The 62,404-nt window shown below is 38.7% G+C and overlaps 3 protein-coding genes across 5 annotated transcripts; all 3 read left to right on the forward strand.

The window, feature by feature from the left end:
* Window positions 1-3,252: 3,252 nt before the first annotated feature.
* xpc (XPC complex subunit, DNA damage recognition and repair factor) lies at window positions 3,253-17,289 on the forward strand. Of its 2 annotated transcripts, XM_023956428.1 has the most exons (15): window positions 3,253-3,557; window positions 4,704-4,829; window positions 4,911-5,018; window positions 5,739-5,835; window positions 6,113-6,197; window positions 6,268-6,425; window positions 7,276-7,396; window positions 7,522-7,611; window positions 8,501-9,343; window positions 11,056-11,216; window positions 13,817-13,898; window positions 14,084-14,215; window positions 14,357-14,526; window positions 15,462-15,555; window positions 15,858-17,289. In XM_023956428.1, exons 1-15 carry the CDS (start codon window positions 3,443-3,445, stop codon window positions 16,170-16,172), a joined length of 2,697 nt encoding a protein of 898 aa, XP_023812196.1. In that variant the 5' UTR covers window positions 3,253-3,442; the 3' UTR covers window positions 16,173-17,289. The 2 variants fall into 2 exon arrangements, with proteins under 2 accessions (XP_023812196.1, XP_023812194.1); XM_023956426.1 differs by having other exon boundaries at window positions 4,704-5,018.
* Window positions 17,290-21,957: 4,668 nt separating this feature from the next.
* On the forward strand, window positions 21,958-36,722 carry arih2 (ariadne RBR E3 ubiquitin protein ligase 2). Its single transcript, XM_004070322.4, has 15 exons — window positions 21,958-22,088; window positions 24,045-24,586; window positions 25,528-25,595; window positions 25,990-26,065; window positions 26,391-26,532; window positions 28,794-28,915; window positions 29,838-29,947; window positions 30,216-30,333; window positions 30,494-30,544; window positions 30,704-30,725; window positions 31,142-31,293; window positions 32,919-33,062; window positions 34,652-34,720; window positions 34,811-34,936; window positions 35,040-36,722. Exons 2-15 carry the CDS (start codon window positions 24,329-24,331, stop codon window positions 35,109-35,111), a joined length of 1,530 nt encoding a protein of 509 aa, XP_004070370.1. The 5' UTR covers window positions 21,958-22,088; window positions 24,045-24,328; the 3' UTR covers window positions 35,112-36,722.
* A 3,603-nt stretch (window positions 36,723-40,325) lies between these two features.
* On the forward strand, window positions 40,326-59,246 carry impdh2 (inosine monophosphate dehydrogenase 2). Of its 2 annotated transcripts, XM_023956429.1 has the most exons (15): window positions 40,326-40,754; window positions 43,588-43,636; window positions 44,823-44,924; window positions 45,002-45,076; window positions 45,409-45,615; window positions 46,824-46,911; window positions 46,994-47,193; window positions 47,783-47,873; window positions 48,019-48,114; window positions 52,338-52,409; window positions 54,254-54,397; window positions 55,397-55,541; window positions 56,011-56,154; window positions 58,730-58,813; window positions 59,018-59,246. In XM_023956429.1, exons 1-15 carry the CDS (start codon window positions 40,657-40,659, stop codon window positions 59,037-59,039), a joined length of 1,617 nt encoding a protein of 538 aa, XP_023812197.1. In that variant the 5' UTR covers window positions 40,326-40,656; the 3' UTR covers window positions 59,040-59,246. The 2 variants fall into 2 exon arrangements, with proteins under 2 accessions (XP_023812197.1, XP_023812198.1); XM_023956430.1 differs by lacking the exon at window positions 52,338-52,409.
* Window positions 59,247-62,404: the final 3,158 nt, after the last annotated feature.

Here is a 62,404-nt window from a genome sequence, read left to right on the forward strand (position 1 = left end):
CCGCTCCTTGAAGTTGTGGAGCCTCTTAAGACACGAAAAGAATGGTTTCTCGGACTTCTCCGCTTTAGAAAACAATCATAACTCTAGACTTATCAGGATTTGCGCTGGGGAGACATCAAGTTATTTTTATTCAGTTTGGGATGCTCCACTGATTCTCCATCCAAATATTTCCGGAAAGCTCTTGGTGCTCCACTTTAAAACCTAAATAAAACCTTCAAAGATATAAAAATGGTCCCGTTATAGGAGCAACCTCTCATAAATAGGTTATCTCTGCCCTTAAATGTGATGGAAAAGATTGCTTTCTACCATGTGGTTTTCTCATTTACTTTAAAAGTATTTTCCTGACAGTGGTAGCTTTCTTTTAAAAATCAAATGTTTCTGCAGTAGAGGGGTCCTATGCCAGAGGACAACAGGTGCCATAATCCACAATGGACAAAACATTGAATTCAGTTTGAAAGGGGAACAAAATAAAACTGTTATTTCTTTGATTCACTCTGACACACTGTGCCTGATTTCATGAGTGGATGTGTCACATTTTAATGTTGCAACATCTGGAACAACCACAAAAACAGGTGTGAGTGGTGCAAATGAAAAAAAATGTAAATTTAAAATTATACGTAATATCGACTTTGTAGTTTCATTTTTAACTTGTTTATAGTCCTACATAGGTTTTTTCCACTCCATTTTTAATTCTTGGTTTGTGTGAGGCAACAGGTACAGATAGCTCAAAGCTGCTCAAAGAGTATGAAAATACTTTAAACTTGACTGACCTTCCAGATAACATATATATCAGGGGAAAAAAGATATAATTTGCTGACACTCAAAACATTTAATGAAGAAATAATTTCCATCACTATAGGAGGAGGAAGAGGAAGCTTTGTGCAGTTCAAAGGGAAATTAAAATGACTTGAAGGCACTGTTAAAGAAAAACCCACCCAGTTCTTCACTTTGAAGATGCCAGATCCACACCTCACTGTCGACAAGCAGCACTCATTTTTGATGAGGCTTCATGTGCTCCTCTTTGCACTTACATGCTGTCTGTCTCCTGATCAGTCCCAGTGTGATGCTATTTTTTCTGCACATCTCAAATAGAGGACAGAGTGTCATCTTCTGTCAGCATGTCTCCCTTTCTCTGTGATCACTCCCCTCACCTGCTGCCTTTTTCCAGCTTTGTAAGCCGCAGGGTGTTTTTACTTGAACCTTTCTATTTCCACTTTATTAAACCTGTGCGTGTATGTGTGCCTCTTCTTTCCTAAAACCCCGTCTTCACCACAATGCCCGGTGCAGTGTATGGCTTTTTATTCCTATCTGACTGAACTAATGGTTCATATAGGGATGGAAGCCATGCACTGCGCTTGGAGCCCAGAACACTGGACCCATGGACTCAAACTCTTTTTACCTGTCTAACACACACATGCACTCAAAAATGTTCACAACAAAAATGCCCCACATTCACAAAAGACCACAAATATGTGCACACATGTGGGTGACGGCGAAGGGAAAAGACTGGCAAAAATATGGAAGCACGTGCTCTCCTTGAGTAAACATGCATTCATTTATGCGAATGCATGCAGCATGCATGCATATGTATGCTCAGTGAGAACAGCAACATTCCCGTCAGGGCCCTGCTGCTGCAGAGAGTCGGTTTAAAGCTGTCAAAGTGTATCGGCTGACAGACGTCTCTCTGAAGTGAAACACACACCTGTCACAGAGTCCTCCAATGATCGATACAGATGACCACAAAGGCAAGTCAACATGTTGATTGAACTGAAACGAAGTAATTCAGACTGTATTTGTTTTTTAATAAAGATGAAAAATGAACTTAATTTTGCTCTTCTGCTTACTATTTGTTTTCAGAGTTCCACAAGCATGACCACAGCCTGTTGGGTCAGAAACAGGTCCCATTGTGGTTTGAAACACATTCAAAAGATGCGTTTATTCAAAAATGTAGAATTTAAAAGATGTGTGTGTAGGCCCAATATAGTGTGAAAATATTGGTAAAAAATAAAATTCAAAGCTTATTTAAAATAAAGACCATGAAAACAATGACACAAAAGCATTAGAAAATACAAAGTAACAACAAGTATTGCACCTTTGTGCGACCTTTGCAATCAGTCCTCAAGCAAAATGAAACAAGAATCTAATGTGGGTGATAGAATCCATTATAATCTATAAAACTAAACTTAACTTACAACTGACATAATTTTCTCATTTTTCTCAGATAATTTGTGTTTTTTCAATTTCATTCAAAAAGTAAAGTTAGGTTTCAACTGGAGAACAGAGGTGCAGATTAAAACACAGATGTCAGCATTCTTTTAATCCATACAATGGACTATTTTCCTTTTCATATTCAAAACAGTCGCTTTCTGCAAGTCATCATACTTTGAAGAAACATCTGAAAAATATAGCAGTGAATGCATCCCACAAGAATTAAGCTTTTTCTGTTTTGATATTAGGCACTTTTCATTTTACATTGCTCTTAATCTAAAATGATATTATCCATTCATAGAACAAATTTTTTTAATGGCGTTCATCATGGACTATTAAAATAGTCCTAAAATTTTTTGGTAGTTTGATTGATTAGATCAGGATTGCATGCATATGAAACCACATGGCTCTTTGATTACACTGTTGTTGTTGTTTTTTAATCCATTGATTTTTAAACCTTTGAATGGTATTGTTTTTAATGTGTGTGTGCGTGTGTGTTATGACCATTTTTATAATTATCAATGTCTATCTATCTATCTATCTATCTATCTATCTATCTATCTATCTATCTATCTATCTATCTATCTATCTATCTATCTATCTATCTATCTATCTATCTATCTATCTATCTATCTATCTATCTATCTATCTATCTATCTCTGAAGAATGGTTTTTCTTTTAATCTAATTGTGTGTATGTTGCTAAAAAAAAGATGTTTCAATGTTTTAATGTATATAAGTGTCTCCTGTTTCCATCAAATTTGCCAACAATTAAAAAAAATTAACAAAAATATATCAGGGAATCCCCAATAATATTACTGATTTCCGAGAGTTCTTACTTGATCGAACAAAAATATTACAACAATGCCACCCAGCGTTCCGACGTGGTACTGCACACAGCATGAAGTCAAACCATTAACATAAAATAAATCTATTTCCTAAATATGTTTAAATGATACATTTGTTTAGGATAAACGTCGTTTTGTTCAGCGCCGAATACACATACAAAAAAATGAAAAAACAAAAAGAAAAGCGGATGAGGAGAATAAACAAGCGGAAATTACGTCATAATTTCGCCCCAAAACAAACGGGGAGCTGTTATGAAAGCTAAATGAAATGTTGGATAACTGCTGCTTTACGGGCGTTTTGTAAGGCCACGTGCAAAGTTATGCTGCAGCTTCGGATGTAGTTTTACCGTCTGCAGAGGAAGTTTAGCTGAGGAAAAGTAGGGGATCATGGCAAAGCGGAAAAAAGCTGCAGAGACGGAGAAAGATACAAAGAAACAGAGGCTGGTGTCCAAAGCAGACAGCAGCGCACCAAAAACAAGAACGAAGAAGAAGAAAGCTGCCGGTACTAAAAGATCACATTTATTAACACCATTTTGCTCATTTCCATTTTTATGTCACTGCATTTAACTTAATCAAAACTGTTATGTTAGGAAGCTTTACAATTATAAATAAATCCAAATTTCCTAGTCAAAAATACAACACGTTAGTAATTTAAAACAGTAGCTGAATTCCTAATTTTGCTTTAATTTATTGCTCGACCTGTCTTTGACTTAGTTTTTAGTGAGCCTAAGTTGTTGTCGTCGGAGCACTGTGGGTGCAGGTGCGCGGATATGCGCCGCGCGCGGTTACTGGAGCGAATCTGCTGATCCAGATGCTCAGTCTGTCTGTGCTGCTTTGTAACACAACATCACTGTGCAACACAACATCACTGTGCAACACAACATCACTGTGCAGCACAACATCACTGTGCAACACAACATCACTGTGCAACACAACATCACTGTGCTACACAAAATCACTGTGCAGCACAACATCACTGTGTAACACAACATCACTGTGCAGCACAACATCACTGTGCAGCACAACATCACTGTGCAGCACCATATCACTGTGCAGCACAACATCACTGTGCAACACAACATCACTGTGCAGCACAACATCACTGTGCAGCACAACATCACTGTGCAACACAAAATCACTGTGCAAAACAACATCACTGTGCAGCACAACATCACTGTGCAGCACAACATCACTGTGCAACACAAAATCACTGTGCAAAACAAAATCATTGTGCAGCAGGTCTGACTGCTATTCTCACCAGCTGGGCTGTGACCTTTTATAGAAACTGTTGATTTGTGTCTTTTTCATCATGTTTTGTTTCACTTTGAAAAAAACCCTGTATGGACTGTTTATAATGTACAAATGTGTCTCAACAGTACTCAGAGTAGCTTTTAACACGTACTGTAAATATAATATTGTTGAAAACAGCTGTTGTCTCGTTTTATCTAGTGATGAAGATTTCATTTTCATAAAAACTTCAGCAAAACCTGAAAAGTTTCAACATCATTTTTTTATTTTTATTTTACTTTTCTCTGTCAAAGTTTATTTCTTACATCAAAAAGTGGAATTTCATAATGCAATCATGTGCATTGACCTCAGCTTCATTTTGTGTCTTTTGTAACAAAAGTGTTTCTGTCTAATTGTTCAGATGATGACATCCATGAAGAGGAAGAGCTGCAGAGGAAAGTCAAACCCAAGCGTCGCCCCCCTTTAAAACATGCCGTGCAGAAAGTTCCTGCTTCTAGCCCGGCACCCAGCCCAGATGTCAAAACCAGTAAATACTTTAAGACTCACCTGGGAGGCGAGATTGACAGTGAAGATGACTTTGACCTTGTCACCTCACCACCCCGCATAGTGAAAGAAGCAAACCACAAGAAACCTGTGAAAGACAAAGAAGAAGAAGAAGAGGAGGAGGAGGAGAGTGACAGTGAGGATGATGATGATGACTGGGAGGAAGTTGAAGGCAAGTCCTAATGTGCTCCAACAACCTTAGTTTACCAAAGCTGCAGAACTTTCTATCTTAAAGTCCCACTTCGATCCTCTTTTCATCTATTTCTAAAGCATTTGCAGTGGTCTTTCATTCACAGTTAAGCAGTTTTTAGCCAAAATCAAAAAACCTGTGTCGTTTTCTAGAACATAGTTTCTGCAGAGTGGCAGGAGTTCATTAGAAATTCACCTCTGAGTTGTGGGCGGGACAGTTGGTGTGCAGAAACCCTGTCCTTTTCCCACCCCATTTCTGAAAGCTCTCTATTTACGTGCTCTCCCATTAGCATTACTGATGCAACTAAAACAGCAAGCAACATCAGAGCTATCCAGCCGTACGGTCAGCCAGGTGTCAGCTAGGACGGGAAAAACCAAGACATACACGGATCTAGTCGTCTGCAAGTGGATGCATTGCAATGAAGCGGAGCGGGGAGCTTGTGGCCCGCCCAGCATATTTTCTACATCACAAATAAGCTTTTTTTCAGACGGCATTTTTCCTTCTGCTCTTGATTCACAGCGATTTACATAAAGAAATACTCAGAAATGAAAATTTAAGCTTAATTTTCTTTATTTATGTCCTCCATCATCAGAAAAATGCCACAAGAACATGTTAAAAACACCTTTTTCATCGGAGTGGGTCTTTATTACAGCAAGAGATTAAAGGGAATCACATACAATCTATTTTTTGTGCATTAATTAGAGCTTGCTGAGCCTCTGGGTCCAGTCGAAGATTCTGAACCCTTCTTGCCTACTCAGCCGGTAGAGATTGAGATCGAGACCGTAGAAGTCAGGAAAAGGTAAGTCAATGTACTTATGAATGGTTTCTCTGTTATTGTAGATGTGAATGATCATTTCACAAAGTTATTTGTCCCAAGAGATGTTTTTAACTGTTCTGTTTTAAAATCTTTTTTAAAAAAAAACTTATACTTGACTCAAATGTGAGAATTGTTCCAGACTTGTTCCAGGTTTGTTACAGTCTCCTTCATACATTTCCTAGAAACGTGTGTGCTGGTCTGTTATAATATATAGCTTTAAGTGTATCCTGTATGATCTGGTGTTGTTTTGATTGGCAAGGAAAAAGAGGCAAGAAGAATTTCAGACATACCTTAGGCGGATGATGAAGAGGTATAAGAAGGACTTACTAATAGATACACACAAGGTAAAAACAACCAGTGGTATCTGTTTTTGCTGAACGTAGGGTTTTTACTAAGTTGGGATCGCTCTTCTAGGTCCACCTCTTGTGCCTTCTCGCCAACGGGATCTTCCGCAACAGTCTGTGCAGTGAACCAGACCTGCTGGCCGTCACGCTTTCCCTCATACCACCACACTTCTGCACAGTCGACAAAAAGTGCATCGACCAAAACTACCTGTGTGCCTTGTTGAAATGGTTTGTGCTTATTAACCTCCTCTATTTACCGTATTTTCCGGACTATAAGTCGCCCTTTTTTTCATAGTTTGGCAATGGGTGCGACTTATACTCCGCAACGACTTATATTAGAAATAAATTGAAATAAATACATTGTTGTGTCCTGTTATGTTCATTTGTGAGGAACAGAGATGATGTTCCTGGGTCAATTTGATGTATGAGGTATGTTAAGTGTTAAGAGTATGTTAAGTGACTCAGAGAATCAGCAAACCTTTTTTTACAGTAAGATCTTGAAGGCTAACAACATAATATTCTATTTTCCAATGATTTCATAGATTCAGAAATGCAATAAAAATGACAACTGTTTCTACAAATACAGGATGAAAACAGAGTTTTAGTTGGCTAATGATGCTTCATGAAAGGATGAAGGTATAAGAAAGAATTACTGTGAAATTATGAGAGAAACAGTCTGCTATGATTGTGTCATATGAGGTTGTGAAAGTTATTAGTTCTTGGTCTCAGATTTTGTCAAATGAATTTCCCGTCAAAATGCGACTTATAGTCCAGTGCGACTTATCTGTGTTTTTTTCTACTTTATAATGCATTTTTGGGCTGGTGCGACTTATACTCCGCAGCGACTTATAGTCCGGAAAATACGGGTATTTGTTTTTGGTGCTGTTTATTTGTAATTGTGGGTGTTTTTTGTTGTTGTTTTTTTTTAGGATTAATATGCAGACTTTTTCCTTTTTTAAAAAAAAAGGAAAAAGTCTGCATATTAATTCCCAAGATAGACTGACAGATATTTGTTTAAAAGCCAACAGTTGTCTCATAAGTAAGTCGTGTTTGTTTCATTTCTATTTTTCCTTTTTAGGTTCAGAGCAACATTTACTCTCGACCCCCTCCTTCCTCTAGAAGAGCATCCAGAACCACGAATCCTCCTGGAGCGGCGCCTAGCGACCTTCTCAGCCAGAGATCATCAGGAAATGACTCATGTTGGTAGATTTTAACAACTTGTAAGAGTTCAAACTCATTTAAACCTTTAGCCTGTGGTCACACATTCAACCTAGCACAGAAGAGCAGATAGAAACCTAAGCAAGTTCTTTTGTCTCTTGTGCAGCTCTTCTTGTTGGTCCTGAGGTCTCTGCAGCTTTTCTGCCGACTGGTTCTTTCTTTGCAGCCGGTTCCTTTCAAACCCCCATCAGCTAAGGTAAACGAAAACATCTTCATTAAAGGATGGTTACAAAGAAACAGCAGCTATGTAAGAGATAATGCCCGACAAAGTATGCATCATCAGTAATTGATGGACTCTACGGAATCGTCTGACATCAAATTTATTTACACCGTCTTTGTTTTAACATGCGTCAAAGTTGCTGCTTGACGTTTATCCAGAAGTGTGTTAACCTGCAGCTGCCCCCGCGTGTGGGAGGAGCTTTTCTCGACCTCATCACAGAGAACGCGGATAATGAGAGATCCAGTTGATCTGTTTTGAAGAACAGCAAAAAAGCGTCGCTGCTCGTCTCTGTGAAATCCTTCAGAAATCCGTCAGATTTTCCCAGCGAGGAGCAGCAGCCGTCCTGCAGTGTGGCAGGAGAAAAACTGCGGCTGCTCCATCTGGAACCAGTGGGAGGGGCTTGATAGCAGTTGGATGAAAAGTAGTCAATTCTAACATCCCCTGATTCTCTTACCTTTATTTTTTCCCTTTATTTTCAAGATGCAATGTCTCAAAGCACGTTTGTTTATACGGGAATCTTTGCTGTTAAAAAACATTTGTGTCTGTGTGTATATGATTTAAAGTAATTAATATATGCTTTATTAAATCTATGTTTTGAAGCTTTAAAAAATAATAATTGTAGACTTATTTTGTTGTTTTTTCCTATTGTGTTTTTTTTTCCTTTTTTCCATTTTACCGATCCGAAAAATGATCCGAACCGTGCGTGTTGTGATCCGATGCACCCCTGCTTAAAGGTACATACCTTTTTAATTCTTCTTTCTTACTTAAATTACTTGGTGGTTTGCCTATCTATTAGCTCCAATTTGAATTGGATCCACATCTGTATTAGTTACATTTTTATTCTAAATGCATTTTCTTTCTCCAGTCTAAAGGAGTTCGAACATCTACAACTACCTCGGAAAAAGGTCAAACAAGTCAGGAAACATCTGAGACTAACTCCCCGGAGCAGAATGTCTCTCCGGGCTCCAAAAGACCTGCTAAAGAAAAAAAACTCAAGGAGAGGGGAGGAGGGAAAAGAACAAAGATCAAAGAAATGAAACATGAAGAGGAGATGCCCGTTCTTTCAGGTGGCCGGAGGCCAAAGAACTCGAAACGCCGCAGCGTTGCCTCAAAGGTCAACTACAAGGAGGGCAGCAACAGCGAGGGAGATGAGGAAGATGACCTCGGTGATGAGGAGGACTTTCAGGCCACCAGTGAGGAGGACAGTGATTTTGAGAGAGAGGTCAAACCTAGAAAAGGAAAGATTGGCAAAGGAGGAGCTGCCAAAAAAAAAACGCTCGCTCCAAAGAAGAAGAAGAATGGTGGCCAAAAACAAGTGAAAGACGAGAAGGACAGCCATTGGGAGGAAGAAGAGCAGGAAGAAGCTGAAAGAGTTGAAGGTAAAGGAAAAAGGAGGAGCGTGAGGCAGGGGGGGCCTGGGGCAGATGAGTGGTTGGAGGTCTTTCTGGAGAAATCTTCCTCCTGGGTCTGTGTTGATGTGGAGCATGGAGTTGGAATGCCTCACCTCTGCTCCCAGAATGCAACAGAGCCAGTGACTTATGTGGTGGCTGTGGATGGAAACCGCTTTTTGAAAGATCTGGGCAAAAAGTACGACCCCACCTGGATGACGGCGTCCCGGAAGAGGAGGGTGGATGATGACTGGTGGGAGGAAACCCTTCAGCCCTTCCTGGGACCTGAAGATGAGAGGGATGTAAAAGAGGAGAAGGAGGTATGATCTTCACTTCAATTGAAAACACATTTAAAAAAAAACTAATAGTGTTTGCTGCCTGGCTTTGCCTGCATGGCATAAATGATGTTTGTCGCTGGAAGTCATGTGACCTAGTGGCTTGTTTTTGCCATTTTAATATAAAAAATCCAGAAAAAAATGCAAAGAAGCTGGACAGTTGATGGAACATGCTCAGAATTGGAGCCAATTACTTTCTGCATTTTGTTCTTGGTTTGTCCTTTTGGTAGAAAAAAGGTTTTTACTTTTGTTTTTGCCGAGGGCACCAACACGACTGAATACTGTCACACTTCCACATTTTGCTCTGATGCCTCCAGATACTTTTATTCTATTATTTACAAGCCGGAAAATCCCATCGGAGAGACTTTTATATGAAAGAAACAAAAATGATGCAAGAGAACATCATATTTTGTGGACTGATGTTTTCTACAGTCAAGTAAATCTGCAGCTAATTCACATAAAATTATAAAAATTACATTTTGTCAAGATAAAGATCAAATAATCTTAGATCAAACAGACTTTAGGAGGTTCTCCTAGATGCCTGGACATCTACAGCTAAAGTAATCAGGACAAGCTGAACACAAAGAAGGAAAAAGTACATCTGTACAGGTGAGGAAGAAAGAGTTTATATCCAAATTCCCTCCCTAACTATCTGAAAACTATATAGTGCCCTGGATTGTAAAACTAATTGGGACACCCTGTTCACTAGTTGTTTTTTTTAAACCACAAATATGACATCACTCATTTCCTGCAGTAAAAACCTAATAAATGTGAACATTTTAGAAAGACTGTTTATGAATCCACTACTTTTTTTTTTTTACATTAAAAGTTGTTTCAACCCAGTGCATTGTGGTCCAGATTCACCAATCTAGTGAGCATCAGTGCACACGGGTTTATGGCAGAGACTTCTGGGAAATTTCTAGGGCAACGGATTTTAGAATTGTAGATTTGGACATAACTAGAAAATGATAAACACACTATATAGTGCAATAAGTAGTGAGTAATGGAGGATTTCAAACGCAACCAAACAAGAATGAAAGGATGAGCAGCAGATTCCATAAGAGAGATGGAAGGAGTGAAGAACTTGACAGAGCTGAAGGAAAATGCAACAGAGATGTTTTAGTTCTGCAATAACATCAATCTGCCAGGGGACTACTGATGGAAATTAGCCTATGGCTTAAACCTGGCATATTTACATTACATTGCATTATTGTTCATTAATAATCTTTTTAAATAAATATTCCAAAAAAAGAAAACAGCTCAAAGGTTTTTCCTTTTTGACTATTTTAGATTTCTGCCTTTACAATAAAACTTAGACTTTTTGTTGTTGTTTTTTTATTAATTTTTTTGTTACACAGAGTTAGAACAGTTAGAACAAAGTGATATAATTATTTACTTTTTGTATTTAAACATTTTAAACATGGGTATAAGCCCCTTGATAGGCAACATCAAGAGGGTCCTCGGTTTGGAACACTTACAGAGATAGAAACCATGAACTAGAGAAAAAAAAGCATCTTTTGAGTTCAGAATAGTTTCTTCTTGATGAAAGAATCTTAGTTTTTTGGATAGATTTTAGTCAACATTGTGCTCTAATGTGTTTAATTGTAAACCAATGAAAAAAATTAAATGCAAAAAATATAAGTAAGTCTGTATATTAAAAGTCAAATGTCCACTTTCTATATTTTCTCTGTTTTCAGCTTCAGAGTAAACTTCTGAACAAACCTTTGCCAGTTTCTGTAGCAGAGTATAAGAACCATCCTCTGTATGCTTTGAAGAGGCATCTGCTGAAGTATGAAGCTCTGTATCCGGCTACAGCCACGGTGCTGGGATACTGCAGGGGGGAGCCAGTGTACTCCAGGTCAGTGTGTACCGTCAGCTGCAACCTTTTCAAGTCTGTTTTAATTAAATAGACCCTCATGTATTAAAATAGGTTCATAATTTCATTTGTTTTTCAAATCGTAAATGCAGATTTCTGACTTTCACCATTTTTTTTGAGTGCAGCTACTGTAAAAACAAATTCATTACAATTTATTAGATAACAAATTGGCTAAACTGAATATTTCAAATAGATAGCATTCTAATATTTTTTCTGTGTGATTGAAATGCTAATATTAGAGAGAGCTGCATTTCCAGAAGAAAATCCAGGGTGGAATGCTGTATTGCTGAGTAAAAATAAAACTTAAAGGCAAAAGAAAGAAGGGAAAAAAGATAGAAAGAAAGAAATGATCAAAGTTGACCATAAATAGAGTGAAAACACCACAATAACAAAAAATATATTTTTGCACCAAGGAATCCCCGTGTATTTCAATGGAGGCAAAAATCCTGGAATGTCTGAAAAGTTTGAGGATTTCAAGGACCAAAAATCATAGCTGGAAAAAGATGAAAGACCTGGGGCCTCATTTATAAACGTTGCGTACGCACAAAAGAAGGCGTACGCCACTCTCTACGCAATAGTTGAGATTTATAAAAAGCAAACTTGACGGGAAAATGTGCGGTCCTTCACGCAAGCTCTGACCCAGGCGTACGCACAAAAACGGGTGAAATGAGAAACGGCGGCACCGTCGGCAGATGGAAGAAACACGTGAAAGTGAAAATGACAATACTGCCTCTCATAAATAACATGAAGACTTCACAAAGCAAGTCTTACAATTAACAGCTACACGAACACCCGTTTGATCGATCAGCAGTGAAACAAACAAAAAAAATCAAACGAAAATCACAACAAAAATTCAAACGAACACTTATTTGCAAAAAGAAAAGTGAAATATGTTCTGCAATATTGGCATGTTGTGCAATTCATCCTCATAAATAATATAGTTAACAGAACGAAGTAATGTACAAAACTGATATTCCCGCCAATGTGTCCGTCTGGCGGAGCAGATATAGGTGCAGACAGACAGACAGATGGATAGATAGATAGAGATGCATTAATTGTCCACTAGGGAAAGTTGTTTTCATAGTAAAACATGTCTTAATAAGCTACAGAATTATGGTATTCATACATATGCCTTTAGTTTGTTTTATTTTTGATAAAACAATGTATGTCGTATGTCTCAACCATTCAGTAAGCAACAAGAAATTACATTTGCGCTGATCAATTTCCCATTTCCACGTCGATTATTACCGACATCTGTAGCTTGTCAGATGCAATTAAATGGAGGGAAATAAAATGCCCCATCACAATGCGTAATGATGCACAATGGCTGATCTTGCGCTCTTAGAAGATGTGGCAAATGGAAGAATTCAGAGTGAACGCATCTTTAGACAGCAAGAAGACGTGCTGGCAAACAAGGACGAGTGGCTTATGAGCCGGTTCCGACTTCCTCGAGCCGTCCTGTTGGACCTCTGCAGGCTTTTGGGGGGGTGTCACCCGGTGCATCTGGCGCGTCGGTGTCCCCCTGCGCCTCAGTCACCACTCCACTAAGGGATTCCCCAATTCTTGCCGCTTGTCTCTCATCAAGAGGGGTCAGCTCCGGTGTCGTCGTCCCCCCCCCATGCAGCACCAGACGTTTTTTTGCCTCGACTTTGATGTCCGACCATTTCTTTTTTATTTAACCACGGTCCGAGGTTGTGAGGCTACAGCATTAATGGCGTCTGCCGCTCACGTGCCTTTTGGGCATTAGTAATGCCCACACTGTGCCCTCCAAACAACACTTTTCTCCTCTTTTACACCTCGCCAACGATTAATTCTACTTCACATTGAGTGAAGATACGTTTTTTTTCATTTCCTCTCGGTGTGTGCCATGGTTTCGCATCAATGAATATTCATTTGTGGGCGTTTCACGGACTATTTATGGGCAACTATGGGCGTGTCATGAGGCTGCAAAAGCTGCGCAGCATTTAGAATTGGTTGTGATTTATTAAGGGAAAGATGCGCAGGATGTGCGTGCGCACGGTTTTATAAATCCGAATATTTCTGTGCGTACGCACGTCTTATGTTTCATCCGTACGCCACTTCTGACGCAAATCCTACGCAAAGTTTTATAAATGAGGCCCCTGAACATTTTAATAGTTGAATGGTAAGAAAAGGCTGAAAAATTGTAGAAGGAGTTGAGCGCAGAAAAAGTGTGGAAGATACTATAATAAAGAAAGAGAACCAAGTTACAATGGGTTGAATGCTTCGTAGCATTTAACCAGTTAGCACTGCCTACATCTAATACAATATTAGAACCAACTGCTGTCATTTCTTTTTCATAAAAAACATCTTTTAGCTATAGCTGGACTGAAATTAGATTTCCTTTTTTTCCAGTGTTGTTATCTTAGAGCACCAAATGAAAAAAAATTGATAGAGAAGAATTTTAGCTCCTTAACTTATTTATATGACGTATTAAATAATAATAATAGTTCAATTAAATGATGAATGAATGAGGCAGAATTTTTTTTGATTTGAGAACATTGAAACAACAAAGACAGGAAAACAAAGGAAAATCTTTGATTCAATGAATTCTTTTATATTAGGGATTGTGTGCACACCCTCCACTCTAGAGACACATGGTTGAAAGAAGCTCGCACTGTACGACTGGGAGAGGAGCCTTATAAGGTGAGCGCAAAACACTGTTTTTTTATTGAACATCTTTGAAATTATATCTACAGAGTTCAGCTCTATCCACCTTTTTTTTTACCTCGTTAAGGAGACAAAACTGCATTTGGGGTTTGTGTGAACTAAACAGCAAATGCGAACTAAACAGCAAATGCTATGTGATTATCTTGTGTGTTTTTTGTTAGATGGTTAAGGGGTTCTCCAATAGGTCACGAAAAGCCAGAATGGCATCTGAGCAGAAAGATCATAAAGACCTGGGTCTGTTTGGAGATTGGCAAACTGAAGAGTATCAACCACCCATAGCTGTGGACGGAAAGGTCAGAAATGGCATAAAAACCAGATCTACTACTTTAAAGTAGTGGCCTGTCATTAAGCACAATAAAAGAATGACCTGTTATGTTGAATTGTTTTAAGAAGATTTTCTAAATGATCATCTTTCTCCTGTTTGCTGTCCTCAGGTCCCTCGTAACGAGTACGGTAATGTGTACCTGTTCAAACCCTGCATGTTACCGGTGGGCTGCGTTCATCTAAGACTGCCGAACCTCCACCGGGTGGCCAAGAAGCTCAACCTCGATGCTGCAGCAGCAGTAACAGGCTTTGACTACCATGGAGGGTACTCCCACGCCGTGTAAGACCACACATTTCCACTGGTCCAATATTTAGCACTGTCATGTGATCATGTTGATCGCGTAAACAGTAGATGAGTTATGTTATGTCAAAGAGCGTGTTATTTGGTGGTCAAGGCAACACCTACGGTGTTAGAGGGGTAAAGTTATGACTTTGAAAAACATTTTCCACATGAAAAAAATTGTATAAAATCATTTTTTAATTTATTTATCAGTGTGTTAACCACTGCAACTGTTTTTTTAAATACAAGTTGTTGTGCAAAAGCAAATTTCAAGTGTTATTCTTTTGATAAAAAAAAAAAAATTCTTTTAATATTAAGTATTTATTTCAACAATTAATGTTGTCTGGTTTCCACAACAAAATATTTGTCTATATAAAAGAAAAGCTTAGAATTCATAAAGTATGATCAAGTAAAGAAGTGCTATGTATTTCCATCATGGCTTAAATGAGGTAGAAATGGCTGCTGGATTAAGGAAATAATAAACAAAAACTATTTCTAACATAGAAATCTGTCTGTTTGGGTTAAAACTGAGTTGTCTAGGCGTGTCGTTTGGCTGTGTAACAACAACCACTAGACTAATAAATGAACATCTACCGCCAGACGGTTCTGGTGGGATGTTGTTGTTTTTTTTGTAAAGAGACTCAGTGTGGTGCGCTGCCAACGAGCGGTCAGAGGATTAGGTGGAACAAAAAAGTAAGAAGCTAAACCAAATTTTTACTTGATTAAAAATTATTTTGACAGTATTACAAACAGAGGCCAGTATTGCCAAATAAATATCACACATTTCACTAAATGGATTTTTTTCCCTACTTTTTCCAAACCATAAAAATATAATATCCATATTTTTTATTTGTTTTTTTTTTTGTACATTGTGTACAATCATATAGTAATACTTTTTTATTTATTTATTTTAAACTGGTCTGGCTGTATTTCAGGACTGACGGCTACATTGTGTGCGAAGAGGACGAGGAGATTCTCAGAGCCGCTTGGGTGGAAGACCAAGAGATCCAGAAGAAGAAAGAGAAAGAGGTTTGTCGGTTAGATTACTACATTGGTGGTTCAATTCAATTTTATTGATATACCCCAATATTAAAACACACTTAAAAAATACCACTTATTTCTTTCCAAATCTTACTGTTTTTATCTGTTGTGATTCTGATCACCTGTTCTAAATGCTGATTTAAACGTATTATTTGAGTTTTCATATATCTAGTCAAATGACATACATGTGGTAACAAGTCAAGGTTCAGTAATTAAGAAATAAATTACTTTCACGTTTTCTTCTGTTTCTCCAAACTCCAAACAAACTTTGTATCTGTTCTGTCTTCCAGAAAAAAGAGAAGAGAGCCGTGGCCAACTGGACTCTGCTGGTAAAGGGTCTCCTGATCAGAGAGAGACTTAGACAGCGCTACAGTCAGAAGAACCAGGGAGTTGGGAGCGCTGCTCGTGAAGACAACACAGGCGGCTTATCTTCTGATGAGGAGCAAGCTGGGGGTGCAAAGACAGCTTCAGAGGCACTGGCAATGTCCTGGCCCCAAAACAGGCAAACCGAGGAGGGCGGCGGAGGAGCTGGCACCCTGAAAAAGACGACAAGACGGGGCAGGAAGGGTCAGGAGCAGAATTTATTTCCCTTTGAGAAAGTGTGAAGCCATTCATCTAAGCCGAACGGTTGTCGAGCCTTGGTAAACAAAGGAAATCCCACTGACCTCCACAAAACACTGGTTAACTGGTTTGAACAGTCTAAATGTGCTTTCAGGAATCCAATAAACGGAATCCAGATCTGAGTTAAGTTTAGAAGAATCGGTTCACAGGTGAACAGGAAATGGAAAAAACAGTTTTAAAAAAAGCTTTGAACCACATTTTTGCTGTCGTCATGGCTGTCCGTTCACATAAAAATCCCACTTTTACTAAATGTCATTGGCATTTAAAAAAAAGAAAATTCAAAATATGTCGTACAAATTAAGTTGTGTTTACAAAACTGTGTTGGCAGGTTTGTAAAAGTAGAGCAAAAGCACTGTCAATAAATGATCAAAGGAATGTCATTGTGTTTAGCATTTGATGAAGCCACGCCCCTTACCTCTGTGACTGTACAGTGGCTGGCGCCCATAGAGTGTTGCGTGCAGCAGGATGGTTAACCATTGGAAGTTTTAGCTCCTGTTATGCAGAAAGTTGGTGTGTTAGACAAATAGACGTGAAAGACAATGTACCTTAAAACAGCTGTTGACACTACAGCTGAAAAAAAAAGCATTTTTAAAGACTTCATTTGCTGAATTTAAATTAATATTCACAGCAGTCAAGATTAAAGGGAGCACAGCTGCTGTTTATTCAAACAATACATCTTACATTTGTCTTTTCCACCTTAAACTTTCTTCTTACTGATTTTTATTTCTAAGGGGAAATAAAACATTAGAATTGTGGTGCTTTTTTATTTTATCAAGGGTGCTATGTGAAAATGTACAAAACTGTCTCTAAATCTACTTTTTCTTTGAAGTTCTCACTGATTCTTTAAACTTTTATCATAAAAAAGAAGGTTAAAAAGGTCAGCATTCCTGGGGGTTCACTTTGTTATCCACTTTGTTTTTTCAAGAAAAATGGATCTGTGCATCATAGAGATGACTCTATGATGCACAGATCCATTTTTCTGTTCAAATCTGTACGCTGTGTTTGTTAACGCACAGTTGATGGGGGTGAGGATTAACTGTTTTGAATGACACATATATTTTTGTAAGAACTGTTGAAATATAAACTTATAGAAAAACTGTCTTCCTCTTGTGTTTTTTCTCTTTTTACTTGAATTTAGACATTTTAGGGAACATTTTAAGGAACAAAATTCCCTTTTCCTCTCTACCCTTAGTAGTCTCTGAACTCCCCAGTGCATTTGTAGGAATGAGACACGCCTGCCATTGAAATGGCTTTCATTCAAAATTTAATGTGAAGGTTCTGAATAGATTTTTAACTTTAAAATGTTTGGTTTAAAACAAACATAAGAGTTATGAAACAATTGTGATGCTTGGAATAAATCCTTTAAACATTATATATAGTTCTGTGGCAAAATGCCTTTTTTTTTTTCCACACAGTTTTTACCTCAGCTTAGCTTTATCTTTGGATTGAAACATTTTTAATTTATATACACACCTATGATCTTTGTTATAAAATGAAACAGTTTGATCTTAATTTTTGGTATTTTTGGGTAATATAATGAAAAGAGACCTATTGGGAAAAAAGAGCTAGGGGCTAAACTAGAAAAGACGGTTTCTAAACATTGCCACAAAAATTGTAATGTTGCAAAAAATGCTTTTAAAGACCCCAGACTAATAAGCGGTTAGTTATTTTACCTTTGTTTTTTGGTTTCCAAACTAAAAGAACTCAAACATTCTTGATAAGGTTAATAATAAATACCTAAACAAATATTTTTCTCCCCAGTTAATCCATCTGGTCCAGGAGATTGAGTTAGTTAGTTAGTTAGTTAGTTAGTTAGTTAGTTCATAATTTTACATAGTCATGATTCATTGTACGTGGGGGTCATGGGTCATATGTTTTAACGGAGGGGAGTGGGAAGAGTGCAGGGTGGGTTGGGTTTTTACTGTAATAGTGTGTGTTTTCTTTTTTTAATGTTAAAGCGCTTCGAGCTGCGCAAATGCATGAGAATTGCAAAGTGCAAATGTTTCTCATTTCAAATTTTTTATGTCAGATGAAAATTGTGTTCTTGGTGTTTTTATGATGTTTTTGTAGCATTTTTCTCATGATTTGAGTATTTCTTTATTCAGTTCCTTGTGAATCAGGAGCAGATGCAAAGATGCCGTTGGAGAAAGCTTGTAGCTGTGACATTGATGCTACAATTGGCGGGCCACCAGCTCCCTGCTCCGCTCCATTCCAACGCCTGCAGAGGACTAGATCCATGTACGTCTTTGTTTTCCTCGGTTGAGCTGCCGTCTGACTCAAAACTGTTCGTCTGGATAGCTCCGGAATTACTCTCCCTTTTTGTTGCAGCGATGATGTTAGGTTTAAGGTTGTGAGGAGCTGGAAGCTAGTGGGAGAGCGTCTAAACAAAGGGATAGTGGGAAATTAAGGCAGGCTGACACTACATCAACCGTCCCACCCACTACTCAGAGGTGAATTTCTAATGAATTACTTCCGCTCTGCAGAAACTATGTTCTAGAAAATGACACAGGTTTTTTTTTTTATGGATGAGTTGGAAAATGAAAGAGTGGCTGAGTGAGGTGTATGTTTTTCCATGCGTTATCGTCACTGTTAATCTGTGACTCCATGCGCACACATCTCACAGTCGCTGTAAAAAAACAGGTGAAGCAGATGAACTCTAAGTTTGCTGTCACTCGGGAGTTTTGACGAAGGAACTCCAACTGCTGGACATCGGTGTGAACAGGGCGTTCAAAGTTAGGCTGCGAACGGTGTGGGAGCGGTGGATGAGGGACGGATGAACACACTTTTTGTCAGATCTCGACTAAAATGGCTGGAAGAGGGTGAAAGCAATTCTTCTTACTTCTTCCAATTAGAAAAGCATCGTGCTAAATCAAATACATTACACCAGTTAAATATTGATGGCCAACTAAATTCAGACCCCTCCGTTATTGCTAAATTTGTTAGTTCTTTCTATAGTAAACTTAATTCTGTTAATGATTCCACTGACAATCCCCAACAGTTTTTAGATAACATTTATTCACAATCTATTAATCCCTCTGAACGTGAAATCTGTGACTCTCCTGTCACTGTTAACGAAATACTGACTTCTATAAACAAACTGAAAAATAACAAATCTCCTGGACCAGATGGATTAACTGGGGAATTTTACAAACAAGTTAGTATCACAATTGCTCCTTTTTTAACGCAGGTCTTCTTAGAAAGCCTTCGCCAAGGCACTCTTCCTCCAACACTGAATCAAGGAATGATCACTCTCCTCCCGAAACCCAAAAAAGACACTCTCAATATTGATAACTGGCGCCCGATCAGTTTATTGAATAATGATTATAAAATTATTGCCTCTGTATTTGCTCACAGACTGAAATCAGCCTTGGACTCTGTGATTGGAGAAACCCAGTCAGGATTTATGCACAAAAGACAGATTTCTAATAACATCCGGCTTGTACCAGATATTTTAGATTATTCACATTTAATAACAGATCAAAGTTACATTCTTTTTTTGGACTTTTATAAAGCTTTTGATTCAATTAATCACACGTTTCTTTTTAGCTGCCTTCACAAATTCGGTTTTGGCTCTTATTTTTGCGATGCAATAAAACTGTTATACAGTAATGCTAACTGCTCAGTAAAACTAAAATATGGTACTTCTCCCCGTTTTAATATTAAAAGAGGAATACAACAGGGTTGCCCCATCTCACCATATCTATTTTTATTAGCCACTCAAACTCTGGCAGATTACATAACTATTAATGATTTGAAAGGCTGTCTTTGGTAAAGAGATTCTTATTAGCCAATTAGCTGATGATACGACCCTTTTTTTGAAAGATAGCAGTCAAATTCCTCGAGCACTAAATCTAATAAAAGCTTTTTCTAATATTTCTGGACTTCATCTTAACATTAAAAAATGTGAATTAATATCTATCAAAAATGATCAAACAGGATCCATATGTGAAATCCCCATCAAAGAAAGTGTAACATATCTAGGGATTACCATCACCAAAAACGAACTAGAGAGAAGTTCTTTAAATTTTATTCCCATAATAGAGAAAATCTGAAAACGTTTTAACTTATGGCTTCAAAGAGACCTGAGCCTAAAAGGCAGAGTCCTGCTGTCAAAGGCAGAGGGAATCTCTCGACTCACCTACTCTGCATTATCTCTGTACGTAGACAATCAAACATTAAAATCTGTTGACCAAATTTTATTTAACTTTATCTGGAAAAGCCGTATACATTATTTAAAAAAATCTGTGGTAATGAACTCGTACGAGAATGGAGGACTAAACTTTCTTGATTTTACAACCCTAAATAACACATTTAAAATAAACTGGATCAAATCCTACCTAAAAAATCCTACTTCAATTTGGAATATATTTCCAGATTTTATATTTTCAAACTTAGGCAACCTTAACTTTCTTCTCCTTTGTCATTACAATGTTGAGAAAATACCAGCTAAACTATCAGCATTCCACAAACAAGCTCTTCTTGCATGGGCACTTCTATACAAACACAATTTCTCCCCCCATAACTTCTTTATTTGGAACAACAAATATTTATTATACAAGAATAAATCTTTATATTTTCCACATTGGGTTGAGAAAAAAATTCTACTGGTGAGCCAAATTTTTGACACGAACGGGCATTTATTAAGGTTTACTGAATTCAACACTAAATATAATCTGGTTGTGACTCCTAAAGAGTATGCCATTGTGTTTGATGCTGTTTCCAAAGAAATATGCCAAATGTTTAAAACAACTGCTACGAACGAAGAAATGCCCTCTATGGATGCAACTGCCACCACCACAGGAAAAATTTGTTTTACCCCTACACACAAGAATAACAACAAAAAAATACGTGTGTTGTTTCAAAGGGATGTCATTTCTGTACCGTGTACTAAAACCTACTGGAGACGTTTTGTTCCCGACAGCATCTGGAAGAAAGGATGGAGTGTCACCCAAAAATTTATGATAAATAATAAAATGAAAGAAGTTTCTTTTAAAATAATTCACAAAATTTACCGCACCAATCAATTTATGCTAAATACATTAAAACAATTGACCCTAACTGTACTTTTTGCAAAGAATATCCAGAAACAATTAACCAACTTTTTTGGAATTGTACTATAATTAGAATCTTTTGGAAAAAATGTTTACAATTTATTAGAAATCGCATTCACCCCAACTTTAATCTAAAGTTTGAACATATAATTTTTGGCCTTCATAATAAAAATTTGGACTCAAATAAAAAACTCATAATTAATCTTATTATTATTTTTGGCAAATTTTATATACATAAATGTAAATTTTCTTCATCTTCTATTTTTTTCCCTGTTTTAATCAAACAAATTGAAATGTATATCAGTAACATCTCCAAGAGTCTTAATCAGAAAGCTGTATGTCTATATGAAAGTTGCAGAAACCTGAATGTTTTTATGTAAAATGTATTTAATATGTATGCTCCCCTGGCATATTTGAATTTTATTTTGTAAAATTGTGTTTTGTATTGTACTTCTGTTTTACACAATAAAGTTTTTAAAAAATGCTTAGAAATAAATTAAAAAAAAAGAGAATCGGGCAATTTTTCAAATGAAAATATCTTTCAGATTCCGAAATATAACCGAAGTAATATAAGTTATTTTATTTTTCTGTGAGGTTGAGCCCTAAAGAACAGAAAACAGGAAAGCACTGCAGATGTCAGCAACCAAATTATGGTTACTGCTGATGGGCTCCTTCAGGAGGAAGAGGAGGAGGAGGCTGGGGCGGACATGACGTCACTGATAAGCACCTCCAACAGTCTATCTTCCGCTAAACAGGCAAGCACACAGGTGAACATCGCTCTCCAGATTTCCCCTCATGAAAAGTCCTTCATAGTGGTCACAGAAAGTCCGCGCAGCTGTGCTCCAGCAGGTAAACATCGTGAACTTGAAACGCTGGAAACGCAGACGGCAGCCCTTTAAATGTGTGTGTTCACTCCCGGGCTGCTAAGGGCCTTGTTTACATCTCTGTCCCCGGACTAGAGTAATGAGAGGCGGAGGCTTAGCAAGAGTGGGTGATGAGGCTTTGCAGATTCTTGACCACTTCAGCTTATTTGTAGGGGAGAAAACCTTTTCTTATCTGTAATTGCGACTTGCAAAACATTCTGGTTGTAATTATGTGTTTGGTGTAATAATAGCTACTTATGTGCTTGACATACTTGCTATCTCGTTAGCCTGGAAGCTAATCCGGCTAGCGAGGGAGTTTCGCTCATTTATGGTGAAGTGTCGGAATAAATGCTCTCCGCTTGCAGGCTTTCAAACTCCTTGAATCCCATTCCGAGACTTGTTTCAAAACACGTTATCTAACCCGAGTTGATTGTGTTCCATTTGCCTGGCAAGATGTGTGTCACCCAGTTAGTTGCCTATTTTTAACCTGGCTTCAGCGGAATGCACGTCTGTCGGACGGCTGGCAGGCTTTTCCGAAGTACAGAGTTTAATATTTGTAAATGTATCCCTCCGCTGGGATCGTGTGTCTTTATGTAGCTGACTTTGATTAAATCATTATATAAGAGCTTTTTGTTTTGTGCAATATAGTTCTGCTTTTATATCCTGACTTCCCAGTTTTACCACCAACAGATTTTAGTATTATCTGGAAATTTTGTTGGGGTTTGTAAAACTCACAACTGAAGATGAATTCCTGAGCTGCAAAGCTTTAGAGACCAAAATTAGTTTGTTTATAAATTGTGCTTCTTTAAGGTCAGATTGTGGCTAAACGAGGCGTGGAAAATCCACAACATCCGATGAGTGACATGTAAAAGTCAGTAACTTTTTACAAGACAAATGCAATAAAAAAGCTTGAGTAATCCATCAGCTGTTTGCTATTACAACACAGTCCCAAAGCTATCGTGTGTCTTTAGTTTTGTAATATTCTTCTGTTTGTGCGTTTATTCCTCACAGCCGCAGTCACATCACTTCCAGACTCCATGTGGTTTTTGTTATTCTGCATTTTAAGATTGAAACCACAGTTACAAAATGTTTGATTTGAATTTAGTTTTCCACAGATATTTTAATTTCCCTGATTAATGGCCTGTGTTTACATGTTGCATCAACAAATCATTTTAAATCCACATTTTTGTTTTTTTGTTGTTGATGTAGGCTAAAACCCCACTACAGCCAACCCTTTAAAGTATTCCCAGTTGTCTTTGCTGTTTTTATCCAAAATTGAATTCAATTCAGTTTTATTTATATAGCCCAATATTATAACACAGTTGTCTCAACGGGCTTCACTAATTCATGAAAGTTCATTAAACATTTGCCTCTGTGTTGTGGGTGGAATTGTTGGCATGGAGCCACTTCCCACCCTAGCTTACAGCCGCATGGATCTATTTGTCTGCAATGATTTCATCAGAATGGAGCGGATCGGGGAGCTTGTGGCCAGTTGACTCCAGCTCCTATGTCACTGCTTCATGCATTTTTGTCGACTGACTATGATTCACAACTATTTAAATGAAGCAATTTTTATCCTCTATCATGAGAAAAATGCCTCAGCTCCATTTTCATCTGAGTGGGTCTTTACCTTTGAAGGGTATTGCACGCTTTGGTGCTGAAGCTGACATTACAGCAGTAGTTTTAACAGCAAACAGGAAGGAAAAAAGGAAGAACAACAGAGGAAAGTGGAAGTTTCCTTATGGTGTGAGCTTCTAGTCTAAAAACTCTTAGATTATCAAACAAAAATAAAACCCAGTTTAAACTATTTTTCAGTTTAACAAACAATGTGGGAATTTTTTCTTTTGCTTCAGTTGTTTTTTTTTTTTTTTTTTTTGTCCCGATGAACTCAGGGCTTTTTAAAAATGTCCCTCTCGTCTCTGTTTTCCCTTTGTCTTTCCAGGTTCCCTTCTTTTGCAGACGGAGCAGTAATCTGTGGCCCAAATGAGTGACGGAGAGTGTGACTTTTTCTGCTTTTTCCGTTGCTGCTGAGCGCGCTCCATATGCGCCTCAGGCAGACAGGAAGGCAGGGTGTCCCCTAACAGTGGCACCAGGTGGACAAGTTGCTGGAAGAAAGCAGGGGGGAGGGGGTGGAGCTCCACAACCATTTAGGCTACACCTGAACTAGGTGGATCTGGCAGGTAGGCAAGTCGTCTACCTGTCTGGGTGGTTGATTGAATCGACTGGATGTCCGTGGACATGAACAGCCAGGCTTCAGACAGCAACGAAGAGGACTTCGGGGTGAACTCTGAAGAGGAGGATGAGGATGATGGAGTGGATGAAGAAGTTGACATACCAGGTTATTATGAAGGCGTGGCCAGTGATGTGGAGCAACAGAGCGCGGATTCCTTCGACCCAGAGGAGTATCAGTTTACTTGTCTGACGTATAAAGAGAGTCAGAGGGTGCTGATGGAGGAAGTGAACAATGTCGCTGCCGCACTGAAGGTGGGTGGGGCATGTTTTGTTGTGTTTCTATGGAAAAAAGCAGAGGTTGTTTTTGGGTGAAGATGCTTTTTTGTTATTCTTCCCTAAAACGTAACATTTTTCTGGCTCTGTAATCAGGTTTTTTCAGTACAGACTTTTCTTTTTCCTGCGCTGAGCCTGATTTTACGTGGGGGTGTGGCTTTGAGCCTGTTGGCTACCGGGACGTGTTTGACATTTAGTGACAGAGGTTTTGCTGACTCCTGTGTCATCCCTCCTCTCATCTACCAATCTTTAGGGGGCATTAGCACTACAATTGGCCACAGATGATGTACTGGGGCAGAAATTACGTCACCATAACCTCTGTCTCATGATGTCAATCATGTCCTGTCACCAGTGGACTCAACGGCCCACCGCCAAATCTAAAAGACCCCAATTGAAGCTGATGGAAAGATGAGAGGGAGAGAAACAGAAAAATTAAAACTCCAAATTCAAAACAGGAGCTGTTCCAAATAAACTTTTTTTTTTGGTCAACAATTTTGGGTTTATAGGTTTTTAGTATTTCTGCAAATTAAAAATATATATTCTTTCAAAATGTCAACTTGTTTACAGTGTCTGCTTTCAAGTTAAAAACTGTTTTCAAATGTTCTTTTTTTTTTGAAAATATGCACTGTTCTTTTAATGTACCTAAATACAAAAACCTTAAGCAGATTCGGATTTGATCCCACGTGTCAGTTCTGTGGAAATGTTTTAAAATCATAGAGAAAACGAACAGACTTATTAGTTGCGATAAGCAGCAGTGATGTGTTGGAAAGTGCTCCCACACAATATAGGGAATAGTGTAAATGATTGATCAGCATTAATATTTGTTGACAAATGCATGCAGGAATGTTGTCTGTAGTTTTTTTGCTTTGTTTTGAAGGAATCAAAGTGAAACGTTTCATTTCTGCTTCTTCCTTTTGCAGGTTTTACCCTCAGTGGCCAAACTGATCCTGGTTCATTTTTACTGGCAGGTTTCACAAATCCTGGACAGGTTTGTTTTTTTATTTTTCTGGATGTTTCTTCTGTGCTGCTAACTTTTCTCTCCTCATTTTATTTATCATATTTTCCTATTAAAACAATCTAGATTTTTTTTTTTCTTGTATGATTCTTTAATGTTGAGAAATTACAAGTTGTGAAATTGTTAATGCATCTAAAGAATATTCTTTTTCCTTTGCTGATCAATCCTTTTTAATCTGCAGAATAAAAACAGGTGTAAACGTTAGTTAAAACTAGAAAGGACATAATTACGGGTTTTAGTTTGAATGTCTCAGCAAATGCATTCTGATTTGTCTGTTGATGGTGAATTGGAAAGCTCCGGCTTAACTTAGAATCTTTTTCCTCTCGTGTTAAGTTGACCTCGTGGGTTTTTTCCTCATTCCCTACAGATGCAAGTCCAACCCCTCTCTTCTAATGTCTGATGCTCTGGTCCAGCCCCCCAGCAGCAGCAGCAGATTAGTCACTGTGAGTGTGTTTTCCTCCATTCTCTTTAACCACAAAGTGCCATCAGTGTTAAATGCAGCTGATGTTGTTTTAAAGCTGCAGCAGCTGCTGCTGTTTACTTGATCTTTTCTGTACATCCAGCAGCTTAATAATCCGATCCATCGTTGGAGTAAACATCTTCAAATAAGTCAAGCTGCTTGATTATAAAAACAAAAACTGATTTCTATTCAAAATATGGCCATATTAAATTAAAACAACCTAATTTTGGTGTTTAAAACTCTGCAGTTTTGTGGCGCATCAGGCTTGTGTCGGCGTGTTTCATGATTGCTGCCTGTGCTTTTTTCAGGCCCCTCAGTCCCTCCAGTGTGGTGTGTGTCTACAGGTTGTCAGGAGGGACTACTTGCTGACACTGCCCTGTCAGCATTATTTCTGCACAGCATGCTGGGAGCAGCACTGCACTGTTTTAGTCAAAGATGGCACAGGAGTAGGTGAGTATTCCTTGGTCTGCATGTTGGTCATCAAAGCTGGTATTTGTGACCAACTCTGGATTTAAAAGTGAAAAAACAGGTTTTGAATTATTGTATTCCTGTTTTTATTTAATTAAAAAGTGTTGAAGCTTTGGATAATTTTCAGAGTAAATCTTTTATTTAATCCCATGATGCCCGATTTTATTTTCCGGCAAAAAAAATAAAGATGTTTTTACATTCAAGTAGATGCTAAATAAGTTAAAATAGTTCCATTTACTATAGCACATAAAATAGACAAAATCTGCAAATTTGTGACAAATGGAAGACCTGTTTACATCTCTATGAAGTGGCTTTTATTTAGGCAACACAGTCATTTCACTCTAATAAGCTAAAAAAAACAACCAAAAACACCACTATAAAAACAAATTAAAACCCCAAACTCAGTGTTAATATCCTGTCAATGGAGAAATTGCACATTTCTAAACTCTAACTGTGAAATGCAAAGAAGCAGTTTAAACTTTTGTTAAGGCACGGATCAATGTTGCACTTTCCGCATTTGACAACCGTCTGGTCCTTGCATTGTGGAAATGTGTTTGAATGTACACGAGTCTCATCATCATTGCTGCTCCACTCATTGCTGTTTAAATCACCTGGTATTAGAAAAGAAGAGGAATCAGGAATTTGATATATTCCATGTGTGTTCCATTGTGTTAACACTGTTCCAATCATAAATATCATAAACAGCCACAACAGGATTTTGTAATCTCCTGGTTCAGGAGTGGATTCTTCATGACGGTCTCTGAGGTCCACGTGCTGCTTTCCATACAGAGATTCATTTAGATTCCTCATTTGTAGAACTGCAGATCTAAAGAAAACCAACGGACAGAAATTATATTTATATCCCACCACAATCTTTGTGAAATGATTAGAATTTCTAGATGGAATGGCAGTTTCTAAAGAAAATGTGTGTGCGCACCGAACGCCATTTAGATGCCACACACTATTAGCAGCCGTTGTGGCAGAGAGTAACCTTAGTGGCCAAATGAGGCATTTTAGAAAACACAAGTTGTCAGAAGCATCCATCACTCATGCTGTGGTCTTTGTGGTGGGGATAAAAGTACAAAATAGGCCTGTTGTCTTTGCACAACTTGCCTGAAATTGGACAATTTTTTTCCAAGATTACAATCTAAAATTGCAGATCCAGCATCAGGCAGTCATTGTAAACACAAACGTGAACACCCCCCCCCCCCCAATCCCCCAACTCTAACATCCCACTCTCTCCTTTATCTCTTCTTTTTCTTTCCGTTAGGTCCGACTAGAAATGTATGCAAGCATAATAAATAAAGTTTAGCCTCAAATACAAAAGGGGTTTATACAAATATACACCTCATTTGTATACAAATATACACATCACTTACATGATTCATACCCTCCTATTGTAACAGTAAAATGTTTCCAATACAAAAGACCTTCAGCTTTTATTTGTCTGCTCAGTTTCTGGGCAGTTAATTATAAAATAAAGACTAAAAGGAAGTAGATGGAGTTCCTCTGCTTGTGACCTTTCCTTAGAGGAACTAATGCTTACTGAAGGCCCCCAGGCATGAATTGGAAGTGGATCAACCAGTAGTGGAGGAATATGGACAATTGTTTATATTTGTGTTGATATAAAATAAGCAGACAAACTTGATTAAGTTTTTGTAACTCCAGTCTGGCATGAACTTTTACAGGCATCCCTCATTTTAATCCGTGTGTCAGCAGGTTAGCAGATGGGTGTGTAAGTTGTGTGCAGTCAGACTGCATACAACTGTTGTAAGTGTGTGTGTTTGTGCCTGCCTTTGTAGTACTTCATAATGGCCTCTCTGATAAGGTCAGTCCACACCGCTGGAGTCTGATAAGAGGCTCTATCTGCTGGAGTGTTGATAGTTTAGTGGTGACTGCTGACCCAGATCCACCTTTTCAGTCTGCGTGATTCTGCTTCAAACACAATCCGAATGGAATTTTGTGTGTCGGTGATGAACTTTGTGTACAAACAGAAACAATGCTGATGCGGGGCTTGACCTGATCAGCCAGCTTTAGCGGTCGAGAGGACAAAGAACAGAAAATCTTTAGGAGATTTAGATTAAAACACAAATTGCAGGTTTTCTTGTTTATAAACATTCTTAAAATCAGATATATCCATTTCTGATCTGTTATTTTTGAAGAAACACCTCCTGCTTCCTGTTGCCTGATGCTTAAGCATACATTGTGTGTGTGTGTGTGTGTGTGTGTGTGTGCGTGTTTAGGTATCTCGTGTATGGCTCAGGACTGTCCTCTCCGGATGCCAGAGGACTTTGTTCTGCCTCTGCTGCAGGGAGAGGAGCTGAAGGACAAATACAGACGCTACCTCTTTAGAGACTACATCGAGGTATCTGACTGCCGATTTTACCCATTCAGTTCAGGAGAGACCTTTGTCTGTATGAGAGAAATGGGTCATACTTAAAAACAAAACAAAGATTACCGGTATTCTAAATTGAATCAATCATCTTTTTAGAAAATGCCATATCAATCTTCCAAATCCATTAGTACATTTTTCATTTAAAGTACATTCCTGGATTTCTTTTAGGCAAAAAAACAGCTTCATGGTGATTCTTGATGTAAAGAATTCTTATGTTATTCATTAAACGTTCACCTTGTTCTAGTTTAGATTACTAATTGAATGAAATCTGTATATTTTAGCTAGAATTATTATAAATTAATGTATGTGTAATCAAGTAGTATCTTAAAGTAAATGTGTGATCTCAGTTATCAAATTCATTTAGTGTTTCAGTTTGTACAGAGCAAACCAAAGTAAAAAGTGTTGTTCCTGACGTTCAAAACTGGTCGAATTATAACATTTTTTTTACAAGTTAACAGTCCCGATAAGAATTGTAAAGCAGAGCATGTCGGTCTTCCTCTTGTTGCTTCAGTTCATTTCCTTTAAAAAAACAAACAAAAAAACGTCAGTGTTTGTAACATGTTTAGTTCCTGGCCAATGACTGATGAGATCTTAAGTCAGGTGGCTTTGTTTACAAGCTTTGGTCCATAACAGAACGGGCCGCTTGATGCCAGTCTAAATACAGACCAAACCAAGGTTCAGGACTTAAGCCGGACCACATTAGGCAAACTCCATCGGAACAAAGGATTTTTTCTAAAACATTGAAACAGTTGCTTTTTTTTTCTTTCAAACACAAGAAGATAACACTAAAGGGGGGGAAACAATCATAATTTCTACATTTCTAAACTGGAGTTTGGTTATTTTTCAAATTTCTGTTTCCTGGAGATTGAATCATTCTTGCATTTGTCTGCAGAGTCACTTCCGGTTGCAGTTGTGTCCGGGTGCAGACTGCCCCATCGTCATCAAGGTGCAGGAGCCTCGGGCGCGCAGAGTTCAGTGTAGCCGCTGTGGTGAAGTCTTCTGGTAGGAAGATCCAGCAAATGTCACCCAAAAGCAATATGCCTAAGAACAGCTAAGAGCATTTGAATCTTTTTGTTGCTGTTGATCTCTCTAAAAGTTATGATTTGAAAGAAAATGCTTGAAAAGTCCTCACTTAACTGTTTGCTTTTCTTTTGATAGATGTAGCCAGATTTTTATTTTGATGGCCACTTAACTGTCTGTTTACATGGAGGACGTTTGATGCTGTTTTTATGAATTTTTTTCTTTTTCTTTTTCTTTTTCTCTCTCTTAGTTTTAAATGCCGTCAGATGTACCACGCCCCCACAGACTGTGCAACCATTCGGAAATGGCTGACCAAATGTGCAGACGACTCAGAGACTGCAAACTACATTAGTGCACACACTAAAGATGTACGATGAGTGCTCACAAACCCACTTTAACAGACATAAAACTCTTCATTTCGGCCTGTTTTAAAATCTTTAAGAGTATAGAAGTCTAAACACTTTTGATCATATTTGAACTTTGTAGATTTTGAAGCAGGAATGTAAAAGGTGTTTGTTGTTTCTTTAGTGTCCAAAGTGCAATATCTGCATCGAGAAGAATGGAGGGTGTAATCACATGGTGAGTGGGAGCTGTGAGTCACCCTTTCTTAGAAAGCGGGATCATTTATTCATATTACAGGAATCTGAACATGAACTGCTGAAAACTGAAAGATCTTGGAGCAGACCTCTGGTTACTCAACTTGACTCTTCTGTGTGTGTTTGTCTTTTATTTTTCCAGCAATGTTCCAAGTGCAAACACGGTGAGTCCTTTATCTGTGTTTCATATCCCCTTGGAGCCATAATATACCTTAAAAGGAAGTCACTAATCAGAACAAAAAAAGACGCCTTTGCAGGAAATTCTATGCATGAGTTTTGTTTATCCTTTTAGCAGCAACTAAAGAAACTATTTTGTCAAGATGAGCTAAAATTGCAGGTCTTGTAATAATTTATAATTATAATTTTCCATTTAATCTAAAGATTAATTTTCATCAGTTTATCCCCTCTTTGTTTTTCTTTGACTGATGAAACCATTTTATCTGTACATGCATAGAAATTCCTGATTGTTGATAGTTAAAGAGAAAATGAGATTTGATTCTCTTACTTTTTGTGAGACTGACAGTTTATTAACTACAGTGGTACATGCAGAGCCCATAACAGAATGTGTTTGTTATGAAAGACTTCTGCTGGATGTGCCTTGGAGACTGGAAGAGTCATGGCAGTGAATACTACGAGTGCAGCCGCTACAAAGAAAACCCGGATATAGTTAACCAGAGCCAGCAAGCTCAGGCCAGAGAGGCCCTGAAGAAATACCTCTTCTACTTTGAGAGGGTGAGTTTAAGTTTTTTTTTTTTTTTTTAGAGAAAAAGTCTATTTAAAGTCAATGAAAAGTAAAAATGTACATCCTCAAAAACCCACTCCAATCATCTTTGAGCTGTTTTAGAGTCCTTCTCCCATGAAAATCATGTTTTTTGCGTGTTGCATTTTTCTTATGAATGAGAACAAAAATATGAAATTATTTTTGCATTTCTGAGTATTTCTCCCAGGAGCACAAGCTCCCTGATCTGCCCCCTCGCCCACCCCAGCGCGCACAAGCTCAGGTGCAGGAGAAGAGAAATTGGCACACTGCTGCATTCTCCGCATGTATTTTAAGCCCAAGGCTGGATTTTGTTGTTGGACGGACGGATTTAAAATTAAACTTAAAGTCCTAAGTGTGTTCTCTGCATTTGCATTCCCTCTCTGAACAAGTTTGAAGGCTTGCTGTCCCGCATTAACCAGAGAGGGTAAAACTAAAAACAAGAATGAAATTAGGGGACCATTTTTATCATTGCCTCGATTAAACGAGGCAAACGATTTGAGTCCCAGTCACTCAAATCGCGCCGCAGGACCTCATATTGTGTCTTTACTAGGGCTGCATGATATGAGAAAAACTCGCAATATGCTATATAAGTGATTAATATTGCGATAACAATATAATTTGCAGTATATAAACAAAGAGCAAAACAACCAAAAACATAATTTCCATTTCATTGTAACAGTTTAAAAATTGACTCGTCGACACAGGAGGCGAACATCTAACATAATAGGCCTCCATCTCATTGGTCAACAATGTGAAGGGGTCCATTCGATCTGTCAAATGCATAAAGGGATTTATTTGATTCGTTAAATTCTTCAAGTTGCCATAAGATTCTTTTAGCACATTGAAGGTAACCATTTATTGCAATTTTCGCTGTTTTCGGCCTAGTCTTTACCAATCAAAAAAAAATTGAAACTGGCCACCTGTACCGTGTGAATCGTAATCAGTGTGAACGCAGTTTAACCGTAACCCGTAATCCTAAACTTAACCTTTCCTCTGGGTCCGTGTGGCCAAGAAAAAAAGTTTTACATCATTCCCAGCGGTTCGCCAATCTAATATTACCGGTGCAACAAACATGGCGAGCAACATCGGAGCTATCCAGCCGTACAATTTAGATCCAGATTCCAGCTCAGACTAGGGAAACAAGGATGTACACAGATTTATTTGTCTGCAAGAGGATGCATCCGAATGCAGTGGAGCAAGGCATAGAAAATCCACTGGGCGGGCCAGAAGCCCTTTTTCAAACGGCATATTATCCATCTGCTACTGATTCACAACAATTTAAATAAAGAAATTCTCAGAAATGCTATTTTGTACTTCATTTACTTCATTATAAAAATACCACAAGATAATGTTAAAAACCATTTTCATTGGAGTAAGTCTTAAGTACTGTGGTTTAAAAAGAAGAAAAGGCTTCATAAATGTGTGAAATCTTTATATTTCTTTTTGTTCAAGATCTAACAAATTAATGTCACTTTCTACTCAATTGTCAACTTAAAATATCCGACCATGTTTTAGTCGTATACTTTTTGTTAATGTGGAAAATAAATGAATTTGCACCTCAGGATTTTTTATGTGTATATCATTTTGAATCCACCAGTGGGAGAACCACAACAAATCCCTGCAGCTGGAAGCTCAGACGTACCATAGGATCCAGGAGAAGATCCAGGAAAGAGTAATGAACAATCTGGGAACGTGGATTGACTGGCAGTACCTGCATAATGCTGCAAAGCTCCTTGCTAAGGTATAGTTAAAACGTTGCTGTGACTCCTCAGATATGTCAGTAAATCTCACAAAACAAGGCTGCTACCAACACATTGCACTACCGTATTTTCCGGACTATAAGTCGCACCGGAGTATAAGTCGCACCAGCCCAAAAATGCATTATAAAGTAGAAAAAAACACAGATAAGTCGCACTGGACTATAAGTCGCATTTTAACTTTCACAACCTTATATGACACAATCATAGCAGACTGTTTATCTCATAATTTCACAGTAATTTTTTCTCAAACTTATTTATTTATTCCTTTCATGAAGCATCATTGGCTAACTAATACTCTGTTTTCATCCTGTATTTGTAGAAACAGTTTTCACTTTTATTGCATTTCTGAATCTATGAAATCATTGGAAAATAGAATATTATGTTGTTAGCCTTCAAGATCTTACTGTAAAAAAAAGTTTGCTGATTCTCTGAGTCACTTAACATCCTCTTAACACTTAACATACCTCATACATCAAATTGACCCAGAAACATCATCTCTGTTCCTCACAAATGAACATAACAGGAGGGTTAACAATGTATTTATTTCAAATTATTTCTAATATAAGTCGCTGCGGAGTATAAGTCGCACCCCTTGCCAAACTATGAAAAAAAGTGCGACTTATAGTCCGGAAAATACGGTATATTGATTAACTTTGGATCTGTGTAATGCATTTTCTGCACTATACTGCGCATGGGATTATGAGGTACACCACACCGTCAATGGTCTATTTTCAAATTTGTCATATATTAGTCACACTAAACTATAAGACGAGACAAAAGAGTGAGAGAGATAAGTGTCAATCAGACTTTATGAACTACATTCACAGCAATCCTAATTCTTCTTTGTGACATGCTACACGTTTGTCAGGTTAGCGTATTCACCTCCTCTAAAACTTACAACCTTGTTTGTAACACAAAAAAAAAGACTGTCGGACACCGCTACATCTTGGCCGTGTTAGCATATTTACAATATCACCCAAACTTGTAAAAAAAGAAATGACTCATATTTGGACAGAACACAGTGTACCTCTCAAAAATCACTTTAGCTTCAGTAAACACAACCAAAATGAATCCATATATAAGGTGCTCCGCATTGTACGGTGTGCTTTTTTCACCCGTGGTTATGAGCTCTGGGTAATAATAGACAGAACGAGGTCCTGAATACAAGGAGAGAGCTCGGGTAGAGCCACTTGAGGTGGCTCAGGCGTCTGGTACTGATGCCTCCTGGACGCCTCCCTGGAGAGGTGTTCCGGACATGTCCCACTGCGCGGAGGCCCTGGGGAAGACCCAGGACATGCTGGAGAGACTACTCTCAGCTTGCCTGGGAAAAAGCTGGAGGAAGTGGCCGGAGAGAGGAAAGTCTGGGCATTTTTGCTTAGACTGCTGTCCCAGCAAGTCGTGACCTAGTGCTTGATTAGCAGAAGAAGATGGATATATGATGTCTTTTTTTGATTTTAAAAAAAAAGGCTTTTAAGTGCACCTTAAAGTGCAGAAGATATGGTACTTTGATTCAAATAATCTTATCATTCCTAAATCCTTTAGCGTAAAGCTGGTCTTTCTCTGTTTTCAGTGTCGCTACACACTGCAGTACACCTATCCTTATGCCTATTACATGGAGTCTGGGCAACGGAAGCAGCTGGTAAGGAGCTTTTTTGTTTGTGCTGTTGTTGTGTTCAATGTTGAAACTCTTTCTGCCCTTTCATTGTTTCTTCTTCACCGTCTTCTACAGTTTGAGTATCAACAAGCGCAGCTTGAAGCAGAGATAGAGAACCTGTCCTGGAAGGTGGAGCGGGCCGACAGCTATGAGAGGGGAGTGGTGGGAGGCGAGGGGGACCTCAGTGCGAGTGACAGAGGGGTAAGAGACCAGAACAGGGGCTGAACGATGGGGTGGAAAAAGACGACACTATCAGACCAAGATACATTTTGATTAATTTATTTTCTGCTTCTGTTTCATCCAGGATCTGGAGAATCAGATGCACATTGCAGAGCAGAGGCGACGGACGCTGTTGAAGGATTTTCACGACACCTGAGGCTCCGATTGTGACTGCAGAGCACCAGCATCTCTCCTTCCTCACCTCTTTTTCTTGTCTCTTCCTCTGCTTCCTTCCATCACTTTCTCTCAGTGCAGCCACACCATTCGCTTTTCACCACTCGTCCATTTGCATCCCTTTATTTTTGCCTTTTGCCTCCTCCCATTTTGTAACGCTGCAGGGTCACAGAATGTCATGACCGTCTTGCCCCCCGGCCACTCGTGTTTCATTTGCTCCTCATGCACACGGTTTTGGTTTTAGAGCATTAACCCACCATGGTAACACTTGTTTCAGCTTTTCAGATCTGATTATGCGGGGTAAAGTCTGAGGTTTAAAGTCTAAAAACAGCAGGTCCTCCTCTCCCCGTGAAATTAGACGTATCCATGGTAACGCAAACATTTTTTGCCCAGTTGGAGAAGCAGCCCTGTTCGTTACCCTTCAATCCCACAAAAAGCACATGGAGCGAAATGATAAAGGAAAAGCTTGTGGGTGTATTAGGTAGACAAAGAAGTTAAAAATATTTTCTTCAGACAGATATCGTCTGTTGTAGATTTAATTTTTTTTGGCATATTGTAAAACCATAATGAGTAGCAGGTGCTGACTGATGGTCGATGAGTATCACTTCCTGAGTTTTGTCTGGTTATCAGCAAATGTGAAATGTAGTCTAATCTCAAGTGAGATTGATGGAGATGACTAAAATATCTAAATATGTAATGCCACAGGGTGATGGAAGGTTGTTTGTATGACATTGTTAGTTTAAATCATCTGCTGCAAACGTCCATCTGTGCAGGTTGGTGATACTTCCAGAAGATTTTTGCTAACATTTCCCAACAAAATCAGGTACAGAGCAACAGTGAAGCCAGCAGACGTTATTCAATTATAGCTATTTTTTTTTATATCACCTTAAAGGAATAAATCCTATGTAGTTCTAATTTGTGAATTTAATTTTCCTTTGCATTGAGAAAGGTTAAACCAGATGAACGTGTATGTAGATGGCAGCTGCTGTAACCTTTTTTGCAGGTCTTTCACTTTGACTGAATGACCTGCTGGTTTTACTGCCGGCAGATGGTAATTAGGATGACATGAAGCTACCTTATTGGTGTATAATATTAATACTGCCATGACAGTTTTGCTAACTTTTTTTTTCAGGAAAAGAAGTGTAGATTGAGGCCAGAGTGGGTTTCCTCCGTTGAAGTGTGATAATAATGCCTTTATTCATTAATTGGGTGATCTAAAGCCATGTATGATGATGAAATAAGTGTAATCTCAGTCATTCACACACTAAAGAATAACAGGGTGTCCCACTGACATCTTTTTTCACAGTGTGCACACACCAACACACTCCATAACAGAAAACCAACATTTCCTGTTAGTTTGTCTCCTGTTGTGTTTGTGCTTCTCTTTCTTTAGTCATCCCCTTGTTTGTTTTTTCTTTCTGTTTTTCTTTTTCCCAGCTTATATTGTTCACGTTTCTTCTGGAAAACAGCTGTGTTGATCGTTTCAAAAAAAATGTAAAAAAAGAGAAAAAAAACACCAAAAAAAAAGCTGTAATTTTCAACGGTTGTACATTAATACAGAAATAGAGTTACTGAGAGAGTTTTTAAAACTGGACCTTGTCTCTTGTGTTTTGTTTTGGTTTTTCACAGTAAAAATATACACAAACATATCAAATGCACACAAAAAAATTACTAATTATTTAAGCGAAACAAAATTTTTAATGTGCACTGAAAGCTATGCTTTTCAAATCTAATCAAATATATTGTAATAACTGACTTAAACACATCTATTTTCATTTAATGTGTATGAATCCATCAGCTTTAAAACTATCAAGTTAAAGGGGTTGTTTGTGCTAAGAGAACATTTAATTCCATATTTCTCTTTAACTATCTGTCCCTTAAGTGTAATTTCCATGGTAACATTGTTGTGCAGCAACATGTACCTGCTTGGACACCCTAAATTAAAGAATTGTCCTTAAAAGAAAAGAGAGAATAACTATGATAATAACTATAATACTGTGACCAAACACATCCTTTTAAACTTAAAAAAATGGTTCCAGACCTATTCACTAGTTTCCATTAGTTTTCAAAGCACAAAAAAGATGAACAGATTCTACTTAGCTTGATTCTTTTCTTAGGCTTGAAAAGCCCTGAAATATATTATAACTTGGTTATCTTGGTACAGACTTTAGGAATTCAAAAATGTTCCATAACAAAAAGATTTAATCTTAAAATTCACATGACTAATTATAAAGTAAAGACAGGGTTTGCATAAAAGTTTGTTATAGTTGTGTAACATATTAATATCAACATTTATTTATAAAAACACCAAACGTTTTTTTTTTCATTTTATTTTGTAAATTGTAAAGAAGGAAACAAGTTACATTTTACAAATTAAAAGCAAGTTTCATGTCATGTATTTTATTTAAGAAAAGCTAATTCAATTTTTAGTTGTTTTTTTTTTTTAAACTCGTGTACCGGATGTCACGTCATTATCGGAAGTAACGCGACATCGATCGTAATGTTGAAGCCAATGAGTTATGTCGCTAGAGGAGACACGCCCGCTTTAGAAGCCTGGCCGACGGTGGCGGAGCGCGACGCCATCTTGGTGAGGTCGACGACGCTCCCACGTGACAATGATTTCTATAGCCTTTGGTGGCATCTAAGTAGCTTTTATATACTATATATAGTTTTACATTTACATGTATGTATGCATGCATGCATGCATGCATGCATCATTTGTTAAAGAACAGAAACAGTCAGCCTTAAAAGCTCAAACTTTAATGAAAATGCATTGTTGCAGGACTTCTTACAAATAAAAAAATTATTACAAAGAATTTTTAAAAATAATTTCTAAACATTTAGAAGTTTTAGACCTCTTTGACATGTAATTTAAATTATTTAGAAAATCCCAACAATAAGACAATAATAATAATATATCAATAGTAAGTCAATAAAAACAATAAATAACAAGTCAATAAAAAAGTCTATTAATAATAATAAATATTCAAAAGAAGTCCAAAAGTGATAGATTTACCCTAAAAAAAAAACAACAACAAAGAAAAACAATAGATTTATACTGATTCATGTGAGTGATCAATTTGTGTAACATAGATGGTATGGTGTCGGGTTTCAAGCAAACAGTCTGGCCTCTCATCAAAATGTGTTTCCAGAAAATGTTTTGAACATAGCCAGACTGTATTACTAGCTGGTACCACAGTGATCCATCTGGGTTAGCTCTTTTTATAAGGCCCACTTTTTCCTTAAGTCTGAATCCATTGGAAACCTGCAGGAAAAGTTCAGTCACTGAGTCAGAAATGTATAAATCTATATTACTATAATAGCATATGCTGTATACAGGTTTAGCAAAATCAATATACATTTATGTCGACAGCAATTTATACGTACATCATGCAGCATGTTGATAATAGCCCTGTAGCATCATGCATGTCAACATGTGTATGATTAATGAAGCCCCTGCAGCATTAAAAGAAAAAAATCAAAATACTTACCCGTGAAATGATATACCTTCCTCCTTCATGGATTCATTTCTCTGATTTTGGCAGTTGAAACCCACACAATGAACTGGTATTATGCAAAAAAATGTGTTAACATGCATGCACCGCAGTAGTAACTTGACCTCACCAAGATGGCAGTGCTCTCCTCCCATGAGGAACCATGTGATGTCTCCTCTATGGATATAACTCATTGGTTGAAGCCAATCACTTGTATCTGTGCCCTTCAATTTCTATTAAAATGTAATTATAATATCAAAAAGATTCCCATCAATCTCTCGAATTTTTATCAGCAGGCTCTTCTTGCTTGGAAGTTATGTCATAGTCACAATTTCTCACCACACAAAAGTATAATTTGGAACAATGAAAACATAACAATACGGAATAAATTTTTATTTAAAAAAAACTGGGTAGATAAAAAAATAATTTATGTTTCGGATCTTTTTGATGAGAATGGAACGATTTTGGATTATGGCAGGTTTCTTAATAAAACATGTTTCCCAGTAACAAGCAAAGAATTTAACAGTGTAATGAAAGCTCTCCCCTCAGGATTAATTCAACTGATGACTTCTCACCTTAAATATCAGGAAGCCTCTGAAATTAACTCTCCTTTATTAATTAATTGTATTGATATCCTCAATAAAAAGTGCAATAACAAATATATTAGTAATACTTTAAGTGAAAAAAAGAAACATTACACTGAAAGGAGAAATCTTTTGGAACAATCTTTTAAATTATATAAATTGGAAAAAAGCATGGCTACTGCCAGATACATTTTGTATAAATAACAAAATTAAAGAAACACAAAAGAATTCTACATAACATTTACCCCACAAATATGTTTATATCCAAATTCTCAAATATAGAAAATAATTGTAGTTTTTGTATTGACTTCCCTGAATCAGTTCTTCACCTTTTATACTTTTGTAAATTTTCCCGTGAATTTTGGAACCAATTAGAACGCTTTGTACCTTCCACTTTCGGCTTCTCCCATCAGGGGTCGCCACAGCGAACAAGTCGCATGGTAAATTTGGCAATGTTTTACGCCGGATGCCCTTCCTGACGCAACCTTCTCAAGCCGGGCTTGGAACTGGCAGAGGTAGAGAAGGGAACAGGGAGCAGCCCGGAGTCGAACCCGGGTTTCACGGACGGAAGGCGCCGCAAACCAGCACGAGCTAAACTAAAATCCTCATATATTTCAATTCTGATGATAAAAAAGTAGAAAATAGTATTAATTTGTTACTTCTCCATTCCAAATTTTACATAAATAAGTGCAGAATAAATAAAACAACTCCCAATTTTACTGTATTTAAGATCGAGATGCTTCAGTTTTATGAATATATTAAAAAAAATTAACACACCCAAAGCAAGTAACACTGGAACAATTTGTGCCTTTTTATTTAATATGTAATCCCCTCCTCTAAGAAAACTTTGTATTGTAAACATTATTATTTATTTTTTGTATTCTCTTTTATATAATTTAAGATACTTTATTTTCTTATCAGCAAGTTCTATTTTTGATATATTTCTGATACGATTACTACTTGAGGTCATCAAATAAGTCTGGAATGATGGCATTGATTATTACTGCTGATGTTCTGTCTAATTCCTTGATGTTAGATTTTGTATGTTAACGCTTTGTTCAATAAAGATGAAGAAAAAAACGAGCGCATTTTGTTTCAATAAAGTTGGGGGAAAAAATGAGTTATATCTCCCACGTGCGCTAGGGGACAGGGGAGAACATGAGCTTGGAGCCTTGTAAAAGCAGTGAGGCCTTAAAAAGGAAGAATTTTATTTAATATAAAGACGTATTTTTTTCCTCCACCTTTGCTCGATAGCCAATACTAAAAATTTAAAAACGTCTTAGTGTCCCTCCTTTACGAAGGGTCGAGTAGGGGGGCGACAGGATCTTTAGCTTGCTGCTCCGGTAGAGAGAAAGTTCTGGTTACTGCTTTCGTGTGTGTGTTTGATTGTCTGGCGTTGCGTCAACATTAAGTTACTGTAAATTTGTACTGGTCGAGGCATTGTCACGTTATGGCGGACTACCTCATCAGCGGGCAAACGGGTTACGTCCCTGACGATGGGTTGAGCGGACAGCAGCTCTTCAACGGAGGAGACGGACTCACCTACAAGTAAAGCCGCAAAGCTCGCTTACAGACACGTGGAAAAAAAATCATCCTGCCGTTATTGTTACTCCACCTCTGCAAACCAATGCTTAAAGAAATGCTGCATTCTAATTCATAATCATAAGTATCTGATAATGTATTACTCTAGATCAAGTGCGACATTTAAGGTTCTAATGTTCCAACTTCTCTGTTTTTGTGGGGACATAGTATGTTTACATTATACACCATTATTTCATAAATAACAGACAGACTGTAGCAGATGGGGGTTTTTTCAGTTGTAGATTGAAATGTTAGCTGAAGTTCAAAACTGGAACTACTCAGGGGAGAAAAAAAAGGAAAACCGGGTCTGAGATCTTGTTAGACTGTAAAAGTTGGCTTCTGAAGTGGTGACCCAGTCTTTGGGCGTGCTGGCACTTGAGTCCTAATTTTAGATCCTGCTTATTGTGCCTCTGTCTCTTAAAGTAGGTCTAGTGATTCCAGTGCAGCTGACTTTACAGATCCATCCTGATCATTTTTTTAAAAATCTATTGTGAAAGCGTTCCCAGTGGTCTTTTATGATTATTAATTATGATCAAGCCATTTTTAACCAAAATAATAATAATTAAAAAAAACAAACAAACCTGTGTGGTTTATGTATGACAGGGGTGTCGAACTCAAATTCACAGTGGGCCAAAATTAAGCATTGAAGTAACGGCACGGGCCAAACTTAATATCTATTGAAAAATTGACTGCAACTGATATATTTTGTTTAACCTTTTCATATGGAAGAAAACTTTAGTTTTGCTTAAACACAGAAACTGGAACAACCAAAGCTTGATGTTACAAACACATGAAAAATTAAATTAGAATGAAAAGACACATCGTTGATATTCTTTTCTTATTTTAATAAATAAAGGATGTTTCTCCACGTATCCTTTCAAGTTTCTTTTTTAAAGGTAATCTTTTTAAAAGAACCGAAAATAACGCCATTCAATAAAAATCCAACATTTCAACAGACGATGCTTTGCGGTAGAAAAAGTGCAGAAGAAACTGATATGTTCTAGCTCAGTTTGCTACACTCTGACTTCCTCTGCACATTGGTCTAAGCCAGATACCCGGCATCTTTTCTTAGATGCTCAGAAGTTCATCAATGTCTGCGGTCAGGCTGTGAGCTGAGGAAAACCTTATTATTTTAGCAGGCTTGTCTTGAAAGCTCCTGTTGTCCAATCTTTTGTTTGGCCAGTTTTGTGGGAGGGTGAAATTAACGGCTGTCAATGACTGTCAACAGATAAAAAGGAGCGCTTGCCGGTTTCGACTGTGCCCCTAGGTACTAGCGAAGCACTGTGGGACTTGTAGTATTATTGGAACAGTATATAGCGCGGGCCACCTCTAATGCACATTGGATATGATCTCACGGGCCATTTATAATTACTCTGCGGACCAAATTTGGCCCCCGGGCTTGAGTTTGACACGTGATGTATAAAAATGGTAATTACGTAAAACCCTACAGTTTTTCTGGGACATCATAAGGACCGTTGAGTAATTCTGCTTTTGCTGGCTGTTTACTAGCTCTCCAACTAGCTTACAGCCCCTCACACTCTCAACCTGAACTCCTGCCGCTCTGCAGAAACTATGTCCTAGAAAACGACTGTTATTTTCTGGATAAAAACGGCATAATCATAATTCTAAAAGCTTGCACAGTACATCAAAAACGTACCGTCTTTGAGATGTCAGCCTGTTTGATTCATGCATTACAAAATAATTCAATTCAATTTTATGTGTATAGCCCAAATTCACAACAACAGTTGGGCTTTCGTATAGGTAATTGAAAAAGTTAAACATAAAATCAAAGGATCGTGAATACATAGAATTCAATAGGAAAATATTGAATTGATCTAACAAACTGACTAAGCCAAACTGTACTTCCCTGCCCTTAGACCCCCCTTCGCGGGGGAATGCGTAAACACTTAAACGTGCACACACATGGTGAAACGATCTCATGGCAGCTTGAAGGATTAAACAAATCAAGTAGAAAACTATTTTATACTTCATTTTTGTTCATTCACAGGTTAATTGGTAACTCTAAATTGTCCATAGGTTTGAATGTGAGAGTGAATGGGTGTGTGATTGAGGACATTCTACCCTGCAACAGACTGGCAACCTGTCCAGGGTGTCCCCTGCCTTCGCCCACAAGTGGCCGGGATAGGCTCCAGCAGCCCCGCGACCCTGAAAGGGACAAAACGGACTAGAAAATGAATGAATGAATATTTTATATTTGATAATTTTAAGTTTAAACGACTCATTTGGAGTATAACTCATGTTGACTTTCCAATGGAAATAATGTGTTTTTTTTGCTTTGCTATGTGTTCATATATCACATATTGTGACCACATTTGTCCTCCGATTGTGCAGTCCTGCAGGGAATACTTTTAAAATAGCTCTAGATATGATCGGAGTGCGTTTTTTGGCTTAAACAACCACCAATCTGTCATTTTAACAGCACCAAGCAACTATTTCATCTGATCAGTTTTAAGTGAAAAACAGTTCAGAAAGAAGTTTATTCTTGTTTTTATTATTTGTTTTGAGGTGATTTTTTTAGTGACAAGAAATAGTCAAGTAAAATCTATGCTGTGTTGAGAACGTGTCATTCGTATTTTACATTTCTGACTGCAGAATAATAATAATAATAAAAAAAAGAAGATTTGCCAAAGAACAAAATTCTGTTTCAAATATTTAGTTTTTTATTGCAAATCTCTGAAAATCATTGGTAATCCTGGTCTAAATGTTTGATATGAACACGGTTTGCTGTCGGCATCAGCAGGTGTTTGGAAGTCCTAACAGCTCTTCGGCTCTCTTTTAGTGACTTCCTGATCCTGCCAGGGTACATAGACTTCACGGCTGACCAAGTGGTGAGTTATGATGGAGAATAAATATTTAACATGCGCTCCAAATGCTTCCATGGCAACAAATAAAACATTGACCACTAGATTTGCTCCTGTTAACCCCATTATGTCACAATGTTAGTTAATTTGAGGTTTTTCTTCAGTCGTTTGAGGCTTTACTGAAACGATGTTTGTCTTTAAATATTAATCCTGCAACCTCCATGTTTTAAACAGATTACACCAGATCAAACTGTGGTGAAGTTAGTGTTATGTTCGACAGATGCTCAGTACGGATCCCCAACAGTGGCTCTTAGGGACCGTCAACAAATGAACCAATGCAAGATATGAATTAAAATCTAATATTTTCTAAATGCTTTTCGAAGTAAAATGAAACAATTCCTCATTTTGTGCTTAAACGATGAGGAATGTTTTTATAAGAACACTGGTTTTCAAATTGATATTTTTTTCCAACAGTTTCCAAGCAAATATCGACTGAATTGTGGCACTGACATAAAAACATTAGACGCACCAGTTTGTTTGGCAATCATTGATGATGAATAAAGCAAAGTGGTGTGTGATGTAGGGAAGGAGGACCCCCGATTCGGGACACAGTTGGATTGTTGGATCACCTTGTTTGGAAGCTATAGAGAAAGATTGTCGCTCATTATATGCGAGCCTTTGCATTTTAATTATATAAAAAATGAAAATGAAATATTCATCATCAACAATTGCAAAACAAAGTGGTGTGTCTGATGTAGGGAAGTAGGGCCCACAATTCGTCATACATTTCATCTCATTGGCAGCTATTGAGAATAAATATCAGAATTCATCTGTGAGCCTCTAGGATTTGAATATAAAAATTCATATAAAATATTCATCAATGATTGCAGTTTGATGTATTGTATCAGTAAAAAGGTTAAAAGTTCATGTTTTTTCTGCAATAAAGAAAAGAAAAAATTAATCAAAAATTCCTACTTTGCCTGAATAAACTTCCGCACAGTGTGCTGATGCTCACCATTGTGTGTTTTACATCCACACACACAATCTGCCCCTGTTTGAATGCATACCTGAGCATTTTTACGTTCCTTAATTAATCAGCTTCATTTGAGAGGATTCTACCTAAAGGCTTATTAACTCATTTCTTTCCAGAAGTCCCATATTCCTAATTTCATATTTCAATCATTTGCATTAAGCCGTTGTGTCTTTTGTCCAGGACCTGACATCGGCACTTACCAAAAAAATCACCATGAAGACGCCGTTCGTGTCCTCGCCCATGGACACGGTCACGGAGGCTAACATGGCCATCGCCATGGCGGTGAGAACAGCGCACGTTCCAGTTGTTTTGGCTGGCAGCTGCAGGTCCCGTCACAGGTTTGGCTTTTCTGCTTTCAGCTAACAGGAGGCATTGGCTTCATCCATCACAACTGTACTCCAGAGTTCCAGGCTAACGAAGTCCATAAAGTCAAGGTAAGGATTGTGTGTGATCCTGTTTTTTCTTGTACTCCATTCGTTTTTCCGTGATTGTCTTTTATTGCCATCATAACGGTAACCATTTCCTCTTTCAGCCTCTCTGTTTTCCCCTTGTCAAACCATCTTTCCAAGCTTAACTAGTCTCCTTTTTGTTGACAGTCTGAAACTCAAAGTGTCTTTATTTGTGCATGGCATTTGTGCTGTAGTTGGATCCAGGTGACCCCCAGCTTTTAGTGATTTCTTGTTCCCTCCTTCTTTCCTCTACCAACCCTGTTTCTCCTTACCCCCTCCTCCCGTGGCCACCGACCCCCCCCCCCCCCCCCCTGCAGCGATACGAGCAGGGCTTCATCACAGACCCCGTGGTGATGAGCCCCAACGAGCGAGTCCGGGATGTCTTCCAGGCCAAAGCGCGCTACGGCTTTTGTGGAATACCCATCACAGAGAACGGCAAGATGGGCGGCAAGCTCGTGGGCATCATCTCTTCAAGAGACATTGATTTTCTAAAGGAGGATGAGCACAGTCTGCTGCTGAATGAGGTGAGAAACTTTGATAAAGTTACACTTTAATATTCTTTAAAGCTTAAAGTCTTCCTGTTGAAACTTAAGCTGAAATAAAGCACATAGAGAGAGCAAACTTTGCAGATCATTCGAAGAGAAAACATCTTAGAGACTTAGATTAGTTGACCTCTGTGGGTTACAATAACCTGAGAATATTTGAAAATCTTCACCCTTATATCTACAAAATTTGTTGAGGTTTTTTTTTTACTACACACGATCAAGAATCCAAATTATTTCCCTGTTTTTTATGGGACACTGTTAGATTCAAAGTAGTGACACACTGTGGAGCTGAAAGCAGTCTCACTTTTTTCTGTTTAAGGACCCACCCAAAGAAAAATAGTCTTTTTTTTTTAATGTTTTTTACAAGCTCTTGTTGCGTTTTTCTCATAAGAGAGGAGCTATATAAAAGAATTTATGATTAAAACTGCATTAATGAGTATTTTGTAATTCAAATCGTGTCGAATGAGAAAACCGAATGCTTGAAAAAGCTCAGACTAATGACACAGTTCCTGAAACGTTACACTGTGGCACAGTAAAAGATTAATATAAGACTGAAAAAGTGATCTGTTCTTTTCATAACAGACTTCCAACCTTTACTTTTTTCACCACCAAGATGGATTTTTTCCCACTCTTGATCAATTAAGGGGGGAAAAAGAACCAAATATCCATCCAGAGAGCTCTTCTGGGGAATCCAACATGTATTGATCCTAAACCTCTTATCCATGCCATTATCTTAGTGCTGGGCGATATGGCCTTAAAATAAAATCGCAAATTTTTTTTTTTGTTTAATTCAATTTCTGATTTTTTTCCCGAGTGACGAACACCTCGTCACGCGTTATCCATTGCATAATAGAGAATAGTTGGGTTAGTTCTGTTAAACAACTACAAAGTCGCACATTGACAGCATCACAGCAGAGCTGCTGTCTGAATTCAGTATCAATTTGTTCAAATTTACACGATTTTCCTTGTTAAAGGTTACAGAAGTGCATTGTGTACGTGTTAAATGATAGAATAAGGTAAATAAATAAAAAATGGGAACAACATGGATCTGTTTATTTTGCATTTGTTTTTTGACGTATTATTAAAGTAAATCAAATGACTCTGAATCCGATCGGGGCCAAAAAACAAACAGTTTGGGAAATCTCTAGTTTAAAGTGTGAGTTAATAAACTTTTATCAATACTGTAGGTGATGACAAAGAAGGAGGATTTAGTCGTTGCTCCTGCAGGAGTGACTCTCAAACAAGCAAATGAAATCCTCCAGAGAAGCAAGAAAGGTAACCAGTGCCCTTTTTGCTTTTCAAAACATCAGATTTTATTTGACATCTTAATTGAAACAAACTGTGGATCCTCCTGCAGGGAAGCTGCCCATCGTAAATGAGGAGGGCTCTCTGGTGTCCATCATTGCCCGCACAGACCTGAAGAAGAACAGAGACTTTCCTCTGGCGTCCAAAGACTCTCGAAAACAGCTGCTGTGTGGCGCCGCCATCGGCACTCACAACGATGACAAGTACAGGCTGGACCTGCTGGTGCAGAGTGGTGTGGATGTGGTTGTACTGGTGAGGAAGACTTTCAGGCTCTTTGAAAACTAACACAAACCAGTGTTTCCTTTAGACTACAGCTGGGACTTTTGGTTGTGTACAACAGCCTAGTATTACAAAGCTGGTGGTAAAACTTTAATTTTTCCTTCACTGTTTTTGGAGATGTTAAAATTAATTTTCAAAAGGTGTCTCAGAAAGGAATAGAAAAACTATCAAATTTGAAACAAAAAGCAATTTCTATTCTGTTCTATTTTATAAGGTCAAAAGCCCACTCCAATAAAAATCGAATTTTCCGTGTTTTTAACATGTGGTGACATTTTTGCGATGATGAAGGATCTGAAGAAAGTTAAACTTAAAATTGCATTTCTGAGAATATCTTTTATCCAAATTGTTGTGAATCAGGAGCAGACAAAGAAATGCAGTTTGAAAAAGATCATATTTGTCACGTGGACAATGTGCTAGGCGGACCACGATCGCCGCTTTGATCCGTTCCGATTCATCCACTTGCAGACAACTATGCACAGTTCTGGTTTTTTGAGTCTTTAAACCTTTCTTTTTGGTGTTGGTAAATATGTAATTTAGTATTGTGTGTCTCCTTGTCCACCAGGACTCGTCTCAAGGCAACTCCATCTTCCAGATCAACATGATCAAATACATCAAAGAAAAGTACCCCGACCTACAGGTCATCGGAGGCAACGGTAAGTAGTCTAATCCAACAGGAAACGAGCAGAAAGAAATCATGGTCATCAAAAGAAAACATGTTTATTACTTTAAAGGCATTTTTGTGTCTGAGCTCTCATCGATGATGCAATCAAACGTTTTCTGTCCCTTTGGCCGGCGCAGTGGTGACAGCAGCTCAAGCCAAGAACTTGATTGACGCAGGAGTGGATGCACTGAGGGTGGGGATGGGCAGCGGCTCCATCTGCATCACACAGGAAGGTGAGTGTGGCTTTCAAAATAAAAGCCCAAGAGCAGTGCTGCAGTTAGATGCAGTTACTTTTTATTTTTCATTACTTTGTTTTGACAGTAAAATAATGTTGTAACACAAATACTTGTAAGTCAGAATTGTACTGTTTAGTTTAACAGTTGCAATTTAACAGATTGCCCTCAGTTTGGGATCTGCAGCTTTTTTGGGATCATTTCCAGCAGATTTCTGTTCAATCGATCAAACTTTATTCATAAAGTCAGGGCTCCAGACTAACTTTTTTCACTAGGAGCACAGTGGCCCCTAACTGAAAATTCTAGGGGCACAACCAGAAAATTAAGGGGCGCATGCCGTAAATCAACATGCTAACCAAATCTATTAATTTCCACTGTATTGCTAATAGATACTTTATTAATAGATGCAGAAATTAAAATGTGCTGTTTCAAATTCAGTGTCACATTTTATTCTGCACTTTTGAAGATGCAACAACAAGGTAAACTGACAGCACCATCGCTGTCATGACATTACAAATAGTAAAGAAAACAGATGGAAATTTATCTTTGTGACACCAAATAGGTGCAGCCAAGATGCACAATAACCGTGTTTGAGATCACCCAGGGGACTCAACGCTGCGCAGATCACCTGGTGTGTGACATATATTTTTGTTTTTGCTCCAACATCAACTGTCAATCATCACAAAAATATCGCAAGAAAGGGGTGGGAGCAAGGGGCAAACCTACCCGGACACAGCTGGAAACTGAACTGACTGAAAGCTGCCCTACAGACTACAAAACAATGCATTATGGGACATGTGTCCTGATGGTTTTTATAGTTGAGTGATTAATTAAAATAATTTAAAATACCAATTCATTAAAAAAATGCTACATACATTACAAAACATTAAAATAATCATAAAATATATAATAACACAGATCATACTATCCGATCCAGGCGAGGTGCCGGTTCATCTCAAGCACGTCTATCGTTGCATTTTCCCCACGTATTTTCAGTGTGTCTAAAACTAATGTTGTTTTTAATAATAATAATAATAATGGATTGGATTTATCTGCGCTTTTCAAGACACCCAAAGCGCTTACATTGTGTCCATTATTCATTCACTCCTCATTCATACTTGGTGATGGTAAGCTATGGTTGTAGCCACAGCTGCCCTGGGGCAGACTGACAGAGGCTGTGGCTGCCATTTCGCGCCTACGGCCCCTCTGACCATCACCGGGATCATTCATACACATCCACACACCAGTGGAGCCACACTGGAGGCAAGGAGGGTGAAGTGTCTTGCCCAAGGACACAACGACATTTTGGCTGGTGGGAGCAGGGATCGAACCGCCATCCCTTCGATCATTGGACGACCCGCTCAACCACCTGAGCCACTGTCGCCCTTTGCACTTTGCTCGAGCGTGTTTAAAGTTCAAGCCCCGTTAGCTGTCACGCATGTAGGTGTGGGACATTTATTCTCCTCAGCTGACCCGACTCCCGCGGGACGAGAGCGGTGTGCTGCCGTAACCCGTTTGATGCGCCGCCGTAACCAAAACCTAAACCTTCCTCCGGGTCTGTGTGACCCAGAGAAAATTTCAGCACGGACTGCATGTATTTAGAAAATTACGAGTGAATAGATACGTTCTAAAAAGGAAAGTAAGGAACCCCCAAGAGTCATTTACCCCGCTGTGATTGGTTGGTCATCTCCATGCACGACGATGAAAAAGTGTCATTCATTAAAACTGGCGGCCTGCAGTAACATTAAACTTTCATATTAAGGCGGGGGCCGCAAAATATCATCTTGGAGACTGCAAATACAGCCCGCGGGCCGCGAGTTTGAGACCCCTGCTGTAGACTCTGGCACTGGTACACCAGCTGCAGGTCGGAAGAATGAATCAATAGTTCACTTACTCATAGCTCAGACGCACTTATCAGGTTGTGATGATATTTGTCTCCGTTTCCTTCCAACAGATGTTTACGCGCGCTCGATTATCTCTAGGCCCCGCCCCCTCCACGCATTTTAGCCAATTACAGTGGCTTTCCCTTTCTTTTCACACGCAGTGGCCGACTCACAGACGGACATCACGCAAGTGTGTGCTCGCGTTTCATGAGTATGTGCGCGAGTGTGTGTGTCTGCCTGCGTGCGTGTGCGCTTGCGTCTCATTGATTATTTCATTGCTCATTGATGTGCCCCTTCTACTTTAATGTATAAAAAATACGGAGGGTGGGTCAGGCAAATTTACTGGTCGCACATGTGCGACTGGATGTAAAATTTGGTCGCACATGTGCGACTGGATGTAAAATTCAGTCGCACACTCTTAAATCTTGGTCGCGAAATGCGACCAATTGGTCGCAGTCTGGAGCCCTGAAAGTGCTTTTAACGGATTACAGCTCAAAGGGCTTTAATATTAAAGCCTAACAACAAAACACACACACACAATTAAAACCAACCCACCCCTCTGCCCTGCCTTCCCCTCAATTAACACACGTACACCTCATGACCCCACACACAAAGCATACATGCACAAAACTCTGGCTCTGCTGTGAGGGAACAAAATATCCAGAATCTCTTAAACCTCAGCTCAGCTACCAAACATCACCACAGCACGCAAACCAGGCAGCAACAGGGTCCACTCCACAGCCAGGAGGCTGTGATCCTGGACCATCCTGACACTTTCTGGAGCAACAACTGCAGTTTGGAAGTTTGATGGGATTCAGTGTGGCTTCTCTCAAGTTCACTCTGTCCGCATTTCTGACATTACAACCAGAAGAAGTTGAAAACGGTTTACTGGACGGTTGGTACCGGCCTTGGAGAGAAAAAAATCATGACCCACAGTGGGGTTTAAGAAAGTATTTAGTCACCCACTAATCGTGCAAGTTCTCTGACTTAAAAAGTTGATAGAGGCCTGTGATTTCTATCAGTAACACACCAGAGACTCAAGTCCTGGAGTACCAGACGTGTCCCCCGCTAAAGCCAGTGCATGTGCAGGCCCGTCTAGTGTTTGCTAGAGAGCGATTGGATGATCCAGAAGAGGATTGGGAGGTTGTCCTATGGTCAGATGAAACCAAAATAGAACTTTTTGGTAAGAACTCTACTCATCGTGTTTGGAAGAGAAAGAATCCCGAGTTGCATCCAAAGAACACTGTAAAGCATGGGGGTGGAAACATCATGCTTTGGGGGTTTTTTTCAACAAAAAGGGACCAGGACGACTGATCCATGTAAAAGAATAAATGGGGCCATGTATGGTCAGATTTCGAGTGAAAACCTCCTTCCATCAGCAAGGGCATTGAAGATGAAATGATGAAAGATGAAATGGCTGGGTCTTTCAGCATGACAAGGATCCCAAACACACTGCCCGGCTAACAAAGGAGTGGCGTCATAAGAAGCATTTCAAGGTCCTGGAGTTCCTAGCCAGTCTCCAGATCTCAACCCCATAGAACATCTTTGGAGGGAGTGGAAGGTCTGTGTTGCCCAGCGTTGGCCCCAAAACACAACTGCTGTAGAGGAGATCTGCATGGAGGAATGGGCCAAAATACCAGCAACAGTTTGTGAAAACCTTGTGAAGACTTACAGAAAATGTTTGGCTGCTATCATTGCTAAACAAAGGGTGTATGACAAAGTATTGTATTAAACTTTTGTTACTTATTTTCCACCATAATTAACAAATAAAATCTTTAAAAATCAGACAATGTGATTTTTCTGGAATTATTTTTTTCATTTTTTAGTTGAGGTATACCTATGAGGGAAAATTACAGGCCTCTCTCATCTTTTCAAGTGGGAGAACTTGCTCAATTGGTGGTATTTTTAACTGTATATTTTTTCTGTAATTTTTTATAATCTGATTCTTCAGCCTTGTACAGGTCCATGAAAATATTGTTTAACATTAAACTGAACTGAACATTAAACAACTGAAAAGTTGGGGTCCACAAAATGATTGAGATTTTTAAAAAACCTTTCTATTTAAGGGGTCTTATTTCAAAAATGTTCTTACAATGTGTTTTTAAATTGTGGCATCTGGCGTGTTGCAGACTTGTTTTTGTCTTTACTTTCTGTCTTATGTTGCTATTTTGATCATTCTTTTCAGGTCAAATCAGTATCTCATTCTTGTTCATATTCCTTATCTTCCTTTTGTTTTTCCATCTTCATTTTCTTGCCTTTCCTACCTCCCCCTGTTTTTCTGTCTGTTGTCTTTTCTGTGAATGTTCCTCTGTTTTGTTCCGTTCTCGTGTCCGAGTGCAGCTCCCCTTAGTGTACCACCAGCTTTAAAGCTCCACAGCCCCAAAACCCCAACCACTGTTACGGGATACTCCAGTAAGTTCCCCCACTGACTTTTGCTGCACATCAATTGGCCCCCACAACTCCCGTGCCCTTTCCCCATCACTGCCTGCTGCACTGATTGGGTAACAGCTTTGCATTTGTAGCGGAAGTTCTGAACTGGACCGAGTGCGAGTGACGTCACCCATAGAAACGGGTTTACGTCCGGCCCCAACTAAGTGAAGTCAGTTCAGGTGCACACCATGTTGGAGCCAGACCTTGTCAGTAAGCAGTTATTGGTCCAAGCAGATTGAGTCAACATTCCTCCAATCAAGAGTAGGCTTGTTGGAAGGCCACACCCCTACCACTTGATAGCGAGTGTGGCAGAATCTGTCAAGCAAACACAATGAAAGTTCAACGCAAGACTTTAATTGAGGCATCTGATTCGCTAATCTATAACTTAATTAACTTACAATCAAGAAAAAATAATTTGGATGCAAAAATAGGATTAACAAGAACATGTTAAAAGGAATCAGAGCAAAAAATGATTATTCTGACAAATAGCTGTTTATTTCTATAGAAGTCTATGGGATTTTGGCCTCCTTGGAGAAACTTCCTGTTTGGAACGCCAGGGGGGAGGGGTCACTCAGTCCAGTTCTCGTAGACAGTGTTGTAGATTTATAGAGCTGGTCTTTGGGGTTTTGGGGTTTTGTGCTGTTTGCACTAATCCGTTTGATGACTTGGAGAGAATGATGCTCCTTATTCTTCCACTTTACTGACCTTTTCTTCTCATAACCGTATGTTTTTTATAAACGAAAAGGTCAGAAAAAAGTGCTTTTTTTTTCTCACTTGCTGTGACAGTCACAGTTTGTTACTTATCTAGACTGAAAAAATACTTTTAACTCCTAAAGCTGTTTTGTAACAGCAGAGTTTAGGCGGTTGCTTGGAAATGGAGCTTGCAGCCACACGGTGTCTCTGCTGAGCCGCTGTGCGGGTTTGAAATCTTACCCTCGTGATTCAAAGTCATTGTATATCATCTTTAAAAGCAGATGTTTTGCTGTCTTTGGGGTTTGTAGCATTGCTGCAAGCCTGTCTGCTCTCTGAACAATGTGTGGGGTCTCAGTCTGCTCTTTATTACTTCAAATTCTCCTAAATTCTGCTTCAGGTTACTTTAACCAGGAAGTGACTCCCTGAACATACAGAGCTGTTTAGGTTTATGCTGAGCAAAAATAAATAAATAAAACAACCTTAATCATCAGATTCAGTTTCTTCCAGTAAAGCAAAAGTAAACCATTTTAGCTCAACATTCACACTGAATATTAACATCCTGCACTGAAAGCATTTCCTCATAATCCATGAGATGAAAGGATAACCAGAAAGACAAAAGAAACAAAAGCAGACTTTGGCAGGGAAATGGAGTCTGTCTTTTGTTGGGTTATCATTAGAATATTCTGCTAGTTCTTTATTGAGGAGCTAAACTTTCAGATAATTTTCAAAGGGATGAACTTTCTGCGATTTTTCTAAATTATTATTATATGATTTTAACAACAAAACTCAAAACCGTGGAGTGTTTCCTGCTGATGCGACAAACTTAACTTCCTCATTTTCATGTTTAACAACTTTAACAATCACAGTCTGTTTACCCCCCCCCAACACACACACACACACACACACACACCAAACCCATTACTGTAGCTGATCAGAAAAGCTGAAATGATTTATTATAAAATAAAAGATGAACTCTAAAGTGGGAAATGTTGAAGCCTGTAGGCTGCAAACACACATCCTATGGCAAACATCAGCTTTCTGGTGAAGATGAAAAAAGTTGAAGCCTCCTGTTTTGATGAAGCTGACTGGGTTGGAACGCGCTTCTTCAGCTCTTCTTCCCTCCTCTTCATCAGTGCTGGCGTGCGGCAGACCCCAGGCCACGGCCGTCTACAAAGTGTCAGAGTACGCCAGGCGCTTCGGTGTTCCCGTCATCGCCGATGGAGGCATCCAGAACGTCGGACACGTCGCCAAAGCCCTGGCTCTGGGGGCATCAACAGGTGGGGACCAGTGGAGCGGGAATCCCTGTTTAGTGGGACTGGGGGTCGTTGCTTTGGTGGCAACCGATTTCAAGATGAACAGATCAAACTACAGCTTTTACTATTTAATATGATATGCATGACTTTGTACTGGATGTTTGAAAATTAAAATATGCTTTTATTAACCATCACTTCTACCTTTTATTAAGAGGAATAGATCAGAATCAACAAAACATATTAGATAAAACATCAAAGATTTAGAAAGAAGGAAATTATACACACGCAAAAGTTTTTCTGTTTACTTCCTGGTTAACTTCAGCAGTAAACAAAACATAAACATGTTTTGCTTTGGATCATTTAACAACAAAAAACGGAAAATGTTCTCCAGTTTTTCCATCCTCAGAGTTTAGCTGACGACAGTTCCAGTCCGTTAATCTAAACTACCAACAGTGTTTCCTTCAGACATGTTTTATAAACACTTTTTTTCATCTTTAGTGAAAAGCTAAAAAAACTTTCACACTTTACATGAACATTTTACCGTTTCAGTTTGACTTCGCCGCCATGGCAGCAGTCAGTCACATGACGTGACATTCAGTTGATCACAAGATTTTTGAAAAATTCTTCACTTCAAACCGCGTTCGTTTTATCGACCTAATAGTTTTACCTAAAAATTGAGAAGCTTCACCAACAATTTACTTTGAAGATCGGTCACACGTCCGGTGACTGTAGTGCAGTTGATTTGTTTAGTTTATACGTAAAATTCAGCAAGATTTAGCTATTTCAGAACAACAATTATAGAGTCTGCTTGTTCTTTACTATACTTAAAAAGATTGCAAATAAGCCATATTGTTTTTTCTAGAAGAGATCGCTAATATCAGAGTATTGGGATACTCGTTCCAGCCATTTATATTTCAAAGTACATCTAAGTCAATGTGGCATTTTGTTATTCCACATGAAGGTCTTTTGCAGACACAACTCTTAGACTGTTGCATTAAAATCAGACGCTCCTTCTCCTTCCAGTGATGATGGGATCGTTGCTGGCTGCCACCACCGAAGCTCCTGGAGAGTATTTTTTTTCTGACGGCATCAGGCTGAAGAAATACCGCGGGATGGGCTCTCTGGACGCCATGGACAAAAACCTGGGCTCTCAGAACCGATACTTCAGGTACTGTCACTTGCTTACGCAAGCTGCTTCCTCTGCCAGTTTTCCCAGCTTTCAACACCTCTTCCTCATTTCATTTTCTGTCTTGTGGTGAAAAATGATGAGTCCGCTAAAATGACAGTGGTATTCTTCTTGCTAAAGAACTTCTTTAAACCGGTGGAGATCCTCCTCTCACAGCAGGAGTCACGTTTTTCTAAAACGTAGTTCTTTATCCGCCGGTTGGTAGTTCTCAGGCCGTGGAAGTTCATCTGCTCCCAAACAGATGACTTCAGTCTTACTGTAACTCTTCAAAGTCTGATCATCAGGGGCAGCATGTCAGAGCTTCCTTTTCTGCTGCTGCTGTTTGCAGAGGAGCTCTGGATCTCTGACAACAATGTTGCTCCTTTGAGAACATGGTTATAATTGCCATGGTGACCAAACCTTTCCCTAAATGCAGCTCTTTGCTCATCTCATTTGTTCTCTCCTCTTCCAGCGAGAGTGATAAAATAAAAGTGGCTCAGGGCGTCTCTGGAGCCGTTCAGGATAAAGGCTCCATCCACAAGTTTGTCCCCTACTTGCTGGCCGGCATTCAGCACTCCTGTCAGGACATCGGGGCCAAGAGCCTCACACAGCTACGGTACAGAGACGCACACCTGACCATCCTGTGTTCACTGATACTTTTCATCATCCACGTGTCGTTTTTATGTGAATTTATATTCTGTGATGAAATAAAGTCGACTGCCTCTGGACTGAGCAACAGCTTTGGTCTAAACCAGGGATCGGGAACCTTCTTGGCCGAGAGAGCCATAAACGCCACATATTTTTAAATGTATTTTCGAAAGAGCCATACAATAATGTAGCGTCTCTTTCCCACACTGAGGCACTGAGACTTAACCTCTTTTAAGGTTCTTTATTCTGGTTACTGCAGACCACAACAAACGCCGTACAATTAATTCAGCAACTCCTGAATCTCTCCAGCGAGATAAAAGCGCTTCTCCCAACTTTATATTCCCCTGCTCCCGCTCCAGCCCTCCCATTTCCCTTATTTGGCCCATAGCTGAACCCCATTGGTCCAAACTACCGAACAACAGGCTGAGTGACAGAACTGAGAGCCAATCAGATCTCTGCTTGATGCGTTTAGTGAACTCCAGAATTTATAACGCGGCCCAACAGCCACCCAGTTAAACTCTGTCCGCGACAATATGTTTAAAACTAATTATACAAATAAATGTGGGCATTTGATGATATTTCAACATTTTTAAATTACAATAAACATGTGGATTCTATTTAATAACATTGTTATGCTGTTGCTGATAAATATTTCTCGTGGTGGTTTTGCTGATGGTGTAGTCTGGTTGGTTGATGCGTGGTGAGTTTCTGCTTCATGCAGGCGTTGAGACTTTAAACGTGATCGTAGGTCTGAATGTTCTGTAGATGTGAGACAGACGTGGAGCCAAACACACACTCACACGCTGCAGTGAGTGACGGGCAGCGGGTTTTACGTTTTTACAATCCCTGCGCGATTCACCTGCTGGCCGTGCCCACAACCCCCCCACCCCACTCTCTGCTTTCTTCCTCACACATCCCGTCCCCGCATCTGCGCGCTCGTTCTCAGAGACGGGAACGCGCAGTTTTAGGCACGGCAATTCACAGGTTTCCAGTTGGTACAAACTCTGTGAAATAATAGATAATAGTAAACTGATAGTTTTCTCTCCAAGCACCGCTACTACTGCGCACCTCTGGCATCGCATCGCACCCGAGAAGGACTAATGAAAAAAGAAGTATAATTAAAGATTTGTCTGCGAGCCACATGTGACCATCAAAAAAGCCATATATGGCTCGCGAGCCATAGGTTCCCGACCCCTGGTCTAAACCATTAACTGTATATAAGAACTGGACTCAGTGAGTGTGACGTCATACTAAGAAAATAGCTGACTTCTGGATTGGATAAAATTGTCAAAAATACGGTACTTTTATTGAGGCATCTAATTTGCCAGTTTATTACTTGAATAACTTGCAATAAAGAAATAATATCATGAAAATAGACGAATATGTTCATTAAAAAAAAGGTAGCAGAACAATATTTATTTCTCAATAAAGGTTTATGTGATTTTGGCTTCTTGGAGCCAGAGGCTACTTCCTGTTTGAAACGCGAGGGGGGAGGGGACCCTCAGTCTAGTTCTCATATAAAGTCAATGACCAGAACACAGAGGTGCGGGGGGTTGGGACGGGACAGCAAAATGGTGGGCCAATCTCTCGTCTGTGATTTGCTCTAATTGTGACCATCCTGGAAGATTTTGATGCAATTGCGGCGCCGTATTATAGTTGTTTTTCAAGTTTGAGCTGCTGACGGTTGTTCAGTTAAAAAAAAACAATAATCATCTGAAACTCGTTTGGAATCTGGAGAATTTTTCACACAGCAATGTTGTGTGGTCGGATCAAATACCTAAGTTTACCTGTCATCTGAATTTAAAACAGCACAAGTCCTCAGTTCAAAACATGCATGGTGAGAAAAAATGTTCTTTTTTTTTCTCATTCTTTTTTGAACCAGTTCTTGCTGTCGTATAATAGGAATCAAAGGGTAGTTTCTTTCCTCGAAACAAATGTCACTGTCCTTGAATGTAATTTGGACTAAACTAAAATCCTTGGTGGTGTTGGCGTTTTAGGAGTCACATTTGGACTGACTGACCTTTGTCGAGCTAATGGTTCAGTTCAAACTGCTTCTCTTCATTTTTCATCTTATCAACACAGGAAGCAGACGACCGATGACTTTGAGGACAGAAACGCCCATGACCTTTGACACAGCAGATTAAACATTCAGCAATGATTTTGTCATAGTCACTCTTAGCTGGCTCTTTACAGTCAGGGACTACACCAAAATCCATCCAATCTCATCTGTTGGTCACTTCTAATGGAGGATAGCATATAATAACAATAATCTGGCTTTATTGGAATTATGGTACTGTTTTTTTTTTTTATTTGAGACAAACTCTGTTGTGAACTGGTTCCATAAAAACTGAGTTTGGGACACGAGGGGGAGGGATCTCTCAGTCTAGTTCTCATGTAGTCGGTGGTTGCTATGCTTTACTTTGGTTTTAAGTGGTGAGGGGCGTTCATTTTTTCAATTCTTGCACTGATGCTGCATTTTTGGTCTGTCCGTCACTCAATGGGAAACCATTGCCATTGTCACAGCATGTCTTTCCTTCCCTCAGAGCCATGATGTATTCTGGAGATCTGAAATTTGAGAGGAGGACAACGTCGGCTCAGATGGAGGGCGGGATCCACAGCCTACACAGGTTCAGACCAATTCCAGTCTCTAAGCATTTTTGACAAAGATGTGCTTGTTTTTCTGTTTCATTGTCCTATTGGAAAGTCTTAGTTTCAGTTAAACTTCCTCTTGGTGCCAGCAGTCTGTCTTGACAGGAAACCTCAGCATTCACCAAGGAGACGATCCTGTGATCTTTTCGACACTTGACCTTATCCTCTTTCTTCCTTCACAGTTATGAGAAACGACTGTTTTGAGAAAACGGGCCTTCAGTTGGAGGCTCCTTCAAACAGATGGCGGTTACAAGACCTGCTTTAAGTGTCATCATGCACAGAAAACGTCTGACACTGATTAGACATCCGTTCACTCACTCTTCAAAGGATTGCCAGTCTTCCAGCCAGTGTCATCTATGCATTCTGTGTTTTCTCCAAATGAAACAAATAAAATCTTTGTTTTCCCACAAATTGTCCGTTTTAATGATTTTATAATATTTAAAATGTAGCAGATGCATGATTGAATGAATGAAATATTTCACACTAGTTGGTTTAAAGGCATAGGTATGCGTGTGTGAACACTATCTGTTTTGTGTGCATGTTGACATGTGGACATTTTTGCAGCTAGCAGGTGTGTTGATAACATTTGAGAGTGTGTGTGTGGACAGGCCCCGCCCTTTTTGTACTACATTTGAACCTTACCGTAATGATAAACAACCAGTAAACTTGCTGCTTCATGGTCTTACCCCCCCCCTCTCACTATCACCCCCCCCCCCCCCCTCTCTAACATCCCTCTCTCTTCTTCCCTTCTTTCATTTTCCGTCCGGTCCAACACCAAAGATTTACAAACATGGTTGAAATTAATAAAGTTTGGCTGAAAACTGCCTAAGCATCTTTGTGAATCAGTGAACGCTGCTTCGCTGTGGCAACCCCTGACAGGATAGACCTACTACTACTACGACTACGTATTACATCTGTTTCACCAAATCAGTTTTTAATCAATTTACGTGGAAACTCGTGATCTAATTCAAAACTGTTTAAATGCATTTGGCTTTCTGTGCAACATCTGCTTTACCGTACTGTTTGTGCAACTTTACATTTTCCGAGGGAAAAAAAAATACCAAAAATAAACCGCCTCAAAGATTTTTTAAATGGCAACTAAACACAACTTTACGTGAAAAGTACTTTACTTTTAGTACTTGTTTTTAAAGCTGTTCGTGCTCTTGTCCCAATTAACGTAGCAGAGCTTTTAACTGTTGGCAGCTATTCTAGAGTTTTAAAACCCACTCTGATGATATTTGTGTTTTTGGTGTTATAACTTGTTCTCATGGCATTTTCTGATAATAGAGGACATATATTAAGAAAATGACGCTTAGGATTGCGTTTCTGAGTATTTGTTCAAATTGTTGTGAATCAGGTGAAGACAAAAAAAATATTTAAAAAAGAGCCTATTTGTGATGTAGAAAATACGCTGCGTGGGCTGGAAGCTCCTTGCTTCACTCCATTCTGATGCATTAACTTGTTGATGACTAGATCCATGAACGTCTTAGTTTTCCTTGTCCTATTAAGTAGAAAAAATTATTTAGCATAGACTGTTATTATAATATAAGTATTTCATAAAACAGGGGATAGGTAAAGCCTCATGAGGAACAAATGGAAAAAAATCTGATTGGATCCAAGAATATAGTGTACCAGACCACTGGGAACACTTGTACAATAGATCAAAAGAGTTGATGTTTAATACTGAGGGTTTACATATTCACGCCTTGTCCACTTATGTGTCAAAGTGTCCTTGGGCAAGGCACTGAACCCAACATTGAATGAGTGAATGGGACTGACTGTCAAGTGTTTTTGGCCTTAAAGCAAGTTAGAAAAACACTAAATAGGTTCATACCATTTGGTCTTTGGTAGGAGCTAATCATAAAATGGAACCCATGACCTCCCAGTCTCTGGATGAACATCATGCTACTGCAAGTGACTAAATGGTAAATAGCATATACTTGTATAGCGCTTTTCAAACATCCTTGAAGGCCCAATACACTTTCACACACTGATGCTGGCTCCACTGTCAAACACTGGCGCCAACCTATAACTACCAGATGAAAGATGGGGTGTAGTTTCTTACCCAAGGTGGCAAGACGGGAATCAGAGGTCAACTGCCCTCTGCGCCATTGCCGACCTGTGTTTGAATATTACAATTGTGACTTTTTTTTAAAAATTCTGGGTAACTTGTGAGGGAACTAACAGTCTCTTTTTGATGGTACGTTTTAATTTAAATCCTTAAATGTGTTTTTTTTCCCATTCCAAGGCAGCGTTTACTTTTTGCAAAGTCTTGCCTCTCACACCTTAAGGCCAACAGGGAGGATCAGGTGCAGCTCAGAAACCACCGGACTTTCCAAGATGAAACCCAGATGGGCAAGATGGGAGTTGTCCCGTCGCGCTCTGTTGGTCACAGCTGTCTTAATGCCATCCATCATGTGGCGCACAGACACCTCTAATTAACCGCAGGAAAGAGTCCGTTTGCAGCCTCAATTAGCACAGGAAAGATAAGGACTTGTCCGCTGAAACTAAACACCACTACATGAAATACAGTTAAACGGCCATTTTAGTGTTCAACCTAAAAAAAAAAACCTTTACAGTGATTTCCAAAACGAGATTGTTTCAACCAAAAGGTAAATAAATGAAAAAACAGATAATAAAGTTTCAAAAACTTTACATTGCTTGTAAAAATGAATGCTGCTTAAAATTCTTCACTTCGTATTTCAAAATGCAGAAATTGGCCATTTAAATTTCATACACAAAAATTTTCAGTAAAATAAGTACAGCTTACTTGCTAATTTATTGGAAAAAAAAGCACGAAAGTAAATAAATTGTGTATTTATCATTATTGTTTTGGTAATAATAATAATTATTATTATTATGTAATACCTTTTTTATTATTTCCAAATGCAGACATAACATTTATAAATAACTAAAAAATCTAAGCACAACCATGATGAAAGCTTTTTATTTCAAAAACATAAATTAGGTGGAGAAATACACGGAGGAAGCTAGAAACCTTTTTTGAAGTAATCATATAAAAAAAACGCCCCTCTCACCCTTCCGCAGGTGGTATATATATATATATATATATATATATATATATATATATATATATATATATATATATATATATATATATATATATATATATATATATATATATATATGAATAGATGCAGTGGGGCAAAAAAGTATTTAGTCAGCCACTGATTGTTCAAGTTCTCCCACTTAAAAAGATGGGAGAGGCCTGTAATTTTCATCATGAGTAAACTTCAACTATGAGAGACAAAATTAGAAAAAAGTATCCAGAAAATAACATTGTTTGAGTTTTAAAGAATTTATTTTTAAATGATGGTGTTAAATAAGTATTTGGTTACCTACAAACAAGCAAGATTTCAGGCTCTCACAGACTCATAGACCTGTAACTTCCATAAGAGGATCCTCTGTCCTCCACCCTCCACCTTTTTGAACTGGTTATCTATAGACACCTGTAGTCACAGTCCAAAATCCACTGTGGTCAAGACCAAAGAGCTGTCTAAGGACACCAGAAACAAAATTGTTGACCTGCACCAGGCTGGGAAGACTGA

This window comes from Oryzias latipes, chromosome 7 (genome assembly GCF_002234675.1).
Source record: "Oryzias latipes chromosome 7, ASM223467v1".
In the NCBI taxonomy this organism is placed as follows: Eukaryota; Metazoa; Chordata; class Actinopteri; order Beloniformes; family Adrianichthyidae; genus Oryzias; species Oryzias latipes.

What these genes read in the sequence shown, in the direction of transcription:
- impdh2 (XM_023956429.1), top strand. Translation starts at nt 40,657, where the DNA reads ATGGCGGACTACCTCATCAGCGGGCAAACGGGTTACGTCCCTGACGAT. An exon ending in ACAGTCTGCTGCTGAATGAG is followed by an intron (nt 45,616 to 46,823) that starts GTGAGAAACTTT and finishes TCAATACTGTAG; the next exon opens with GTGATGACAAAGAAGGAGGA. An exon ending in CATCTGCATCACACAGGAAG is followed by an intron (nt 48,115 to 52,337) that starts GTGAGTGTGGCT and finishes GTCCGAGTGCAG; the next exon opens with CTCCCCTTAGTGTACCACCA.
- xpc (XM_023956426.1), top strand. Translation starts at nt 3,443, where the DNA reads ATGGCAAAGCGGAAAAAAGCTGCAGAGACGGAGAAAGATACAAAGAAA. An exon ending in GAAGAAGAAGAAAGCTGCCG is followed by an intron (nt 3,558 to 4,703) that starts GTACTAAAAGAT and finishes CTAATTGTTCAG; the next exon opens with ATGATGACATCCATGAAGAG. An exon ending in GGGGAGCCAGTGTACTCCAG is followed by an intron (nt 11,217 to 13,816) that starts GTCAGTGTGTAC and finishes CTTTTATATTAG; the next exon opens with GGATTGTGTGCACACCCTCC.
- arih2 (XM_004070322.4), top strand. Translation starts at nt 24,329, where the DNA reads ATGTCCGTGGACATGAACAGCCAGGCTTCAGACAGCAACGAAGAGGAC. An exon ending in GCAGCAGCAGATTAGTCACT is followed by an intron (nt 26,066 to 26,390) that starts GTGAGTGTGTTT and finishes TGCTTTTTTCAG; the next exon opens with GCCCCTCAGTCCCTCCAGTG. An exon ending in TCTTTAGAGACTACATCGAG is followed by an intron (nt 28,916 to 29,837) that starts GTATCTGACTGC and finishes ATTTGTCTGCAG; the next exon opens with AGTCACTTCCGGTTGCAGTT.